Source organism: Phoca vitulina, unplaced genomic scaffold (assembly GCF_004348235.1).
Source record: "Phoca vitulina isolate PV1807 unplaced genomic scaffold, GSC_HSeal_1.0 scaffold56, whole genome shotgun sequence".
Classification (NCBI taxonomy): Eukaryota; Metazoa; Chordata; class Mammalia; order Carnivora; family Phocidae; genus Phoca; species Phoca vitulina.
The window spans coordinates 925,221-991,659 of record NW_022589759.1 but is presented as its reverse complement, the minus strand read 5'-3'; the positions used below and the strand labels follow the sequence as shown (position 1 = coordinate 991,659).

At 62.3% G+C, this 66,439-nt stretch overlaps 5 protein-coding genes across 9 annotated transcripts; 2 read left to right on the top strand and 3 right to left on the bottom strand.

The window, feature by feature from the left end:
• The first annotated feature begins 21,626 nt into the window (after nt 1–21,626).
• Nucleotides 21,627–26,360, top strand: CDT1 (chromatin licensing and DNA replication factor 1). The gene is made up of 10 exons (XM_032389795.1): nt 21,627–21,857; nt 22,307–22,489; nt 22,567–22,721; nt 23,308–23,505; nt 23,601–23,746; nt 23,904–24,004; nt 24,439–24,627; nt 24,831–24,971; nt 25,044–25,245; nt 25,698–26,360. Exons 1-10 carry the CDS (start codon nt 21,627–21,629, stop codon nt 25,859–25,861), a joined length of 1,710 nt encoding a protein of 569 aa, XP_032245686.1. The 3' UTR covers nt 25,862–26,360.
• Nucleotides 26,361–26,484: 124 nt separating this feature from the next.
• APRT (adenine phosphoribosyltransferase) lies at nt 26,485–28,854 on the bottom strand. The gene is made up of 5 exons (XM_032389965.1): nt 28,724–28,854; nt 28,493–28,599; nt 27,385–27,518; nt 27,084–27,162; nt 26,485–26,904 (listed from the first exon to the last, which is right to left on the bottom strand). The coding sequence occupies exons 1-5, from the start codon at nt 28,801–28,803 to the stop codon at nt 26,762–26,764; spliced, it is 543 nt and encodes a 180-aa protein (XP_032245856.1). The 5' UTR covers nt 28,804–28,854; the 3' UTR covers nt 26,485–26,761.
• A 470-nt stretch (nt 28,855–29,324) lies between these two features.
• On the bottom strand, nt 29,325–52,918 carry GALNS (galactosamine (N-acetyl)-6-sulfatase). 3 transcript variants are annotated; one of them, XM_032389875.1, is made up of 14 exons: nt 52,732–52,918; nt 47,576–47,699; nt 47,052–47,126; nt 46,501–46,603; nt 43,883–44,026; nt 42,564–42,630; nt 42,356–42,483; nt 41,898–42,037; nt 39,941–40,044; nt 38,370–38,506; nt 37,465–37,567; nt 33,792–33,913; nt 31,922–32,039; nt 29,325–30,123 (listed from the first exon to the last, which is right to left on the bottom strand). In XM_032389875.1, exons 1-14 carry the CDS (start codon nt 52,846–52,848, stop codon nt 30,037–30,039), a joined length of 1,569 nt encoding a protein of 522 aa, XP_032245766.1. In that variant the 5' UTR covers nt 52,849–52,918; the 3' UTR covers nt 29,325–30,036. The 3 variants fall into 3 exon arrangements, with proteins under 3 accessions (XP_032245766.1, XP_032245767.1, XP_032245768.1); XM_032389876.1 differs by lacking the exon at nt 29,325–30,123 and adding an exon at nt 30,909–31,586; XM_032389877.1 differs by lacking the exons at nt 29,325–30,123; nt 31,922–32,039 and adding an exon at nt 32,380–33,617.
• A 21-nt stretch (nt 52,919–52,939) lies between these two features.
• On the top strand, nt 52,940–58,581 carry TRAPPC2L (trafficking protein particle complex 2 like). 3 transcript variants are annotated; one of them, XR_004297659.1, is made up of 6 exons: nt 52,940–53,030; nt 54,429–54,601; nt 55,569–55,656; nt 55,795–55,874; nt 56,763–56,939; nt 57,697–58,581. XR_004297659.1 is itself a non-coding variant. In XM_032389878.1 (5 exons), the coding sequence occupies exons 1-5, from the start codon at nt 52,998–53,000 to the stop codon at nt 56,806–56,808; spliced, it is 420 nt and encodes a 139-aa protein (XP_032245769.1). In that variant the 5' UTR covers nt 52,940–52,997; the 3' UTR covers nt 56,809–56,972. The 3 variants fall into 3 exon arrangements, 2 of the variants coding, with proteins under 2 accessions (XP_032245769.1, XP_032245770.1); XM_032389878.1 differs by lacking the exon at nt 57,697–58,581 and having other exon boundaries at nt 56,763–56,972; XM_032389879.1 differs by lacking the exon at nt 57,697–58,581 and having other exon boundaries at nt 52,950–53,030; nt 54,452–54,601; nt 56,763–56,972.
• A 1,109-nt stretch (nt 58,582–59,690) lies between these two features.
• PABPN1L (PABPN1 like, cytoplasmic) lies at nt 59,691–63,305 on the bottom strand. The gene is given in 9 exon segments (XM_032389794.1): nt 59,691–59,712; nt 60,731–60,873; nt 61,363–61,450; nt 61,589–61,695; nt 62,193–62,276; nt 62,343–62,354; nt 62,620–62,724; nt 63,052–63,191; nt 63,194–63,305. Coding segments are annotated over 9 exon segments (813 nt in total).
• Nucleotides 63,306–66,439: the final 3,134 nt, after the last annotated feature.

Genomic DNA, 66,439 nt, shown 5'->3' with positions numbered 1-66,439 from the left:
GGTAACTTTTAAAGACACATCACAAGAGGAGACGCTGAAGGTGACGAGCATCACCTGGTGTCAGGGTGGTACAGACCGAAGCCACGGGAGACACTTCGCACCCACAGACTGGCTGCCGTGGGAGCCCCGCGCGGGAGTGTCAGCACGAGCGTGCACGGCCAAACCCGGGAACACGACAGAGGTTGGGGGGGGGCACCAAGTTGGAGACTCAGTGCAGGCGTTTGCGCCCAAGTGGCCCGTCGCTGGAGGGGTGGCCGGAGCGAGGTGTGGAGGCCACGGGGGGGCAGCTCAGGAGGGGCTGGGCAGCTGCCGCCCCAGGGCATCTGCACTCGGGAACTGCGCTTAGACTGAAATCACGAGGGCGCACGGACGACCCTGCGGGAGGAGCCCAGCACCTCGGCACGGTGACCTCAGGGGCAACCTGCTCCTCTGGGGCACCACGTGGGAGCACCCCCAGCCGGGGGACACAGACCCGCCCCAGCACAGAGCTGAGTCCCAGGCCGCCGCACGCACGAAAGGAAAAGCAGAGACCAGCTAAGTGGGGCACTGGAATGGCCCTTTTCGTTTCCCCTTAGAAGCTCCCTTCCGGGCGCCTGGGTGGCTCCGGCAGTGAAGCCTCTGACTCTTGGTTTCGGCTCCGTCGGGATCTCAGGGTCCTGGGATGGGGCTCTGCGCTCAGGGGGAGTCTGCTGGAGCTTCTTCTCCCCCGTGCGGAGTGCTTGCACTTGGCTAGCACGCGCGCTCTGTCTCTGTCTCTCTCTCTGTCTCAAATAAACAAGTAAATCTTAAAAAAAAAAAAAAAAAAAGGCTCCCTTTCACGCTGTTACGGTAATGTGTTTAGAGGGTGTTTCAACCACGAGGAGAAATGAGACGCATGAGCGAGGAGGACGGGGCTGGGGAAATGTCTGCACAAGGCAAGAGGCTGACAGTCACAGGCCCCGCTGGGTCCGGCGGACAACAGATCAAGACCCGGGCCGCAGAGGCTCCTCCTCGGGGGGCCACCTGCTCAGGGACCCCCCATCTGGCCTCTGGTTGCTCCCGCAGGCCCGAGGAATGTGTTTGTTTTCTGAGCTGGGGAGGGACGAGCGAGCTCCCACCTGGGCACCGCGGGGCCGGGTTGGCCGGGCAGGGAGCACCCTGAGGGACGTGCCCCTCACCCAGCCGCGGCTCCCAGCGTGGGGCGGCTCCTCCCCACCAGGAGGCCCTGGTCCCTCTGCGGAGCCAGCTGGCTCGAGGGCCAGTTCGGCCGCTCTTCGCTGGCAAAGGAAACCACAGGAGGTGGCTGAGGCGGCCGGTCCCTCCTTAGCCAGAGCCTGAGGAAGGAGAAGTGGCCCCGGCTATATATACTTACAGAGAAAAACAGCGTGCACATCGAGCCTGGTAAACAGCTGCCCGTTACGGGGAACCTAAAAATACTCCCTATAATTATGTTATTAAAACACACCAGAAAAATTGACCCACCCCACTCCACAAAGTCCGCACGACACGGCTGCAGGGAAGCAGGCCACGCACATCGGCCTGAGGGTGCCCTGGCGTCACCCAGGAGCCGGTCGGGCCGGGACCGCGGCCCCAGCGCACAGCGCAGCTCTCTTGTCCCCGAGTGGGTGGCTTCCCCCCAGGGCTGAGGGCAGCTGCCTGTTCTCAGCCTCATGGGCTCATGGACATGACGGGAAGCTCCTCTGCTTCCATCCCCGAGACGGGCTCACCCGGGAGGACAGCACTGGTGTGACTCCAGAGACCCGGAAGCCACCCAAACGCCCGCAAGCGGCGGCCACAGTAACTGAGAGACAGCAGGGGACACGGCCCCCCAGGGCACATTTGTTCCACACACTGCCCCGAGCGAGCCTTCCTTCCAAAGCACCTGGGGGAGATAGGCTCGGAGAGCCAGGGAGGGAACGTTGCCTTATCTGATCGCAATGTCACCGTCCCACGGAAAGTATTCATATTTGACTTGTGTAATTAAAAGTAAACAGAGTATCAAAATGGGAAATTACCACCACAACTGTCCACTCAGCCCCTCCCAGCCCTCCTCCTGCCCCCACCCCCACCTCCCACCAGCCACCATCAAGGGATTAGAGCCTAGAAAAGACGCACCCCCCACAGCACCCCCAAACACCGGGCCACGGCTCAGCTCCTTCCAGACAGGGGGCCCCTCCCCAGCCTGGCCGCCAACCTCCCCCCCCCCCCCCGGGGGCTCGGCCCCCCCCCCCCCCCCCGCCAGGACTTTGTTCTCTACGGAGCTACGGGGGGCTGCCGCCCTGCACGAGATATCTGGGGACTCCGTTTCGTATGGTGCAGTTTGCCGTACTGTTTCCCTCCCATCTGTGCGTAGCCCAGTGCTGCGTGAACAAACCCAACAAGGCACTTACAGACCAGCACACCGGGAGCTGGGAGCACCCCAGATGACCCTTTACAGCCAAGGAAAGCACGGCCTGGTTAGAAACGGAGGAGAATGAGCCCCGGCCCCCCCACATCCACCACCATTAGCCCCCAAACAGAACTTAGGTTCCTGTCTCCTGCCCAGAGCTCGGTCCCATGAGACCTGCATGACAGAATGCCTGAATGCATTTGGGAAACGCTCCGGAATCTGTGCAGGTGGGCATAGTGCACGGTGGCAGGGGCCAGCCTGCCCTGGACACAGCACCCTCCCCGGGAACCGTCCGTGGACAGCAGGGCAGCCCCAGAGGTGAGCGGCCCCTTCCACTCAGCTCCCCCGACGCCCGGCCGGGCTGCTGACAGCCAGCACTCAGACCTGGCGTGCTGCACCTCTGGGAAAGCGCTCTGGGGCTCCTGGCCCACGAGGACTGTGTGTGGGAGGACGGGCCACCGCCGGCTCCCATCCGGAGCCCTAGACACCACTGAGATCAGAGACCTGGGAGCCGCCTTCCAACTTTTATTATCTCATTTACAGGTGAGGAAGCTGGAGCCCAGAGAGTGGTGAGGGCCTGGCAAGTTCGAAGCAGGACCCAGGCACGTCCAGCAAAGTCAGCTACGCCTCCCAGAGACCTGCCCCCCCACGCCCCCCACGGGGAGAATCACACCACCACGTGTGGTGCTCACGTGCTCCATGACGATAAACGCTTCATCCCCAGCTTCCTCACATCCTACCTGTGTGATCTCAGGTGAGTAAATCACCTTCCCCAACCCCTCGGTTCCTCATCAAGATAACAAGCTCAACTCAGAGAAGTTCAAAGGTCAGGATCGGGACAGAGCTCAGGTGTAGAGCAGGTGGTCCTGCCTGGCCCCACGCTGAGCGGGCCGGGGCTGCCAGCCACACTGCCCCCCCACCCCAGGAAAGCAGGAGGCAGACTTTCTGCAGAGACCTACTGCACTGCAGATGCATGCTGCCTTATTGTTTCTGAAACGCTTGAAGTCCTTGACCACGAGGAAGTGCAAATGTGCTTTGGGAACCAGAAGGAGAAAGAGCTACGTTAAAAAAAAATCTACATAGGAGCGCCTGGGTGGCTCAGTCAGTTGCACGGGTGCACGTCTGCCTCTGGATTTGGGATCTCGGGGTCCTGGGATGGAGCCTCCCCCCGCCCCGCAGGGCTCTGAGCTCAGCAGGGCGTCTGATTGTCCCTCTGCCCCTCCTCCTGCTTGCGCTCGCTCTCCTTCAATTAGATAAATCTTAAAAGAAAAAGAATCTACATAAACAATGTCTACATATTTCTAAAATAGGTAACACAATAAAGACCAGCATTTTCTAGAATTCTAAGGCAAAGGGGATTTCTGAGGACCAGAGTGGTCAAGAATGGCTTCCCGTGGCAGGTGGTGGCAGACCTAGGGGCATCCACCGCCCTCTCGTGGGCTGGCCCCATCTCAGGACCCCCCACAGAAGGCGGTCCCCTGTGGCGGCGCTCAGAGCCGCTGGGGCCCAACAAGGTGGCGTCAGGAAGGCCTCCCCTTCTTTCTCTTCATCTTCCAGCAACAAGAGCAAATTTAGTGCTCTGTCAGAACAGGAGACACCGCCCAGGAAGCAGCCCTCGGGCCGAGATCTGAGCCCGGGGACTCCTCCCACCCCCAGAGAAGACACTTCCTCTGCAGGACCCTTCCTGGCCAGCGTGGGGCTCTCCACGTCCTGCTGCCGGTGGGGTGACCACGGGCGATCCGCCGTCAGCTCCTGGGCCGACCCCGCCCCTGCCCCCCCACGCACTCACGCGCACGCACACACCTGGGGTCCCGTCCACCAGCCCCCTCCGGCCTGCTGACCTGCTGACTCACTCCACGTCCCGGCGCCCACCCCCAGCTCCGCGGCCACGCAGTTCTGGGTGCTCTCCTTCCTAGTGGCACCTGCAAAGCCTGGCCTGTGAACGCGACAGTCCCAGGCTCCATGCTGGCTCACTGCAAATCGGTCCTCCCGCTGCCTTCCTGCCTGATCACAAGGGTGTGGAGAGAGTAATGATGAAAAGGAAGTGTCCCCATTCTGAAGAGCAGCACTGCTCAGGGACCGCGGCACAGGTGACGCCCCAGGGTGCGGTGGGAGGCCGGCAGGGAGAAGCCATGTTGCCACACCACACGGGCTTCCCGTAGTCGGTGACGGTTACCACGCTCTGCCCACCTGCCTTTCAGACCAGGGCGTTAGTTTCTGGGGGCCCCCCGTTAGGTCAGGAGTCAGGAGGCGTGGCCTAGTCTATGGGAATCACAAAATGTCCTGCCCGGACATCTCCCCAGAAGCTTCCAGCTCGGGGTCCTCAGCCCCCAGGGCTCGGGGACAACAGGGGAGCCACGTGAGGCCCTGTCCCTGCTGGGGAGCCAGGGAGCCCCCGCCACGGTGCAGAGGCAGGCAGGCTGTTCGGGGAGTGGCGTGGGGTAATTGAGGGGCACTCCAGGATGACTCAAGCCTTCACCACGGCCGCTGCCTGAGCCGGCCCAGGGCACACATGACTAACAGCCAAACGCCTCCTCCAGTATCCACACACTCGCTTCCAAAACACTGCGGAACTACCCATTTCTAGCCAAAGCCTATCACGGAATGAGGAGGCGCCCGGAGAGGGGCAGAGCCGATGGCTCCTGCCGAGCGGCTGGGCAGGACCATCAGCGGGACAGCAGGAGGGTCCCCGGGGAGCTGCCCACGCCCAGGCCGGGAGAGCCAGCCTGAGTCTCAGGTGTCACCGCAGGGCTCTCAGTCGGTGCCACACCACCCTCTCCCAGAGCTTAAGAAAAAGCACCGAAGCCAAGCCCTGGACCCAGACACAGAATCAGTGCGGGGCACGGCCTGGGCGTCGGAGTGTTTGAAAAACAGACTTTATTTGGAGGGCAGTTTTGGGTTTATAGAAAAACTGCGAAAAGGATACAGTGAATTAGTCATCTGTGGTTGGAAAGCTGCCCAGCTGACTTCGGTAGGGCCCAGGTGGGGCCCCTGCATTAGCACAAGCATCCAGAGAAAAGAGGGCACCCCCGGCCCCCACATGGGCACCAGCCGGGAGCCAGAGAGCCCAGGAGCCCCGACTACTTATCAGGCCCACCAACTCGGGCCCTTCGGCCCATTCTGGCCCACCACCTGTTTCGGTAGAGCCCACAAGCTAGCAATGGATTTTACATGTTTTCATGGTTGGAAAAAATATCAGAAGAGTTCATGATGTGAAAATATTTACTGTCTGGCCCGTGACAGGAAGAGTTTGCCACCCTGCACCAGGAGTCTCCACCACCTGCAGGGGGCGCGTCCTTCAGGAAGGGCCCCTACCTCCACAGGGCCTCCCCTGGCCTCGCGGGTCCCGGTCCGGCAAGGCCAGGCTAAGGAGGCCCAGGTGCACTGCAGGGCAGAGGGAAACCTGCCGTTTGAGCAGCTTACCCGTGCACTCCCCTCCCACCTCCAGCTAGGTCTAGTCTGCTTGTCTGTACGTCTGGCTGTCTAGAGGCAAGAGGAGGAAAGCCAGCCAGCGTGGAGAACGGTCCAGGTGACCCAGCACTCTCCCCTGCGCTGATCCCCGGCGGCCCTGTCCACACAGGGCTGACTCAAACTCTCCTCTCCGACCTCAATGGTTTCCATTGATTCCTGTCCTGAAAATTTCCCCACTTCACCATCTTTCTCTGTTACAAATCAAAACAGAGTCTGTTTGGGAGCCAAAGTGCAGGCCACTCTGTCTCCCACGCACTCCCGGCCCCCAGGGAAGCCGGCTCCTACCTAGGACAGAAGTTGGCAGAGGCCCACCTGGAGTGACTTAAGAGGCCCTGGAAGGGCTTTCAGAATCAAAACACCCCACCCACCACGGCCTGACAGACTTCCACACTGCGAACCGTTCCATGTTTCCCTGAACGCATGTAATCAGACTGCTTTCCAGCTCACAGCTGGTAGAGGCAGCCCCACGTGGAGGGGCCGAGGGCAGAGGACAGCGGGAAGGCTGGAAGGCGTTCTTGGGCACTCTGCCCTGGGCACCCAGAGGCAGGAGGGCTGCAGAGGGGGGGCCTCAAGAGCACCAAGCGCCCGAGGGACACTGATGCCCACCGCAAGCAGGGAAGAGTGATGCCAGGGTGGGGGATCCTCAGCTCTAATACCCAGGCCAGAGCCTTCTGGGGGCCGTACCTCCTCCAGCCCAGGGCAGACCCTGTGGACTCAGCCAGGGAGGAGCCGAAAGTATCTTTCCCAAAGCTCAGGCCTGCCGCAGGCCGCGGGGGTGGGGGGGCCGAGCCCAGGGCACCGAGGGACGGATGCACGTTACTTCTGCTCGGGAGGCTCCACGTTAAAGCGCTCCAGGCAGGAAGCCCGCCTTCTCCCAGATTGGTCAGGAAGTCATGATGAAAGTTTACGTTTGTTTTTTTTTTTTAAACACGAAAGAGAGAAAGAGATTCCTGCCCCCCTCCTCAGCGCTCCAGCCCTTCCCCGCGAGCAAACCAGCCCCTCCGGCGCCCCGACTCCCCCGCGTCCCTGCGGAGGCCCCGGCCGCTCTCCGCGCTCGCCGGCCCGCACCCGAGGGCGCCCGGGGGCCACCTCACCCCCACCCCGCCGCCGCCCTCCCGGCCCCGCGCTCGGACGGGGCCCCGGCCTCCCAGCTGCGCTCATGCTTCTGGAATGCGGGCGCCGCGGGCCGCGCGTCCCGGGGAGTCTCCTCGGCCGGCGTCCGGCGGGGAAGTGGGGGGCCGCGGCCCTCGTCCGGCCCAGAGCCCCTGCCCGCGCCCACTCACCGGCCAAGAGCGCGAAGGGCAGCAGCCAGTAGAGCGCCGCGCCGAGCACGTGCCGCTCCATGCCCGGGGGGCCGCGGGCCGGGCCGGGGGTCGCTCGGCCGCCGCGGCGCTAAGGGGACATGGCGCGCAGGGCGGGTCGTCGCACGTGCCGCGCCCCGCGGCCAGGACCCCCGGCTGGGCCGCGGCGACCCGAGCGCCTCCCCCCTCGCCTCTTCTTCTCCTCCGCCTCGGCCCGGGGCCCGCCGAGCCCCTCCGGTGCCTGCCCTGCCCAGCGGCGGAGCGCAGCGCGCGGCTCTGGGCGGCTCGCGGAGGCCAAGCAGGGCCGGACGGCGGCTGGGCGGTGCGCTCCCGCCCCTCCGCCCGCAGGCCTTTATAAGCTCGGCCCCCGCCCGCCCTCCGCGGCGTGCCCGCCTCCGTGCTGCCCCGACGGCCGGCGCGCCCGCCCCGCTCCGCGCCCCCACGCGGCCCGCGCGCCCCGCCAGCCGCCCACGCCCGGGAGCCCCGTGGGCACGCGCCCCGGGAAGAGCCTGGGACCGGCCACTCGCCGTGCGCGTGGGGGCGGCCCCGGGCGGAGCGCGCAGGACAGGCTGCCCAGCGCCGGGCTTCCCAGGCAGCACCCCACGCGCCACTGCGCCCCGCGTGGCCGGAGCGACTTTCGCTTTGCTCCCGCACACGTGAGCGTGCAGCGCCCCCTGGGGACCGTGGGGTGGCGCGGAGCCGCAGGACCGGGGCCCCCCCACCAGCAGCTTGGCGCTGGTCACTTTTATGTAGGAGGAGTGACAGCCGCCAGAGCACCGCCTGGGCCTCCTGTCCCCGTGGTGGAAAAGCCGGGGACTGAGTCCAGGCGGTGCCGGTCACCCGGACCCTGAGTTTGGCCTCTGCCACCCTCGAGGTGAGCTTGGAAAGGAGAAAGGGGAGGGTCCCCCAGTGTAAGGGGCAGAGCCCACATGAGTGTGGTCCTAGGTCCCTAGGGCATCAGTGAAGCTGGTGGGTGTGGCTGGGGCCCAGAGAGCCCGCTGCCAGCACTGACCCGCTCCACACCCGCCTACTGATGCCAGCGGCAACCCAGGCCCAGACCCTCAGACTGGAAAAGCCAGAAATGCGGAGGCACCTGGCTGGCAGAGTCGGTTAAGCCTTGGTTTCGGCTCAGGCCATGAGATCAAGCCCCACCTGGGGCTCTGCGCTCAGCCCGGAGTCTGCCTAAGACCCTCTCTCCCTCTCCCTCTGCCCCTCCCCACTGGTCGCTTGCTCACTCTCAAATAAGTAAATAAATCTTAAAAAAAAAAAAAAGGCCAGAAATGTGGACTTTCAGAAGTCCGGTGTTCAATGCAGACCGGTTTTCTTCCTGCCTCTTCTTCTGCTTGCTTGTTCGCACCTTAATGCCCACTGGCGTTGTGTCTGGCCCCGGCCTTTTTCTAGAACCCTTTGAGACTTGTAGCCTTGGGGTTTCTCCCCAAGGCCAGAGCCCCAACAAGGCTGCAGACATAAGGTCCAGCTGTCTGGGAGTCCCAGGACCCACCTGCAAATGCTGGTTAGTCCCAGCCTGTAGTGGAGACAGCTGGTGCCACCCTTAAGGGAAGCCAGCATCTGGCCACCTAGGGCCATCCATTGGCAGGGGTTGTGGCCAAGGTCTCTGAGCAGCAGCAACATCAACAGATGACCAAACCGCTAGCCCACATTGGCGCCCCCAGCTGCTGGCTTTGTGGCCCCAGGAGGCACCCCTCCTCTTGGTGCCTCACAGAGCATCTGTGAGGTGGGGTTGTGGCCCCGAGCAGCAGAGTTGTAAAGATTTCAGAGTAGACTGAGAAGTAAGGACTACTGTCGGTCCCCTCGGTCCCCCCACAGGCATTCTTCACTGGGCCGTGGACTGAAGCTTGAACGGCAGATAAAGAGGAAGCCTCCCCCCAGAGCACCAGCAGCGTGAAACAGGCAGAATAAATATAAGCTAGACTGAGGCCTCCCCTCACCCTTTCCTCTGCCTGGCCTGCCCTTGGGGCGATCATGGGGGCAGGTGAGGGGGTCCCCACGCTCAACACACTGATGTCCACCTGCACAGGCCTTGAAGGAACAGTCTGTAGGCCCACTGGCCACAGTCCCAACCCCCCAAGTCTCCCTCACCTTCTCAGAGGAGTCCCACCCCAGCATACCGCCTTCTAGTGAAGTGTCCACAGTGTCAGAAAACAGACCCCCCCTAAAGCAGAAGGGCAGGGGCAGGCACCCCTAACCTCTGTGAGTCCTGGCTCACCACTGCCCTTCTCTGGGCTCTGCCCGCAAGAGTGAAATAAGAGGACTGAGGTCAATAACCTCTGAGGGAGGGTTCTCCACTCTGACATTAGAGGGGTCTAAGGCATACTTTAAACCAGTGATTTTAAAATCTGTGCATAGGTAGGAAGACCAGGGTGGGCCCTCCTCCCCCCTCTAGTGCTTCAGTGGGACGAGCTGTCTCCCATATGGGGGGCAAAAGATAACCTTGTTTGTATAAAGAGTTTAAATGCAAAAAAAAAAAAAAAGTTTAAAAACCACTCCTTTATACTAAGTCCTCCAAAGGCTTAGGCTACAAGGCTTCAGACCCTTTCCCAAGAGCAGGCTCTGAGGTGTGGGAGCAGGAGGACACGGAGAATGAGGGTAAGGGGAGGGGAGTCCCAGAGCAGGCAGCCCCAAAGCCCCCACACAGCTTCAGGGACCGGCTCCCAGTGCTCCTCCCTTCCCGTCTGGCTCCCACGCAGGGGCTACAAAGAGAAGGGGAAGCCTCAGAACTTGCCCAGCAGGTGTGCTCCCTAAGGAACAATGCACATGTCCCAGAATTATGAGCAGCACAAGATTGGACAGAACCTTACTGGCCACCTCCAGGAGACATTAAATAAATTACAATGTATCCCATGGCAGAGTAGCAACTCTGCATGTATCAGCATGGAACCATCTTTAAGATACAATATTACAGCCAAGAAAGCCCAGTGGTGTAGAGCCCAGGCCTACACTATCCCTGGAGGACACACAAGACAGGAGGCAGAGAGAGAGAGGGAGGGAGAGAGGGTAGGGGTGGAGAGACAGAGAGACAAGGAGAGGGGGAGAGAGAGAAGGTGAGGGTGGAGAGACAGAGACAGAGAGCATGGGGGTGAGGCCACATTATCGGGGTGGGAAGGAAACATAATGATCACTGAAATACTCTTTTGCGCTGTTTAGATTTTTTGCTGTATGCATATAGTATCATCTTTCACAAAATAAATTTAAATTGAGCACAGCAGGGACAGATTCTCAGAAAAAGAACTTCCTGAACAGCCCCCTTGCCGGGCAGGGGAGTGGGGAACGTCTCGGCCACACCCACTGTCACCCCGCAGGTGAGGACACCAGGGGCCACGGTGGGGGGGGGTCATCTGCTACAGAACCAGCCAGGCTCTGAGTCCAGCCTTCCTGATGTCCCAGCACCCCACAACTCAGAGTGCTACTAAGTTCATTGTTCTTGATGAAATCCGTAATTTCGTCTTGAAAGAGCAAGAACGTCTGTTCCCCGAGGGAGAAAGGAAGGGCCATCACAGGGGGCTTTACCACTCAGGCTGCGCTCTTCCCCAAAGATAATATAGGCGTTGTTTCCTGCCCACACTCAAACATGAATTTCAGGAGGAAACCACCCAAGTGTCCGCGAACTGATGGACAGATACAATGGAGCACATCCCACAAGGGAAGGTTATCCAGCCATAAGCAGGAGCCAGGGGCCGGCCCCCCACCGTGTGTGCCGATGACCCGGGAGCACACCATCCCAAGCGAAGAAGTCAGACACTGTGTGATGGTGTTTGCGCAAAACATCCGGGACAGGCTGACTCGTAGGCACGGAAACTAGCCTAGCAGTTCCCGGGAGGGAGGGAGGGTATGGGGAGTTATTACTTAACGGGGCCAGAGTTTCTGTTGGGACGAGGAGAAAGTTTGGGAAATTGTGGTGGTGGTTGTGCAACCTCGTGAATGTGCTTGGTGCTGCTGAATTGTACGCTTATGAGGGTGAAAGTGTTACGTCTTCTATTGTGGATTTTTAGCCCAGAAATAGCTCACTTAACTCGCGGTGAAGATGATTTCTGAGCAGCCCACCCCGAGTCTTCCTCCCACCCGGGAGGCTCCCCAGAGCCAACCACATTCGCTCTTTCTTCTGAATGTTGTTTTCCTGATGGCTGGCCAAAAACTTGACGATCTTCTGGGGAGTTATTTTATTTCCCCGAGTACATTCCCACTCAGTTTCCCCTTTCCTGGAAGCAAAGAACAGGACCCGATCCAGCGGAGAGTCAGGGCACACCCCACTCCACAGAGGCCCAGATTCTCCTACAGGCCCTGTCCACCTGCCGCACAGAGCCAGCCTCGTGGAACTGTGCCCTCCGACCCACCCACCCACCCAGAATTGGCCTGGTGACTCTGCGTCCTTGCTGCCATTCAGCTTTGTCCTTGCTCAGGACGTGAGCAGACCAGAGTCAGCAGCAACACCAGGTTGGGTCTGGAACCCACTGCTGGCCTCACAGGCCGGCCGAGTTAGAGCCCACGACGCAGAGATGTGCCCACAGGTGCGTGCGGCCAGGGGCCCTTCACAAACTTCTACCAGGAATCAAGTAGGTCCTGAAACCCACACCTGCGGCTGGTAAACGTCACCTGATGAGTAATCGGCATTTTCCACATGAACCTGATTTTTAGAGCTTTGTCAGCAGTTTCCTTACCCCCATCTCAGCAGAAAACCACCTGCAGGTGGACAGGATGATGGGCGGGACTAAGATCGAGCAAGGGGCCGACGGCCCAGACCCGAGCAGCAATGAGCCTGACCAGTGTCCAGTGTCCCCTGGAGTTGACAGGCCACCCGGGCAAGCACGGGCGAGAGGCCTCAAGTGACTGATGGCCCTGCCCAGACCTCCGTGGCCTGTCCCACAACAGCTTCTGGTGCCTCTCCAGCTCTGCCTGCCCACGGGAAGGACAACCGTCCCCGGCAGCAGTGGGGACAGGGTGAAGCAGAGGGGGTGGTACAGAGTGGCAGAGACCAAGGCTGCGTCGAAGAGGGCGGGCTGACCTCGGGGAGCAAGTTCCCCCAGTGAAATGGGGTCACTTCCACCATCCAGACGGCTTTTAGGGTGGGAGGAGGGGCTGTGAAAAATGTCTGGCATCAGAACTTGCACAAAGCAGGTGAAAGAAAGAGGAGGGGCGCCTGGGTGGCTCGGTGGGTGAAGCATCTGCCTTTGGCTCAGGTCAGGATCTCAGGACCCCGGGGTCCTGGGATCGAGTCCCATGTCGGGCTTCCTGTTCAGTGGGGGGTCTGCTTCTCTCTCTTTGCCCCTCCCAACTGCTTGTTCTCTCTCACTGAAATAAATAAATAAAATCTAAAAAAGAAAGAAAGAGAGAGAGAAAGTAAGGGGAGCAAACAGGTCAAACGTGGAGAGATCCCTCATCCGGTGAGTGAGGAGCCACACCTGGCCGTCCTCACTGCGGCCCCGCCAGGGCCCGGGATGCACCGCGAACAGACATTTAGGATGAGAGGGACAGGCCATCACCCCATCTCGCAATTAGGATCTGGGCCAGGGATCAATAGTGCACCAGCAATTTTAAAGAAAGCCACCAAGACCAGAGGGTTTGTAACACATGAACAAACTGAGCCCAGAGAAGGGCAGCGCCCGACTCCGCGGCTGACCTCCCGTCCTGGGCGGGTCCCGGGGAGGCCCTCACAGCAGGGAGGCCGGCTGCTGCGAGGACTCAGGGCCTCTCTGGGCAGGGGCTTCATTCCTTCCAGGGACGCGCTCCGTCTCACCGAGCTAGGTGTGAAGGCGGAGAGGACGCCTGTTTCTCCACAGCCCACAGGCCGGCCGGCTTCTCCGTGCTCCGCCTTACTCTCTCACGGTGGGAAACTCTGACACCTTACTGCCCCCAGCGACACCAGGAAGGAAGCCAGGGGCGGCAAACCCAGGGGGTCTGGGCAGGGCAGGCTCAGCAATGCGCTTCCCAATCCGGGCTGAGCTGGGCCCCGTGGGGGCGGGCAGAGCAGCGGGAGGACCTGGCCCGGCAAAGCAGGCCGTCTGGCCCTCCCTGGGCGCTCGTGGGCACCTCCAGCCCCGCTGACTCAGGCACCCTCGCACGTGGCCCGTGCTCTCCCGGGAGCCTGGTGGGAGCAGGAGTGCCCGGCCCGTGTGCAGACTTGGCTGCCCCCTGCACTTGGCCCTTTCCCTGCCTGCACTTCTGGGGTCGGGACAGCTGGAGCAGCTCAAGGGTGGAGTGGGTGCTGGGCACACCCCGAGCCTTCCCCCTTTGCAGGAAACTTCCTGAAGTAGGCTTGACTGAGGAACCCCCGCCCCCTCCGGCCTGGGCGCTTCCCAGCTTCCTGCTGGTCCCGTGCTGGCCCTTCAGTTACTACTGGTTTTCTTTACTGTCACTGGCCCGGTACTGCCAAGAGCCCCTCACTGTGGCCCCCCGATGGAGGTCACCCACCAGCTCACTCAGGTGCAGGGAAGGGGGGAAGGCACCCCCTTACTTGCAACAAGCGGACGGTGGGCAGCAGGGCCCCGGCCCTTGAGAGCAGAGCACAGCCCGGAAGAGCAAGCAGCCGGGAGCCGAGGAAGGAGACGGGAGGTCCTGAGCCTTCAGGCCCAGGAGGCAGGCGCGGGGAGCCTGACCAAGTCACTGTCCTCCTCAGGATCCCGGGTCCCCCGCAGGGTTTCTGGGCACCCTGTCCCAGTGCTGGGGCCACCGGCCACATCGCTTCACCCTGTGCAAAACATGCAGGGCTGCGTGGGTCCCCCCAAAGCCTTGCTCTCTGCCATACCTCTGCGGGGAAGGCCCTCTCCCCACCTGGCAAACTTCCCCCCATTTTCTGGGCCACCCCAGCAGGCCTGACAGCCCGGGTGGTTACCATGCTCTGCTCCAGCAGCTCTGACCCCCTGCGACGGAGCTCCCCAGGCCTCTGCCTCACGTAACTCTGCACCCCTGAAGTGGGCACGTCACCTGCAAGAGACCACGGAAACACACAGGCCCCCAACCCCGATGGGGCCCAGAGCTCTGTGATCCCTGACCATGTCCGGAAGAGGAGTGTAGCTGACCCATGAGAGCCGGTGGATGCACTCTTCTCCTTTCTCCCCTGCACAGTCCTCAGATGTGATCTCCTTGGCTTTTTGAGGGATGGTCCTGTGTGGCTGAGCCACCAGCTTTGAGCAGAGATGGGTCTTCCACGGGTGCCCTCCAGCCCACCCGCTGTCCCGTTCTCACAGGCTCCCTGCAGGGCCCACCACCCAAAGTCCTGTGCGAGGCTTTGCCTTGGGCCCTGCTGTCAGTCCGGGTCGAGAGAGGCCCCGGCCAAGAACATGTGTGATACCCAATAGCCTTTGATCTGACAAAAGCAGAGACCATGCCCCTGGCCCCACACCCACCTTCCAGAGACTTCGGGGTGGGGCTGTGTGGTCAGGGCTTGCCTGGCGGACAGCACTCCATCAAGGTCCAGGCAAAAAGCCTCCATGGGCCCCGGGACCTGCCCTTTCCCTCTCCTGTCCTGAGGCCCCCACCTCCTCACCACACGGGCCAGAGCCACTCAAGGCCCCATGTGGTCACTTGGCGGCCCTGCTGGGCTGCACTCAGCCCTTCCTCCTTGCCCACGTCTGTCCTCTCTCAGCAGTGGGGCTTCCACAGCCCCCTGCCCCTCACCTGTCCTCCACAGCAACCGACGGGTCTACTCTTCACACAGATCTGTCTGCTGCTTCTCTCCCCGCCAGCCCCATGAGGAAGTGCAAACTCCTCTGCGGTATTACAAGCCCTTGGTGGTCTGCTGACCATTCCTGCCCAGCCACACAGGTATGCAGTCCCTCCCATCCACGCCCAAAGCCTGGGGTCGGGCCTTCCCTGTCCTGTTCTTGGGTACATCGCGCTCTGCCGCTGTTCCTCATGACTGCTCAGTTCTCGCTCCTTGAGCGCTCCGGCACGCAAGCATGCTACAGGCATGGGCCACGGACCCTGGCGACGCCGTGTCACCCGTACGTGCAGCCGCGTGCCCAAGGCCACACACACAGGTTGATGAATGAGCCGGCATCTGACCTGATCTTCAGCCCACCCCTTCTAAACTGAAGTCAGATGATGTGGGGCTCGAACTCACAACCTTGAGATGATGAGTCTCATGCTCCACTGACTGAGCCAGCCAGGCGCCCCCCAAAGTCATAGGCTTCTGCCCAAGTGTCGGCCTCAGCCTCTCTCTGGCTTCCGCCCGGATGGAACCTGGCCTCACCACTCCTGAGTGTAGGCTTCCAGGGCCCTTAAGACCAAAGTGCTCTGTGAGGCCAAAATGACCTTGCCTGCCCTCTCCTGTCAGCACCACCCCCCTCACTGCCAGGCTGCAGGAACCCTGCCTTTCCAGAGCTGCTCCTTGCTGGCTCTGGGAAAACTCAGGTCGCCGTGGAAACGTCATTCCGCAGTCCACCTCTGCCGGGTAAGGCTGGCCCAGGGGAAGCTGACTTCACAGCACCTGTTTACAGACCTGTTTAAGGTGTGTTATGTTAGACCCTTACCCTTATTTTACCAGCAAAAGATGGATTAGGGAATAAAAAGGAATTGCAGTGTGGGACAAATGAGCGGCAGCAAAACCATAGGCGAGTGTGAGGAACAAAGGAGAGGCGTGCTTTTTTAAGGAGGGAAGGAGTAGGTGGTCGGGAGTGCTGTTATGAACTAGAAGTCCAGTGGGGTAAACCGGGACCGGAAGTGTGGTGGCTTCCCATCGGTGGAGGGAGCCGTTGTGTGTGGGGGCGGGGAGGTCATGAGACCAGCTCCCTTCCTCAGGCTGTAGTAGTAGAGTGGTATACACGGGCAAGGTCAAGTTCGTGGAAGGCCCAGTCCCTCTTCCTGCTGGGTCTGCAATGGACAGGCGGTGGCAGGGCGGGAGAGCTCCCCCTGCCGCCCCGCCGGCTCCCTTTTAATGGGGTTTCCCTTGACTAAATTTCACTTACCCCAGTGGGCACTGCCATGGTCCCCCGGCCCCTGCACAGTGCCCAGCACCCAGTGGGAGCGCAGTGGATGCTTTCGAATGGGCCTGCCTCACTGCAGAGTGGGCTCCTGAGTTCGGGAGGAGCCTTCGGCTCCGCAGGGCTGTGAGCCCCCCGAGCGCAGGGCTGTGAAACCCCCGAAGCGCTCCGCAGGGCTGTGCACCCCCAGCTCCGCAGGGCTGAGCACCCCCAGCTCAGGGCTGTGAGTCCCCCGAAGCGCAGGGCTGTGAGCCCCCCGAAGCGCAGGGCTGTGAGCCCCTCCCCCCGAGCGCAGGGCTGTGAGCCCCTCCCCACCGAGCGCAGGGCTGTGAGCCCCCTGCGCACAGGACTGAGCCCCCGACCGCAGGGCTGTGAGCGCCCCCAAGGGCAGCGCTGGGCCCCCGAAGCGCAGAGCACATGCCTTGCACTCCGCAGGACTGTGAGCCCCCCCAGCGCAGGGCACAGCTAACCCACCTGGATCGGGAGTGGCTTGTGGCAGGGCCCCCAAAGTCCTTAGGTGAGGGACATTTACAAGCCTCCCGAGGGTAGTCCAGGGCCACGCCGGAGGGGGGTGCGGCGGCGAGCGGGGCCCGGAGCAAGGTCCTGGGTTCAGGCCTGACTGTTCCGCAGGTTCTTCGTGCGGTTCCAGGCATTCTCCGGTGAGCTGTTATCGTCACGGGGGCCGCCTTCCTACGGAGGACACGGCAGCAGGGGTCAGGACAGGAGGCGCGGAGCCTGCAGGACCCTCGGGCTGAGGTGACCCAGGTGACCCCGGCGACCCTCACGCGCGGGCGCCGCAGCGGGGCCCGCCCCCTCGGTCTGCGGAGACGGAACTCGCGACCCAGCCTCAGCTCCGGCCACGCCCACCATTGAGCCACGCCCCCACCGATGGCACCTCCCCTGCCACTCCCGGCCACGCCCAGCCCCGGCGCCCCTAACCTAGCCCCCGGAGCCACGCCCTACCGGTCCACGTCGACTCGGCCTGGCCCCGCCCCATCCTTCCGGCCACGCCCCTCACAGACACCGCCCCTTCTGGAGTTACGCCCCGCCCCGTCGCGTGATTGACAGCGCAGGGCTGCGCCCGAGGCCTAGTCTCGCGGGTGGGCGTTCTCCCCGGGCCGGGGCCGAAGGCCCGGGGTGTTCCGTTGCGTCTCGACGCGCGCCCTCTCTGCCCTGTGCCCGGCCGCCCTGTCGTGGGGACCCCCACCCTGCAGCCTCCAGCCCGCTGGGACCTGGCCTTTCCCCTGCACTTGCTGGAAAAGTTGTCTCCTCAGAACAACTTGGGCACATGAGCCGTTTCCAGCTGCGAATTTCATGAAGTCTGAGCAAAGATCAAGTATTTCTGTGAAAACTGAGCGCGCTCCAAGTTGAGAGGTGCTGTAAGGTGTGGAGGGCGGACTGCACTTAAGTACTAACTAGGACTTAGTGATGGTTGTGATTGGACGGTGGTGAACCATGTGACATAGCTCATTAATAAAGTATATCGGCTACTTGTTCAAATGGTAACATTTGGGATATGATGGGTAAAGTAAAAATATACTTTAAAATGACTGTCACCTGATTCTTTTTACTTTCTTAGCGTAGCTACGAGAAAAAGTAAAATTACACCTGTGCCCCCACCACGTTTCTGTTGGGGCTGCGGCTCTGGACACTCACACGTGGATCAAGACACAGTGTGCCCTATTCCCACCCTGACATGCTCTGCAAGCAGGTGTGCTGTTGATGCGGTCACCGTCCTACGGGAACTTGAAGCTACGTTTGCTTTCCCAGGTCTCTGCTGAGAGCGCGTTCCGTGAGGTCCCCTTGATAAGTATGGTTGTGAGGCTTGGGGAGGAGAGGAAGCCTCCCAGGTCACTCAGCCTGTGGGCAGCAGCAGCTTCTCCACCCTCCCATTTGTCTCATCACATCTGGTGGACAAAGAGCCAAGTGCAGGCTGAGACCCAAATGTCTGCGCTGAAGGTCAAGCTGCCTCCAGGTCTGGCTATGGACATCGCATCATAAGCCAAGACCATGAACATCGCCCCTGTGGCAGCAGGTGACAGGCTCTATCAGGGCTCAGGGGATCCCTGAAGCCTGAATTCCATTCTCTCCAGCTACTGTCTGGTCTCTTAGGGAAGGAGTGACCGACTGAGAGGTGGAGGTGGGCGAGCAGAGCAGGCTCCTTGGTGCACCAGCTTTATGCCTTACAAGTCTTGGCTTCTTCACCCACAAATGGGGTATGGCTCGTAGGACCGCTCTGAGGGTGAGACAGCTAAGGCATCCCGGTTATGGGCACGGGGCCGCACAAAGCACACCTCAACAGAGCCCAGCTGTTATGGTTTTGTAGAACTGCTTTGCAGATTGTCGGCCACTGCATACCCCTGGGAAGTGCTTGTTCCGAGCCAACAGCACCAGCCTGGAGCAGCTGGGTGCAGTCGTTCAGGCTGTGCTCATGCTCGAAGGCAGAGCAGGAGGTGGGATGGGTTCTAGGGGAGTTACAGCTGGGCAGACACGGCTATAACCCAAACTCAGAACATACTGCAACTCTAGCCATTTTTTGGAGTGTGGTTAAAATGATGATGGTGGTGGTGGTGATGGTGGTCTGGGTTCTATTCCCTACTGTGTCCTCTATCAGATATTCCCGAGGCCCTTCCTTCTTGCCCTTCAGTGTCATCCTCTCCAAGAGGCCTCCCTGAACCCTCAGATCTAAAGTGGCCCCCCCAATCACTCCATCTCATGACCAGGTTTTATGTTCTTTACTTGAAATGATTAAAAAAAAATTTTTTTTAAAGATTTTATTTATTTGAGAGACAGAGAGTGAGCGAGCGAGCGAGAGCGCACAAGCAGGGGGAGCAGCACAGGCAGAGGGAAAAGCAGACTCCCTGCTGAGCAGGGAGCCCGATGCGGGGCTTGATCCCGGGACCCTGAGATCATGACCTGAGCTGCTTAACCAACTGAGCCACCCACGCACCCCTGAAATTTAATTAAACTAATTTCTGTCTCTCTCCACTAGAATGTGAGCTCCTTGAGGGCAGGGCCCTCCTGTCTTGTTCTCAACCTGATACAGAGTGGACCCTCAGTGGCCTGGCCTGTACTGGGCCTTCGGCCGCCAGGCTCCCAGTGGGCACTCAGTAAATACCGGGTGATCACATGAATGAAGGCATAGTCCTCAGTCTCCCAGTTTCTTCAGGGTACACATCCAGAAACAAGGGTTCTAGTCCCTTTGTGATCTGCTGATCTCTCTCTCTCTCCTGAAGACATTCTAGCCTTAACATTCCATACCTATAAGCCAACATGACACTTCAGGGGAGCTTGGGCAGAACAGAGCAGAGAGGGGCATTCACTTACCTTATTCTAGACTCTATACTTTTATTAATGCAGCCTCATATGGATCAACCTTTTGACCAGGCTTTCATCCAGCCTCCTTGGGTTGGAAGAAATAGAAACTCACTCAGAGGCACTTTAGGCAAAAGACGCAGAGGTATGGGAGAGGCTAGAGGCTGCTTCATAAAAACCCGGGCCATCTTGAAAGGCTGTGGGTCTCCCATGACAGCAAACTAGAACCATTGCAAACCATCTGGGTCAGCTGCTGGGTCTGGCTGGGTGTCCCCGGGTGACACGGTCCCTTGCTCACTATCTCTGTCTCCATACACATGGAGGAAGGTGGCTGTCCTACTCCATCTCACTTCCCACAGCCAGAGGTGACAGAAGGGTGGTTCCAATGCCAGTCATAGGTCCAAGGAGAGGATCTGATCGGTTCAGCTGTGTGCCTGTCATGCAATCAGTGGTGACTGGAAGGTGGGGGTCACAACTTCCAGAGGTGGCTGCTGAACCCCATCACTGTAGGTGGGCAGACAATTTTCTAAGCAGCAGCTGCTCCAGAGGCTTAAGTCATCCCAAACAGTCCGAGTCACCAGGAGTGACATTAAAAGTTAACAGTGGCACGGCCAGACACACTGCAACGGCACGGACATTGGCACTGGAGCTGGTCCCCAGGCCCCTGCTGTATGCCATGCCCCCCTCCCGATGGCTGGTTGTGAGGAGCGAATGAAGACAGCACTGTTACGTCCCCAGACTTGCCTCATCCCACATGGGACCGACACGTTTTGGATTCATGTTCTGGATCCTACAAGACCCCTCAGCCATCCCCAGAGCCACTCAGGGCCTCCTAGGGCCTGCTTCCACCTCCAGACTAGTGCCCCCGGGGAGCTGGCCAGAACACAGCAATGTGTGACTCTTTCCCTCCCAGAAGTCCTCCTCAGGTGGATGTGCCTGGGAGTGCATGCTCTTGTCACACAGCCATGTGGAGCCAGGCACGCAGGGTGTCCTCTCCTGAGGGGCCCTGCCTCCCGTCACCTCACTCAGCTCTCTTGGGGGGCATGAGCCTGGTCAGCACTCTGTGGTTCCAGGCTGGTGCGCGGGCAGGTGGCAAGACAAATGAAATGCTGGTAGAAACGTCTCGGCATTCTGGAGGCTCTGGGGAGGCCTCCTGCTCATCAGCTTATCTACAGAGAGCAAGGGCTGGGAGCCAGATACTGGAGTCACTCGTGCTTAGATCCAGCTGCCCGGACTCTCCAAAACCAGGTGTTCCTTTACTTTCTAAATGTGAAGCAGAGCGCGCGCGGGAACCACAGCCTATTTGGGAGAGAAGACAGCTGCCTCCTTCCTGATGAGCGGCTACAGACGGAAAGACCTGCGAAGTGCCCTTGTCTCCGCCGGCCTGACGAAGAGGCTGTGCCTAGAATGTGTGCTGTCACTGCAGTCCCAGGATCCTGCACACTTCTCTCTATAACGCACAGCAGGCTTACGTTTGGAGAGGTCCATTTCGACGCCGGTCAATGCTTGCCTCCAGCGTGGTGGTCCAGGGCACACACACGCCACAGACCGGTCACAGAGCCTAGGCTTAAACACGCCGGCTGCCGCCTGCCACCCTGCTCCCTGGGCGGCTGCTGTCCCCAAAGCACGGGCGTAGCTGTCCGCTCGCCTCATCGCCCACGGGAACGGCCGCCTCCGGGCACTTTCCCCCACCGAGAGGCCCTCTACAGGGCGCTCCGGGCCTCCCGCGGGTCCCCGGCGGCAGCGGCCCCTCCGGGACTAGCACCCCCTTCCCCGATCCGCCCGGATGCCACCCTTCCTTGCACAACAGCCTCCCTGACGCAGAATTCGCACCCGCGGAGAGACTCCGGGGTCTGGCTGCCGACCCTGCCCAGGGACGCCGCCGAGGGCCAGCGTCACTCAACGGTGCCTGGTGTTACCCTCAGCAGGAAGCAGCGTGGCATCGCTCTCTTCTCCCGGACCGCACAGGCTCCGCGGCCGCCCCAGGCCGAGCTCACCCGCCACCTCGAGTCGGGCGGAACGAGGACCACGCTGCGGCGCCTGCGCGCGTCTGCGCAGCCGCGAGAGCGTCCGCGCGCATGTGCCTGGACGCGTCCATTTCCCGGCCGCCCCGCCCCCCGCCGATGGTTCCGTCCGGGGGGGCGGGGCCAGGCGCGGCGGGAAAATCGGCGCGGAGCGCGGCACCGCTTCCGTCCTGCGCGGTACCAGGTCCCTGTTCGTGTCCCCGGTCCCGCCATGGCACAGCCCCGACTCACCGACTTCTTCGCGCGCCGCCGCCCCGGGCTCCGCGCCGCGCCGCCGCGGGTCAAGTCGGTCTGGCGCACCCCAAGCCCCGCCAAGCCCGCGCCCGGCGCCCCGGCCCGCACCCCGGGCGGCAGCCGCAAGCGTGCCCGCCCGCCCGCCGAGCCCGCGCGCGACCACCCCGCGCCGCCCGCGCGCCGGAGGCTGCGGCTGCCGGCCGACACGGTGACGGGGGAAACTGAGACCGGGGCGGGGGCAGGGGGGACGCGGACCGGGGGTCTGGCTGCGGACGGTGCCGCGTGCAGAGAACAGGCCCCGAGCCGCAGCCGGAGACCGTGGAGAAGGCCTGGGGCCCGGTCACCGCGGACGGCAGGGGCAGGTGTGCTGTGGCCGCCGCGAGAACCGGGCACAGAGCTCCGCACGAGGGCGCAGAGGTGCCGGCGTGAGGAGGGCAGGGCTCTGGGCTGGTAGACGTCTGGCCTGCCTGCAAGCCTGGGCGGGGGTCGGGCCGGAGAAGAACGGGCAGCAGGCGATGGGCCCGCTCCTCGGGCGCGACTCCAGCAAAAACTTGCACTGGTGCCCCCGGCAGCGCGTGTTCTAGCCAGCTGAGCGAGGGAGGGATCCCTCTCACCGCAGTCCCGTCACTCGTTCACCTTTGGCGTTCTGCCCACCAGGTCTCGGATCCCGCTGACCCGGCTGACCCGACTGCCCCCGCTGCCCCCGCTGACCCGGCTGACCCCACTGTCTGTGCTGCCCCCGCTGCCCCCGCTGACCCGGCTGCCCCCGCTGTCGCCGGCTCCCCAGAGCAGGCCCCTCTCTCAGCAGGTCTACAGCCCTGCCTGGCCGCTCAGGAGAAGGTGAGGTTGGACCCAGGGTGGGGGAGGTAGAGTGATGTGGGTGTGCATGGCCAGCTGAAGGCATCTTGTGTCCACAGGCTTCCTCAAAAGTCACTTTTTCTGAGCTCAAGTCGTGCCTACAGCGGGCACGGGAGCTAGGGGCCCGGGCCCAGGAGCTGAGGGCAAGTGCCCAGAGGAAGGATGCTGGGGAACCCAGCGTGCCCGAGGACCAGGGGCACCCAGCAGGGCCATGGTGAGTCCTGGGCGGGTGGTCAGGCACCGGAGGAAAGGCTAGGCTGGTGGGAGGACAGGACTGGGTAGAGGCCAGGGCTGCTCCTTCCATGGAGGCCGTGCAGGTGACGAGGCTCTCGGATCCCAGCCCTGCCACTGGCTAGCTCCGCACCCTGGCCTCCATCCGTGAGAGGTGCCACTTCTTGCCGCGGGGGGCCCTTGTGAGCTTCAGATGCTGTCAACAGCTCACCGTTATTGGGTATTTGTCCCCTGTAGCCATGTCTGTCCTCCCCAGCCCCTGTGGTCATCGAGTGCCTCTTAGAGATGAGGGAACCAGGGTTGGGGGTGGCCAGGGACTTCCCTAGGTGGCCAGGCAGGACATGGCAGAGCTAGGTTTGGAGCTATGCCTTTCTGTCTGCACCTCCAGCCGTGTGCATGATGGGGACACGGGGTGTGCGGGGGCCGTGGGAACGGGGGTGTGGTGTGTCACGGGAGTGGTTCTCAAGCCCCGGCTCTGGGGTCTCCCTGGCCACATTGCCTGCCTGCTGTTGGTGTTGGAGCGGTGTGGGTCTGCTGCTTCCCCTGACGCCTGGATCCCTCCCTGGCAGTGGACAGAAGGCCCCTGCCTACCAGCGCTTCCATGCCCTGGCCCAGCCGGGGCCCCCGAGCCTCGTGCTTCCTTACAAGTACCAGCTGCTGGCGGAGATGTTCCGCAGCATGGACACCGTCGTGGGCATGCTCTACAACCGCTCCGAGACCGTGACCTTTGCCAAAGTCAAGCAGGGCGTCCAGGACATGATGCGCAAGTGAGTGGCCCGCCACGGTGGGGCCCTCCCCCTGCCTGCGGAGTCCGCCGTGTGCCCTGCCGGCCGCTCTCTGACCCCAGCACCTTGTTCCATAGGCGCTTTGAGGAGCGCAATGTTGGCCAGATCAGAACTGTGTACCCTACTTCCTACCGCTTCCGCCAAGAGCGCAACGTCCCCACCTTCAAGGACGGCGTTAAGAGGTCTGATTACCAGCTTACCATCGAGCCGCTGCTGGACCAGGGTGAGTGTGCTGTGGCTGAGCTCACGCAGCCGCCCTGAGCCTCCGGTTCCCCGCCAGAGCCACGGTTTTGAGCATGGGTGTTAGGCGTCGGGTCCCTGGCCTCCTACGAGACCCGGGGTCTCGGGGCTGGGGACTCAGGCCTGAGCTCTGCCCACAGAGGCCGGCAGCGCGGCGCCCCAGCTCACGGCCTCGCGCCTCCTGCAGCGGCGGCAGGTCTTCAGCCAGAATCTGGTGGAGCGCGTCCGTGAGCACCACAGGGTGAGTGCGCGCCCCGGGATGGCCAGCTCGGCCCCTGGAGGAAGCCTCTCCCCAGCCCGCCCTGTCCTCCGTCCCCTCCTCCTGTCAGGGCTCGCTCCTACCTGCAAGAACCACGTCCTCTCTAGAGTTCTCTGAGCCCCTCCTATGGCTGCCTCCTGCAGGGTGGGTGCGGGCTGGGCGGGGGGCCTGGGCCCGGTCCCCCAGCTGAGGGGGAGGAGCTCAGCATGGCGGCCTCAGGCCCTGGGAGGTGCAGGACGGGCCCAGTGGGTGCTGCTGGCTGCTGCGTCTGGCTCTTGGCCCAGCCGAGCACCTGGAGCTCAGGTGCAGGACCTTGCCCGAGGTCGCTCAGCTGGGACAGGAGCCCAGCAGCTTTGCCTGCCCCCACGCGGATGTGCCCAGGGTCACCCGGCACGCCCTGGCCCCTTTGCACACAGGCCTTCCTGGCCTCCCTGAACCCTCCCATGGTGGTGCCCGAGGACCAGCTCACACGCTGGCACCCGCGCTTCAACGTGGACGACGTGCCTGACATCGAGCCGGCCGAGCTGCCCCAGCCGCCCACCACGGAGAAGCTGGCCACCGCCCGGGAGGTGCTGGCCCGTGCCCGCAGCCTCCTGTCGCCCAGGGTGAGACTGTGTCCGGGATGACGGGGCAGGGCAGCCCGACCTCCACATGGGCACCTGACAGGCTCCGTCCTTGGCCAAGTGCCTGCGGGTGGCGGGAGGTGCCCTCCCCTCATGCCCGGACGCACAGGGTGCTTGGGTTGGACAGACGGCGACTCCTGGGCAGGGGGGGCTGCTCCTCATTTCTCCCGTCTGACCTGCCGCAGATGGAAAAGGCCCTGAGTGACCTGGCTTTGCGTACGGCCCAGCCCAGCAGCCCTGGGTCCCCCAGCCCTGCCCTGCTGGCCGCCCCACCGGCCGCCCCGCCTGCGGCCCTGAGGGGGGTGTCCCAGGACCTGCTGGAGAGGGTGAGTGTTGGGGGTCCCGGCAGGGGGGCCGCGGGGCTGGCCTTGCCCTGACTGCCCCCTGGCCCCCTGCAGATCCGGTGCAAGGAGAAACGGAAGCAGCTGGCCCAGATGACGCGGCGGCCAGAGCAGGAGATGCGCCTGCAGAGGCTGGAGCGGCTGCCCGAGCTGGCCCGCGTGCTGCGTGGCGTCTTCGTGTCCGCGCGGAAGCCGGCGCTCACCATGGAGGTGGCCTGCAGCAGGATGCTCGGCAGCTACCCTGCAGTCGTGAGCCCCGGTGTGTGCTGGGCCCTCCCCGTGTCCCCGGCTCCCGGGTGAGGGTGGGCGCCGTGGACCGGCTGCTCCCCACACGTGTGTGGGGTCTGTGGTGTGTGCTGGCAGGCACAGTGCCCTTGAGGTCACCTCTTGAGCCTCTGTGCTCACAACCCAGCCGGGCACCCTGCAGCCCCTCGGACGGCCCCGCTTCCCACGGGACCGGCAGCTCCCTCCTGGGGACCGGGACCGGCGTGGGGCTCAGTGGGAGGGTCAGCTCCTTGGCAGGGCTGTCCCCCATCTTTCCACTGTTCACTCTGCTTCTCGGGGGCACGGACAGGCTTGGCGGGTGTGGGCGAGAGGGGGAGGGCTGGTCCTAAGGAAGGCCTGCTGACGGCCTGGACACCCACCCCATGGGGGCTTAGCGCCCACTCAGGTGTGCATGGGCCCCAGCCTCACACCCCCCTCCGTCTGCAGGGGAGATGGAGCAGCACGTGCGGCTCCTCTCCGAGCTGCTGCCCGACTGGCTCAGCCTCCACCACATCCGCACGGACACCTACGTCAAGCTGGACAAGGCTGCTGACCTGGCAGAGGTCGTCACACGGCTGGCCTGCCTTGCCCGCGCGGAGGCGGCGCTGTGAGCGCCTCGCAGACATGGGCTTCCGGTCCCTGGCCCGGCCCGCTGCGTCTGTTTTACTCCCTTTAGGGACACCATGCACTTTTCCCCCTTTTGAACTCCCCACCAGGCTCTCTGGGCAGTAGGCCTCCCCCGGTGCATCGTATCGTCATTAAACTGGTTTGTTGGGGACTTTGTCCTTGCTGTGTTTGGGGTGCAGGGAAGTGGGGCAGGAGGTCAGGCGGTTGGCAGAATGCCCCCCTGGAGGTTGATGTGGGAATCCTGGGTGGCCCAGTGGGCTTCGCATCCCCGCTGGACCCTTGTAAGAGGGAGGCAGCCTGCAAGCCTGGAGGGTGGTAAGCCGCTGGCTCTGAGAATGGAGGGCCGGCCCTGAGGCTCTGGAAGCTGGGAAAGCCAGGAGACGGTCTCCCTGGAGCCCCCTGAAGGAACCAGCCCCAGCAACACAGACCAGCACTTCCCGCATCTGGAAGCCGCCCCAGGCCACACCGGTCTCCTGTTTGCCCTCTGTGAGGACAGAACCACACGGTGCCATAGACAGGCCTGTGCAGCCTGCCATGGGGGGGTCCCTGCATGTCCCGGCCCCAAGGCCAGACCCCACCTGGCACCTGGACCGAGAGCAGCCATTCTAGCAAAGCAGTTTATTCACTTCTCTCGGTGTTTCTGAGTGCACCTGCAGGGGCCTGGGGTGGGCCCCGGCCGGAGCCGCTGGCTCCAGGCCTTGGCACCCCCACAGCCCGCAGGAAGGACCCCAACGGTGGCCTAGGCACCAGAGAAAGACAACTGCACAAAACCCTTACAAAATTAAAAAAAAAAAAAAAAAAAAAAGTCCAGGCGGATGGCTGGCGCCCCCTGGCGGCCAGAGCCAGCTACCGGGCTGGACCTCCCTGCCAGGATGGGGCCAGAGTCACTCGAACTGCAGGAGAGAGAAGAAGGGCACGGGCGTCAGCTTCTCCCTGCCCTTCAGCGACGTCAGCTCCACGAGGCTCACGCACTCCAGCACCTCGGCCTGCAGCTGGCCCAGCAGCTCACAGGCTGCCCGCATGGTTCCTGTGGGGGGGGGGTTGGTATGCTGACAAGGCTCCCAATGGCCCGTGCAGGGTCCTGCTGCTCACGGGTAAACTGTAGAGTGCCAGGGCCCCAGTCCACTTCTCACTCCTGCGGTGAGGCACTTTCTTGCAGCCCTAGCAGCCCTCCTGCCAGGCCCTCTGCTGGGGGGAGACCCTCACCGCCAGTGGCCAGCAGATCGTCCACGACAACCACCTTCTGCCCCGGCTCCAGGGCGTCTCTCTGGATTTCCAGCTCAGCCTGCAGATGGGAAGCAGGCCCACGGTCTGCATGTGTCTGGAAATGGCCTGGGAGGTGACGCTGACAGGACGCCACACGGTCTGAGCCCCACTCTCAACCCACCCAGCGGTTTCCTGGCTGCGTGAGCTAGCCTGGTGTCTCAGGCTGAGCACCACCCACGGCAGGGCCACTGACCCCACAACTATCCCTGGGGGACCCAAGCGGTGCACGCAGCCCACTCACCTTGCCATATTCCAGGGTGTATGAGGCAGACACAGTGGGGCCAGGGAGCTTCCCTCGTTTTCGGATGAGCACGCAGCCCAAGCCAAGCTCCTGGGCCAGGGAGGGGCCGAACAGAAATCCTCTGGAGTCCAGGCCTGTTGGCGAGAGCTGGGGTGTCAAGGGGCAGCTGGGGGGCACCGCAGCACGAGATCCCCGTGGACCAGTGCTGGAAGAGGACACGGAGCCTATGCAATGACAGAAGGCCCCTAGCTCTGTCGGCTCCAGCTACAAGACCAACGACATCCGTCCTCTTGCACCCACCGGGCACAGGGACTGCTGGGTGCTGACGGGAGCTGGGGAGCTGGGGCCAAGGACCAGGTGTGTCTGGCACGGGCCTGTATGTGGCTGCGTGGCCTCAGGGAAGTGACCGGACTTCGCCCCATCTCTAACTGGGCTAGCAGTGACCATGGATCAGACTTGGATGCCTCTTGTCATCCTTAAAAGCAGCATCTGCCCGGAAAGGGGCAGCGCAGGCCCCCACCCCACCCAGGGGTGCAGTGGGGGCAGCTTCCGGAAGGAACCCCCTGGAGGACTCAGCCAAGTGGAAGGCTGTGGTCCCTCCCAGCAGTGGGGAGCCACGGGCGGGCCAGGAGAGGGGCTCGCACAGGGACAAGACCTGCCAGGGTGCGCGTGGGGAAAGGGCCCGGCCCGCGGCTCAGTACACACTGGAGAGGGAGACACTCTGGTCAGACCCTCCCTGGGGAAATTCAGCCGCGGGGCCCCACGTGTCCGGAGCTGAGGGCCAGGAACTTGGTGGGGGGGACGCTGCCCTCCGCCGCACCACCCAAGGCTGTACCCACCCTCAGGCTGCAACGTGGGGCGCAGCGGGTCCATCCTTACAACCCACCCAAACACCCGTGCAGCGTTCGGCGTGTCCCCTGAGGGTCGCCCCCCGAGCCCCTCCCAAGCAACCAGGGGGCGTCCGTCCTGTGTTCGCTCTGCTCGGGGGAGAGGAGCGCACACGCCACCCTCACGGGGCCTGGCGCAGACCCGGCGACCCCGCCAACCACACGGCCTCCCGGGGCGTCCCCCTGGGGTTCAGGCACCCGCCCCCGGCCCCTCCGCTTGCCCACGATGTAGTCGATCTTGCCGCCGTGGGTCTTCTTCAGGTGGTTCGCCAGGAGGCTGATGGAGGCGCGGAAGGAGTCGGGGTCCTTCAGGAGGGGCGAGATGTCCCTGGCACGCAAGAGCAGGCCAGGTGACCCCAGGGGTCGGGCCCGGGCCCCGCGCCGCCACCCTCCCGTGCCCCGCTCCGTCCGTCCGTCCGTCCGCGCGGACCACGTGGCCGGCCGACCCGCACCTGAACAGCACCCCCGGGACAGGGAAGTCCGGGAAGCTGCGGATGCGCCGCGCCACCAGCTGCAGCTCAGGGTCCGCCATCTGGCAGCCGGCGCGTGTCGCCGGGCGGGGAGCGAAGCTCGGCGACCGGGGGCGGGGCCGGCAGCTCTGCGCCTGCGCTCAGCGCCGGCGGGCGGGGCCGGATTGTGGGGCGTGGCCGCCGCCACCGCCCGCAGGAACTACCGTATTTCATCGAATCTTAGGTGCCGACGTTGTTAAGGCGCGCTTGTTTTTCTGTACCATGAACAAACGCGTCCCCGCCTAGGGCGGTTTGCGCGCGGCCCGGAGGGCGAAATCGGCGTCTACGCAGGCCCGGCCGGGCTCCCGGGGAAAGCCCGAGGGGCGGGGGCGCCGGGGCCTGGAGGGGTGGGGCCGGCCCCGGGAGAGTCTGGGAGGAAGGAGAGCCAGGGCCACCCGAGAGCACCGCCCCGTCAGCGGAGGTGGGCGGTGGCTCGGCAGCCCGGCGCTGGACGGAGCGAATTCCACTCCAGCGCACCCCTCCCCCTCCCGTCAACTTCCGCAAAAATATAGCTCTTAAAAAAAAACAAAAACAAAAATGCCTGTTCCTTTATTCTAAAACTTTTCTTCATAATTTCCCAAGTCTTACAACGGTGCAGCTTCGGCATCACAATCCCCGCAGAGACGTGAAAACCCCCCTCTACGGAAGGCGCCTACGCAAGCCTTCGGGCAGGGGCGGGGAGGGTGCGGTGAGGTGGGCGTCTACACCCGCTTGCGCACGCCCCTCGCGGTAGGCCACACCCGAGCCAGGGGAGGAGGGTCGGCGGGGCAGCTGCGAGGCACCGCCTTGCCCCACAGGGTACTGGGGTCAGGATCCCTGAGGAAGGTGGAAGACCAAGATCCCCCCTGGATCAGGGGGGCCTTCCTTGGCTGCGGTCAGGATCCCCCTCCACGTTCACAACCCCACCCTGGAGGGGTGCAGGGGGACCCTCTGCATAGGGCCAATGGGCCAATACAGGATTGGCACGGCCGACTGTGACAGCGAGACTCGGGTCGCAGCCACGTCCTCTGGATCCTGGGATGGAGGCCGGCAGAGGGAGGCCGGAGGGCAGCATTCAGCTCTGGGGCTGGGGGTCACCGTGGCAGGGTCAGCCGGGCCAGGGGGGCTGAGACGCCAGGACTAGGTCTGGGCCACGTGGCGCCTTGCAGGTCCTGCCGCTGGCGGCAGGTGAGGTGTGTCTGGTGTGGGCAGGGCAGAGGGCAGCGGGGCTCCTCCAGCGCGGGAGCCCTGAGGCAGAGTCCTCCCGCCTGCAGGTACTAGTGGGGCCAGGAGCACTTCTCCGGGATGGACTCCGGGGGCGTCAGGCACTTCCCTAACTTTTCACAGCCTGGGGGCGCCCAGTTCTGGCAACAAGAAGAGAGAACACGAAGTTGCTCTGCGCCCTTCCGGGCTCAGTAGTGGCCCGACTCCTGCCCTGCCCCACCGCCTCTGGGCCTCAGGGCGAGGAGCCGCTGCCAGGCAGCCACCAGCCCTGCTGTATCGCCACGTTTCAACAACAGCTGACTCAGGAGGGTCCTCACAGCCTGCTCAGGATCATCCACACAAAGCTCTCTGATCGTCAGCTGGGGTCAGAGCTGGCCTGTTTCAGGGGAGCCCCTCGGCAGGGCAGTGAATGTCCACACTTGCTCTGTATGGCCGTATTTCTGCCCGTCCGGAGGAGGGAGCCTTCCTTGTTTCGCCATGTCCCCCCACTGCCCATGGGGTGTCCCTGTGCCTTGGTAGGGAGACTCAGAATCACCCTGGGGGCACTCCCCCACAGGGGGCCTCAGAGGCTGTTAATGAATCAGAGCATCAAGGGCAGTGAGAACCCGGTGAAGGTCTCTCCTGCCCTGTGTGGCATCACGTGGCCTCTGGCTGCCCATGCAGGGTGGGGCCGGCCGCTGGGGCAGGGCAGGCTTTGGATAAGGAAGCTGTTCTCAACGTCGGACGCAGAGCAAAGTGACAGAGTGTGTGCAGGATACAGACTCTGCCAGTCTGGGAGGTTGGGGGAGCCGGCAGCCATGATTCTGGAGGCTGATCCACACTGCTCTGGTCTGCCTTCGGTTCACTTGTGGGATTTGCGGGGGAGGGCTGGTCCCCCAATTCTTCCGGGTCCAGGGGTCAGCCAGCTGCAGCGGTGCCCCAGCCAGGTCCCCCCACCCCCACGTCCACAACATCTGCACGCGGTGGGCAAGGACGCTGCCACCTGGAGCCCCAGCCTGGGCAGGCACCACATGCATCCGCTGACAGAGGGCATGCTGGGGGACAGCTCGCTTTCACGGAAAGATTAAAGATGGGGCTTGGAGGGGGCGTGGAGGGCTCTCAGGCTCCTGGGACCCCAGGCACCTTGGTGGTCCTGAGACGGGGACCTTCTGCTGCACTGCTGTGAGTTCACAAGGCAGACCGCCCCTCTGAGGGAAGGAGGCAGCCCTGCCGGCTTCTGCCCTGAATGTCCTTCTTGGGGAGCCTCAGACACGAAGCCCCAGGTGTGGACAGCAGCGACAAGGCCACCCCCACACTGGCCCTGGCTAACGAGGCAGCCTTGCCCGCCCTATGATCATGCCCAGCGCCCGGAAGACGCTGCTAATGCCCGACTCAGTCTTCCCAGCACATGCCCCCCACGCCGCATTGGCTCCTCAGCGCAGGCTGGACTCCACGTGGCAGCTGCGACGTGCTCAGCTGCTCTCCAAACCACCGCGCGGGTCTGCCGGCCGCTCAGGGAGAGGGGCCATCCAGCTGGAACGCGGGGCTACGCCATCCTGACGGTGCTCGGTGGGTTTTGGGGTGCAGCCAAAGCTTCTGACACTGGGACACCGGAATCACCCATCTTTGTGGAGCGGGGTGCCACACACACACACAGTTACAGGGACAGGACTTGCAGGCGAGTGCCCACAGGGTTCCAGGAGGTCTGTCCCTGACGGGACCTTCAGGCCATCAGCCCAGCTTGTCCACACCTGCAGAGGAGCCAAGCGGCCCCCTGCCCCACCTGGGAGGTCTGTGCCAGAGCAGCAGGACAGAAGGGGGGCTCGAGCCCACAGCCCCAGCAGCCTCCGGAAGCACAATAGCTCCAGTCTATGGGTGAGGGTCTGGGGTGTGCAGACGTCACACGGCCCCAGGGACACCCTCCCAGCATCGGCAGCCCGTGGCGTATCAAGCACTTACCATGACGGCCTGGTTGCACACGTTGAGCTGGGGCTGTCCAGGGACCAAGGTCTTCTGGTGCTGCCGGACGACCAAGGTGACCCCGCGAAGGGCATCCAGGTACTCGGGGCTGGCAAAGCTAGAGGCAAGAGTGCCAGGTCACTGAGGGAGGGAGGCCCGGGCAGGCCATCGAGGTAGGCCACCTAAGCAGGTCAGGAAGGGGCCTGGGAGTGAGGGATCCCTCCCTGATGGAGCCACCAGCCAGCGACCCCCACCTCTACACCTGTGCCCAGGAGCAGGCCTGCACCTCAGGAACCTTCCCCACAAATGAGGCTGCGGGCACAGTGGCCACGACTCCTGCCTCACCAGTCAGGCTGCCCGGCCAGCACCCCCGAGGGCACGCCAGGGTCACGCGCACCCCCGAGCAGACCCAGATCTCTGCAGGCTCCTGGTGCCTTCTGCTTTCTCGGTCCCTCTGGCCCAGATTTGTGTAGCAGGAGCAGTGGGTCCTGCCCTGCTCATCGTGGTCTCTGGATCCGCAACTGTGGCACTCCCAGGTCAGCCCTGCTCCTCAGGCCCTGCACCCCGCCTGCAAGCTTCTCAAAGCAGGTCTCAAGGCCTGTGTCGAGTCTTTCCACGATTCTCTAGCCAGACGCGCTGGGAAGGACCGGCTTAAGCTAGGTTCAGCAGTCTCATCGGCAAGGTCTGCCCTGGTCTCCTTGTCTGGAGCATGGGCACAAGTGTGACGGGGGCACGTGTGACTTCTGGGGGACCCTGGGGGCAGTCACGCTCCTCCAGAAATCGGGCCCTGCCATCCACTCCCATGGTCCTGCTGGGTCTTGGCTCTGAAGTTACTTCCAGGGGCAGAAGGGGGGCTCAGACTGCTTCCTCCCAGCCTCCCCCTGGTCTAGCTTGATCCCCAACCCCACTCGCACGTGGCCCTGGGCTCCAAACCTGTGGCTGGTGATAACCACAAGGGGCTCCCAGCTCCCACCTGTGAGTGTCCTGGAGCATCCGTAACAAATGGCCACAGACTGGGGCTTAGACCACCGGCACCTCTTCCCTCCCAGTCCTGGAGGCTGGAGTCTGAGATCCAGGCAGGAATGCACCCCCTCGGGAAGCTCCAGGGGTCCCTTGGCAGTGATCATGTCCCTTCATCTCTGCTTCCGTTTTCACGTGGTCTCTCCCCTGTGTCTGCATCCCCTCTTCTGTCTCCCATGGATACTCTCACTGGAGGCAGGGCCACCCTAATCCAAGACCACCTCACCTCGACCCTCACCTTAACTACCCCTACAAAGTCCCTACTACCAATAAGACCACGTGTGAGGTTCCAGTGGATGTAGGTGTGGGCACACCTGTTTCCTTCCCAGGGTCCCAGGCCTCAAAGCTGGACAAAGGTCCCGGGCAGCGTCTCAAGTGCTCTGGATGGCACGGCAAGGCCCCGTCCCAGAGCCTCGCTGGCAAGGGCCCCGGGTGGATCCTTCCAAGCTGTGCTGCCTGCCACGCACAGAGCTTCTTGTCCACCGCACACCTGGACCCTCAAGCCCCCAGTGCAGCCGTCCCTGAAGGCAGCCCAGGTGGGGGTCACACGGACCCGTGGGAGAGGTAGACAGACAGCAGGCAGATGGGCGCACCCGAGGAAAGCAGGCCACGCACGGCACCGTGCCGGAAGAAGCAGCGTTTGCCACGCAGACACCAGAGGACAGGCCTGGAGCACCTGTTGGGGGCAGGAGGCCCCCGTGTGTTGCTTAGTGCTCTTCTGCGTCTCCAAGACTCAAGATGCACATTTGACTCTTTGGGAACACCCAGCCCGCTGGTGAGCACCTGCACTTGGTTGGGCCCGGCCAACGTCTTCTCAGCAGCCTAAAGGCCTCCCCGCACCCCGGCTCACCTGAGGGGGTACCTCTCCCCCGGGTCTCGTCCCAGGTGGAAGATCAGGGGCAGCTTTGTGTGCTCCTCCTGTGTGTGGGTGGTGACTCCAGAGACATTCTGCCCAGGGCAGAAATCAACACCCTGAAACGAGAGGCCGGGCGGACGGTGAGGGCTGTGTGCATGTATGTGCGTGTACACATGTGTGCGTGTGTACGTACGTGTGTACGCGTGTGCGTGTACGTGCATGTGTGTACATGCATGCACGTGTGCACGTGCGTGTACGTGTGTGCATGCATGTGTGTGTATGCGTGTGTACATGTATGCACATGTGTGCGTGCGTGCGTGTACGTGTGTGCATGCATGTGCGTGTATGCGTGTGTACGTGTATGTACATGTGTGCATGTGCGTGTACGTGTGTATGTACGCACTGTGTGCGTGCGTGTACGCGTGCATGCATGTGCTTGCACGTGTGCGCGTACGCGCGTGTGCGTGTATGTAGCGTGTGCGTGTACGCGCGTGTGCATGTACACATGCGTGTGCGTGTACGCCTGCATGTGCGTGCGTGCGCCCGCGCCCCAGGAGCCCAGACAGCAGTGGCCATGCACCCCGCGAGGCAGGAGCTCCCCGTTCCCGCGTGCTGCGTCCCAGGACGCACGAGTGAGTGCTCTGGGGCTGAGCGCAACGGAGCAGGCCTCCTGTAGGATGACGTCTTTCCCACATCCCTGGCCTCGGAGCCGCTGAGCCCTCATACCTGTGTTTTTAGTACCCCACTGTACCCCTTTTTGGGGGGACGGGAGTTGACTCTCTTTAAAATGTTTTTGGGGTACCTGGCTGGCTCAGTTGGTGGAGCGTGTTAACTCTCAATCTCGGGGCTGTGAGTTTGAGCCCCATGTTGGGTGTAGATACTGGTTAAAAAATAAAATCTTGAAAAAAAGAAAAAAAGAGTGCTACCACTTAAAATACATCAACTGTTTTAGCCCATCTGGTAGCTTCCAGGACAAAGCCACCCCACCTGGCCTGCCTCCTGCAGCCGCAGTGCCCCGTGCTCAGCGCTCCCTGAAGGCTCCTGGGCCGCCTTGGAGGCCAGGAAGAGACAGAGGCCCATGGCGGCGGCCCAGACGCCCCAGGAACAGCAGGGACTGAAACGGACTACTGCTGACATGTTCGAGGACACAGAAGCGCAGATCGTGTGCATCAGGCCCAGCTCCACACCCTCCCCAGGCTGCCCCTGCCCTCAGGGGTCCTCTCGTGGCGGGGAGGGGGGGGCAGCTTCAGCTTCTGAGGTCAGCGTGTGGCGTGAGCGCCGTCCAGGTGCTGGGATGGCCCTGGGGCTCCCTCCCAAAGCTGCTGCGCTCATGGCCTGGAGCTCTGTCCCCAAGGCTTGCAGGCTGCGGGACCCCCTGACTTGGGAACAGGAAAAGCCAGAATCCTGATGCCCTGGTGAGCCCAGGGCCCCTCAAGCAGCTTGGCTCCAGTCTTCAGCCAACACAGGACACGGCTTACAGGGTCTGGAGAGGTGGCTGTGACCTGTGCACGTGAACCCCAGAACTGGGGCCTGGGGACAGACGTGTGCTGCTCGCTTCTCAACCACGAGCAACTGGAAGGCTTTCTGCAGGCCCCAGTGCAGTCGACGGGCAACCCCCCCGTGTGTGACCCCCCCCCCGGTGTCTGTCAGGGATAGCTGGTCAGTGGAGCAGGCAATACTCTGCTTTTCAATAAAGCAGGAGGTAAGGAACCCATGAAATTTCATTTATCTGCACTGAGCTGTGATTCTTGAATCAGTGGCCAGAAAAATAAGGAGAATCGAAGATGGAGAGGGCAGCCAATAATGGATGCCCAAGTGGGCAACCCCTGGACCTTCTGGGAGCAGAAGTGCTGGAGAACACGTATGGATTCGACAACGGGAGAGCTACCACCTCTAGCACAAAAATGCTGGTAGCTAATGGTCTAGACAGAACACACAAATCCTCATTCAGATGCAAATCAAATACGCGATTTAATTAAGACGCTGCTAATTAGCACAGAATTTCCCTTATGACTGCTGTCCCGTGAGGGAGTGCGCGGCCGTGGGGCATCAGAGCCGAGCCAGCCCCAGTGGCCCCTTCTCTCTCGGAGCCCAGGCCTGTGCACAGAGCGGGGCATGGGGAGCGGGGCACACCTGCCCCTCCGTAGCCCTGGCCCATGGAGCCCTGCACTTAGGCTAAGTGTGGGATGTGTGGGATGTGTGTACCCCACTCCTGCTGTGCCCTGGGCTGGCACAGGGAAGCTGGCCCCTCCCTCCTCCTCTGCCCTCCCTGCTCAGCCAGCCCCAGGGGAACGGAAAAGCCTAACCTGGGGTGTGGCCGGGCCCCAGGGACAAGAGTACAGCTGAGAAGCTAGCAAGGTCCATGTGGGTGATCCCCAAGCCAGGGACCGCAGACCTGCACGCCCTAGCTGAGACGCACCCCCAGGCCTGTCCCTCAGGTTGGGAGCCTGCCCGGGCCTGGCTGTGTCCCAGCAGGGCAGCCCCGTGGCTTCTGAACAAAGCCGCCTGCAGCATGTCAGCCGCCTGGAAGGGCTGGGAAGAGGTGGCCTGCCGTCCCCCTGGTGCTCCAGGGAGCGGCCAATGGCTGCAGGGACGCTGTCACCCTTACCTCTTGGGCCCTTCACACCCTCACACGCCCCGAGTCATAGTGACCCCTGGAGGGAGAAGGGCCATCAGAACAGCCGACGGTCAGCCCACTCCCCCACCGGGCAGCTGCCCCCCAGGCAGGGACTCCCCTGACCTCTACACAGAGGAGAAAAGAACCGTGTGCTTCATCTGCTGAGAACTCAGAAGCTATGCCAAGCCAACAGCCCTGAGGGAGAGGGAGCCCCGTGTCCACGGGTGGGGACGGCCTCTCCCGATACCTCCTGGCCCCCCGTAAACACAGGACGGTCACCCGGGGAGCTGCTCCGCCTGCAGAGGCTTCTGCACTTTCCCAACATCCCTTTTGAAAGAAGCTCCCCCGGCTCTTCCGGGTTTCGGCCCGCGTGGAAGCTGGGACGGGTCTTATCTGGGCCGGGGCTGGCTGGACCCTGACCCGAGGGGCCCCAAGAGCCTGCAGGGCCAGGGAGCCCCAGGGGGGCCTGAGCGGTGGCTGCTCCTGTGCCACCTGGACTCTCGGGCAGCCGACGGCGGGGCCGGAGAAGGCCCTGGAGGGAGAAGCGAGGCCACACAGCTGCCCCCAAGCCCACAGGGCCAGGCTCTGGGTTTTCGGGTGCTCCTAGGACCTCTTAGCCTCTGAGCACCTAAGGGGCAAACCACATGCAGCCCTGCCTGATAGGAGACGGGGTCCCAGGTGCTCAGGATGGCTGAGACTACCTGAAGGAAGGACGGGCTCAGCTGCGGGGAGGGACAGCAGGTGCGGGGACCCTGGACACAAGCTAGAAGGGCTGGGGGGACCTGGAGGAGTTCTGTGCCAAGAGTGCAGGCCAGGGAACAGGGCTCTGCCATGCCCTTTACCGAGAGTGTTCTGGTAGAGGTTGGGGATTGCTGCCACAGTGAGTCTGGAAGCCCACAAGTAAGGTGGCGAGCACGAGAGCCCTGTGGCCACCAGCCCTCTGCAGAAGCCTCTGGTCCTGGCCTCCTCTTGGCCTGCGCTGTCCAGAGGTGTCCTCCTAAGGACAGGGTGTTGGGGGTGCAGAGTCCACGGCACCCCAAGCCCCCGTACCTGTCTGAACTCCTCCCAGGAATTGGTCCAGGTCCAGAAATGGGCCTTGTACTGGCCAAGGGTGACCGCCATCAGCGTGTTGCCACGGTAATAGAATATTGGCCTGTTGGGGAGGAAAGCAGAGGGTCAGGAGACATGAGAAACTTGTGGGCGCACGGTTATGCTGACACGTTACAGAAATGACTACGCTGGGCTCACACTGGGCACAAAGGTGAACAGGTCCACCAGGCTGTGAGGGGTGAGCCCCATGGTCGGTCCCCTTGGCTCTCGGCCCTGGGGGTGAAGCTGGCGGCAGGCAGAGAGCGGCTCTGGCCCTCACCTCGGGGCAGACAGCCTGCTAAGACCACCACCACCTGCACCCCCTCCCCACCAGTGAACCAGCTCTTGTGCAGAGTTCAAGACAGAAAAGACAAGCAACGCTGAAAACACCTAACAATGCTGTCTCATCCACGCCCTAAAGCCGAGGCCGCGGGCGGCTCCGAGGACGGTGGGGCCGCTCCCCTCCTACACGACTTGGCGTTTCAGAATTCACGTCCCTCGGAGCAGCCTGGGAACCTCGTTTTGTTTGAGCAGAACAGCAGCTGGTCTCAAGCCGGGGAGAAGCTGAGTCTGGACGCGAAGGATCCAGCGGGGATGGAGCCCAGGATAGGGCCGGGCTCCAGGGGTCTGGACGGCTGGTGACTCGGGCAGAACAGTCTGTCCTCCCTCCCGCGTCCCTCCGCCCCGAGCACTGGGCCTGGATGCGCCCCGATGCCCCAGGTCCTGGGAATGGTCTCGGAGGACCAGGGCTCTTGCCCCTCATGTCCTCCCCCTGCCCCGAGCCAGCTGGGGGAGGAAGCTGCTTTGTCAGCTAGGCTTGGCTCTGTCACCTGGTGCTGGGGGGCCAGTGCCCGGCTGGAACCCACCTGTCTGTCAGCTGGCCCCAGAGCATGGCAGGGAGCAGGTCCAGGCCGTCGATCACCCTGTCACTGGGCGGCGCCAGGCCTGCGAGGGACAGGCTGGTGGTGAAGAGGTCCATGACACTGCCCAGCTGGTGGCTCACCTGAAATGATGGGACAGAGGTGCACTCAGGATGCCCTGTGCTGACCAGATGGCAGCCAGGGCTCAGGTCCCCGGGCATGGGCCCATCTGCTGCCCAGCCAGGGGCATATGGTCACACCCCCTTCAGCGCACGCACACAGGGACAGAAACCCTCTCTGCCCCATGTCCACATGCAGGTGCGCACACCCTGGCCCCGGATGAGGATGATCCCAAAGGCTGGAGCCCTCCCTTGGGAGACAGGTCCCCACGGAGACGGTCCCGGAGGGAGAAGCTATGGGGGAGCCAGGGGCGGAGGGGGGGCTCCATGCCCCATGCCTGGGGCCTGCTCCCCACTCTGCCACCTGACAGCCAGCAGTCCTGACAAGTGAGCTCCTCTCCTGGGGCCACAGTTTGCTAACACGTAGCATGGGAGCGGTGGTGACGCTGGTGATGATGGTGCTGTGATAGTAGACAGAACAACACCCACCCCTACTGAGGTCCACGGCCCAATCCCCAGACCCTGTGAACGTTTCCTTATGTGGTAAAGAGAAAAATCAAAGCTGCCAAGCAGCTGGCCTTAAAACAGGAGCTGATCCTGGATCCCTGGCAATGGCCAAGGAGCCAGAGCCAGAGGGACGAGGGTCATCGTGGGGCCTTGACCGTGGACATGGCCGGGGGGCCAGAGCCAGAGGGACAAGGGGACACTCGACTGGCTGTTGCCGGCCTGGACGGTGGAGGGAGGGGCCGTGGGTGCCTGGAGAAGCCCGGAAGGACGAGGAAACGGATGCTCCCCTGGAGCCTCCAGAAGCTGTGAGCCTGGCCCAGGAGGCCTGGCCGGTCTTCCGACCTCCAGCCCGAGGGGTGAGGGTGCTGTGTAAGCCACCAAGCGTGGCAACTGTGACAAAAACCCTAAGGGAGACCGTGTCCCTCGTGGTGTGGCTGAGGGCTGAACTGATCGCACTGCTCCCTGGAGCACGTAAAGGGGAGAGACCAGTCCAGAGACCGTGGAGGAGCATTTCCAAACAGTGGCCCTGACACCTGGTATTTGTCAGGAGTCTGAACTGAGCCGCCCAGTGAGAGAAGACCCTGTGTGGGGGGTTCTCGGTGGAAGGAGGGACAGAGCAAAGGGCTCCGAGGGGCAGGAAAGGGCTGCTCTCTCTGCGAGGGAGCCTATGGAACCAGCGCCTGGGAGACACACTCTGCGGCCAAACAAGCTTTTAGAAACTCAGCATGCCCTGTGGCTTCAGGTACTCGCGACGCCCACCGGCCCACTAAGGCTCTGGCCAGTCCTGCAGGAAAGAAACCTGTTCCACTCAGCTGCACTCAGGACTGCCACGTTCAGGACAGGCAGCCTCGTCACCTCATGTCCCAGTGCCTGCCCCACCTGCCCTTCACCAGCTACCTCCTGGTGGACGAACTGGGAGTCTCACCTGCGCAAGCGGCTGACGTGACTCACCTGGCCTGCAGGGATTTTCCCAGGCCACCACGCGATCGCAGGCTCCCGCATCCCACCTTCAAACGTGGTCTGCTTCCCGCACAGAAAGGGGCCGTTGCTACCACCTAGGAAGACAGAGTCGTCACGCACCAGATGCCTACCCCGAGTCCCCAGGGTGGCACCCACCCTGCTGGCCACTCGCTTTCAGGAGCTGTCCGTCTGTCACAGCCTGCCCGCCACCTTCCTGGCCCCTCAGGAATGACGCTCAAGTTCAAGGTCACAGGGTCTGCAGATCGTGTGGCAGTATCGCTGTGTCCCTAAGGCAGTGCGACCGCTCAGAGACAACATGACCACTGCCGCTGGCCAGAGGGGCAACACGGGTCCCAGGGAGCCCTGATGGGGTTCACGGCTGCCTGCAAGGCCCGTGTAACTGAGACATTCGCGTCTTCCAGCGTCCCGTGTGCGTGTGGGGAGTCTGATTCAAATGTGTCGGCCCCTGGGTCCCCTGGCGGGTGCTCCGTCGAGCGCAGGGCAGGTTCTGTTTCTGAGAAGTCCCACTGTGAACCACGCGTGTGGAAGGGCTGGGGGGCAGGCAGCCCCGGCCAGGCTGGCTCACTCCCAGAGCCCAGGACAAATGGTGCCCTGCTACCGCCGGCACCAGCGGCCTGGAGCTCCCACAACCCCGGCCCCCGTGACAAACGGGAGGGCTGTTCCCCCTCCCGGGCCGGCCCTGAACCCCGCCCCCACGTGCGCGCGGGGAGAGCCAACGGAAGAGCAGCGAAGTGAGTGTCAGGGCAACGAGCAAGCACAGGTAGACGGAACGCACACGCGAGAGAATTGCGCAGCATGGCGAGGAGGACCGATGTGGCTCCTTCTGGGGGCTTCACGGGTCTCACGGGTGCTGACAAGGGTCCACTGCTTGTCCTCCTCTATTTCGCACGTGGTGAGGTGAGCGTACGGATTTACATTCTTACAACTAAGCACGTGGATTTTGTGTGTGTGAACCATTCCATGCTTTAGGCACGAAGATGGGACACTGAAGCCCAGGCCTGGGAGGCTGGTGGTCCCAGCGAGGGCTGGCCATCGGGGGCTCTCGGGGCACCGAGCTGGGTAGGCGCAGCAGGGACAGCGGCATCCAGCCAGCCCGGGGCCTTTGCTGGGAGGGAGACAGAGGGTGTCGCCCTCACCTCTGGGACCATCAGCTGTACGGGGAGAGCCTGCGTGAGGACAAGATCCCTCCATGGGCCGTGGATGGCACTCCTTGGGACCCCAGACCAGCCAGGCCGACTCTGAACTGCTGTTCTGTCACCAACATGATTCCTTCTCAGCTTGAGCCCATCTGACCCCGGAAAACCAGCCGTAGGAGCCCCCCCGACTGCAGGGTCCCCCGCACCTCCCTACCCAGGCCTGTCCCCCTGGGGTTTCCTGCTCCCCGTGGCCTTCCTTCCACAGCCCTCTGAGCGACTCAGGGCCCTGCTGAGGCCCCAGCCCCTTAAAGGAAAATGGGACAAAGGGACGTGCCACCACGGGGGGGGAGCGACTTAAAGGACACCAGGGTGGGACCTCCTTGCTCAACAAGATAGAACAGCCTGAGAGCTTGCTGAGCAGCCCCAGGGGGTCACGGCCCTGTGGAGATACCCTCGCTGAGCCAAGCCAGCACTGTGGGGTGGGGGGCTGAGTCCCTGCTCTCCTAGACACCACTTCCCATGAGGTCTGGAGACGCCCTGGCCTTTTAGGAGAGAAGACTACTCCATGTAATGTGGGTGTTGGTGGCCCCTGCCGGTCTCCTGTGTGCCAGTCTGTACCCACCAGACTAGGGCCCCCAGGAAGGAGTGGGCGTCTCCCTCATTGGACAGGCCCCAGGCTGGCCCCTTCACACTCTAACCAGGGTGGGTGAGTGGCTCTGACGGAGCCTCAGAAATCCCGGGGTCCCGAGGGCAGCCCCATCCGCAGAGGCGAGGGTGCGTGGAACACTGGCCTTGTTTAGGAGCAGAAATGAGGGCAGCGCCATTGTCAGATGTGAAGAAAACAAACGTGTTCTCTGTGATCCTCAGGTCCCGAAGAAGCCTCAGGATTTTCCCAACACTGTCGTCGATCTCCCGGACAGCATCCCCGTACCTTGGGGAGAGAGGGTGTCAGTGAGCAGTGAAGTCACGACTTCAGGAATGGACAACACAACGCACTGGCTGAATTCAAAGAGGGGAGGAAAAGTCCAGTTCCCAGAGCTAACCCAGGACAGAACCAACCACACCACTACAACCCTCCTCCCACGAAGGCCGGGCTCATGGACAGCTTCGGGGAAGCACGGGGGCTGCTGTCTCTTTCCGTGAGGGGTAACTGAAGACGTAACGGCACTGAATGCCCCGTCCCTGGAGGTAATCAAGCATGGCTGAACCCTCCAGGTGGGAGTCCATGTCTCTATGACCAAGGACTCACCGCCCTCGCCGGCTGGTGCCCAAGAAGGGCCGAGAAGCATAAACAGGTGCGTGAGTGGCATCGATGGCCCAGTAGAGGAAGAAGGGGCGCTGAGCCGCCTGCTGCCTCTTCATGAAGTCCAGAGCTTCCTGAGGACAAGACACCACCTTCGTGTGCCCGGAGGCCAGCCTCCCTCACGCGGGGCCCACCCAGCCCACGCTTCCATTACCTGCAAGTACACCTGCGTGAGGTTGGCTTCCCCAGTCTTCAGATTGATTGGAAATTCCTCATAATATCTGAAAACAATATAGACCCAGACGAAAGTCAGACCTTAGAAGACCAAGAAAGCCTCCTTTTCTGTAATTTCATAGGCAAAGTTACGGGCCTCGTTCACAAGAAAGACGAAACGCGAACGTGTGTGTAAATGACACTTGAAGCTGGCCCCACGGCAGCCCCCAGTCTGGGAGGAGCAACGTGTGAGGACAGGGAGGCTGGCAGAGGCGGGTGTGCCGTCACCCAGGGCCGGGGGCAGCTCACGGGGCGTAGGTGCTCTAAGCTGGCCATGTCTGTGCGGCGCCGCGAGCGTGCCAGGGAGCCCGTGCCAGGGAGCCCTGAACCACACTTCCAACGGGGCGCATTCTCTCCATGAGACTGTTATGAAAACGCAAGGGCCTGACCCTGCTTTCTGGCCCACGATGCACAGCAATAACTTCCACCAAAGGGCGCCTGGGTGGCTCGGTCATTGAGCGTCTGCCTTTGGCTCAGGTCATGGTCCCAGGGTCCTGGGATTGAGCCCCGCATTGGGCTCCCTGCTTGGTGGGAAGCCTGCTTCTCCCTCTCCCACTCCCCGTGCTTGTGTTTCCTCTCTCGCTGTGTCTCTGTCAAGTAACTAAAATCTTAAAAAAACAAAACAAAACACAAAAAACTTCCACCAAAAATGTGAAATACAAAAGGAAGGAAGGAGGAAAGGAAAATCAAGCCACACGAAGCTGGAGACAGACCGGGGCCCGACCCCAGCGGGGCCACGCTGCAGGCTCCGTGAAGGCAGGCCCGCGGCCAGTCGGGCACACGGGGAGCCACTTGGCGCAGACAGCAGAGCGCTCCTGGCAGGCTCCTGAGGAAGGGGGCAGCCCCGTGGGCCCCTAGCACGCGGCCCACAGGCCAGCCTTGTGCAAACGGCCTCGAAGCCAGAGCCCAGGGCCGCTCAACGGCTTCAGGAACCAAACCTCAGAAGCTGAATGAACATGGTGCTGTGTGAACACACCTTGTTCAGGGGAGGGTCTCGGTTCTCATTGTATTGCTAACCTTTTCAAGGTTAAAGCCCCTGCAGACGTGGCTCAAGCAGCAACCCTAAGCCGTGGTCCTGTAAGCCACGGTCCTACAAACCGCGGGCAGAGCCGCCAGCTGACAAAGCCAAGCGCTGGTGTGCTGGGACACCAGCGCTGGGAGCAGGTGGTTCCAGAACCTCCGTCCCGCTCCTAGGGCAGCACCAGAGGGCGGGGCTGGGCTCTTGCTGTCTTCAGGGTGGCGAGGGAAGGGACCCGTTACCTGCCGACCATCTCCCAGTCCCTGTACACAGGGATGTTGGGCCTGGCCCTGTTGTCATAAGGTCCAAAGTGACAGTTGGGGGATCCAAACCACTCGTCGAATCCATGCTTCAGGGGGTGGAACTGAGGCCTGTGGCCCAGATGCCTAGAAACAGGAACCCAGGACACTTTAGGGACCCCTGCTCAGAGGTACCCCAAAGTCCTGAGCACGGACAACTCCTCGCCTTCACAGAACATTTCAGGGAGCAAGTGTCCCTCCCGGGCCCTACGTGTGCTGAGCTCCAGGCACCCCGAGACCTCTTCCTCCAGGCAGGCACCAGGACCCCACTCACCCCCGTCGAAGTCGAGGGCCCTGGCCACACAGGGTGTCCAGGCACAGAGGAGCACTCAGGCATCCCTCCGGAATGCTGGGAGGGGCTCTGGGAAGACACATGGTGAGCTATCTCACACCCTCCAGAACCCACCCAGAACTCAATGCAGCCCCCTCTCCATGCTCTGCTTGCTTCCTTTTTTCATTAGTCAGGACAGTTCTGTGGGTTCAGCTTTCTCTGAGATCGTGAGGAAGGAAATGTTCCAGGGAGGTAGTTACCAACCTCTCGGGATAAGGTCTTTAAGAGCCTCTTCTCCCAATTATGGATAATCACACCCCAAAAGATGGACGGGGGCCCTGGGAGAGCTGACCGCCCCAGCCTGGCCTCATCACAGACGGGGACAGCGCCAGTGACCCAGCGCCCCGGCCCTGCACGGGGATGGGCGTGCCTGCGGGATGACAATGGCCATGCTCCCAGCCCACGCTCTCTGTACTGCGGGCATCAGAAGCCCAGCACTCCCACCCCTCACAACCCTCCCTTTGTCAGTTCTGCCAACAGGAGGTGCCCATGGGAGGGGCCAGCAGTCCCTGAGCACAGACCCGTCTGCTCCTCAGAACGCACAGCGCAGGTAGACGGGGGTTTTCCACTCCGGCCACGGGCTCTTCGGTAGCACGGCAACCCCACTGGGGCAGTGGGCTCACCCCTGTGTCTCACGGCCACACAAGCTTGAAAGCAGAGTCTCCCTGCTCTGCTGCCTCTAGGGAGGCCTTGGAGCAGGCGGCCAGAGGGCCCACCTGCCTGCTCAAAGGTGCTCCAGTGGCTCGTGTGGATCCCCGGGCGCTGGTCACTCGGTCAAGGAGGGTGCGGTGTGGTGTAGTGGGGGAGGGTGGGCCACGCAGGGCCAGAACCGAGGTGCCCAGCGACAGAGTCTAAGAAAGATGCCAGTAAGTGCGTCTCTTGGGGCCTCGGCTGCCACGGCTGGTTCTCAGACGCTCTGCCTCCCGACTGCCACGAGGCCAGCGCCGGCCTCTGGCCTCTGCAACCCCTCCGCCAGGGGCAGGAGCATCGGCTCTGCTGGGACTTCTCTCTCTGCAGAAACCTGTCAGCTCTGCGCTTTGCACTTCCTCTCCGCGTCTCGTGTCTGCCCGGGCTTGCTGCCCCAGTGTGGTCATGTCTCCCCAGCCACGCCACCATGGGCCGGGAGGGGTCACACTGGCTGAGCGCGGCATTCCAGCACGCCCACATGCACCAGCTCGGATGGTCTCTGCTTAACACAAACAGCCGACCGAGGTCTTGCTTATGCTAAGCCGTCAACTCAGAACAGCAGCGGGGCCAGCGCTGCCCTCAGGTGAGCGGGAGCGGGCAGCCGGCTGCGGCCCCTGGGACCAGGGCAGCTGGAGCGGGCTCCACCCAGCCCCAAAGTTGCCCAAGCCCAGAAGTCTGGCTCTGTGGCGCTGGGCTGGGAGGAAGAAGGTCAGGAAAGTCCACAGCCCCGTGATGGGACCCCGCCGAGACTGGGACCCCCACCCTGGAAGCCTGCTGGACCCAGGGCAGAGCTGCCAGGCCGGGCATCACAGGGCCCTTCCCTTCCGTGGGCTCCACCCAGACACGGCCCTGGCTGGCCTCGCGCCTGGCCTCTGCCAGTCTCCCCAGGCTTTCCGGGCACTGCCCGGAACTATGCAGGCAACAAGCACCCCCTCAGCTCTGCTCGGCCGCCACCACCTCGTCTGAGCACTGCTCGGCAGGATGGCTCCCAGCGAGACTCGGGAGCGAGGCAGCATTCGCTAGGCGGCTCCTGGGTCACCAGGATTCTCTAACGATTAGACTACTGCTCCGGTTTCCATGCACCTCCCACGGCTGTGACGACTGTGTTGTGCACAGGACGCGGCCAGGGTGCTCATCCTCGAGAAGGCAGTCCCAGCGAGCTGCGGAGCGGCTGAGGGCAGAGGGGCCACGGCGCAGGGAAGGAGGCGCAAGGAGGGCTGGACATCAGAAAAGGCTCCGTGGAGACGGTGGGCTTGCTCTCTTCCAAGAGCCCCACAGCTCGGGAAAGGGAGGAGAGAACGTGTGACCTTCACATCTTCCGTCCGGGGCTGCACATCTGGGGATCCCCGTTGAACCTGCTCATCGCGGCATGCACAGCACGCACGCGCACCCCGTGGCCTCTGTGGTCACGACTGCGGGTCCGATGATCCCACACCAAGCGACTGTCCTTCACCTCCCGGCTGCTTCTCCGCTTCCCCCCCCAGACAGAGCCCCTGCACTCGCCGGCCGGCTGTGCACGCCCCGCAGGAGCGTCAGGACTCACCACTTGCCCACGATCTTGCTGGCGTAGCCGGCCCCCTTCAGCAGCTCGGGCAGCAGGTGCTCCTCGTCCGGGACGCCGCCCACGACCTCCTGCGGCGTGTAGGCTGCAAGAGCAAAGCGGGTGTGCGCACACGGAGCTGGCTCCCTTTGCTTTCCACTCTGGAGCACGACTGTCCCGGCACACTTCCCGCTCTGAGCCCCAGCTGCTGGGCAGCCCCGGGGACAGGAATGCAGCCAGGAAGGAGCGGTGCCTGTCCAGCCTGTCCTCGGCAAAGCAGCCGCCGGGAAGGAGCCCGACTCTCCACCGAGGCCCCGAGAAGACCAGCACTAAGGCCACCTTCCTCTTCACTTACGACACACGGTTTCTGACGGAGGCCTGCTCTAAATGACGGCTACACCCACACGGAGCCTCTGAGCCTCGGGAACGAGCTGGTGCTCGCTGAGCTGGCCCGCAGAAGCCGGGTCACACGGGAGGATGGCGGCAGACACCCCCGCCCGCCCGGTCCCCCTCACCCTCCGGTGCCACGGGAGCTGCCCGCGAGTACCACATACCGTTTCTTGCGCGCCCGTTGGTGGTGTAGAAGCCGCTGCGGATGGGCAGGCGTCCCGTGAGCAGAGCTGCCCGCGCTACATGGAGGAAACAGAAACATCACGGCCTCCGTGAGGCTCCTGCTGGTGTCTCCAGAGAGCCTGGTGGGCACAGCGCCTGGCACGGCAGCTCTCGTGCCCCCCCACCGGCCTTCCTTCTCCCCACGTAAGGGAGTCTCCCGAGCACGAGTGGTTGTCCTGGGAGGAGGGGGCGCTTGTCCTGAACCACCCACAGCCGCTCTGCTCCGGGAAGGAAAAGCAGGTGCCACGAGCAGCGACCTCTGCCCCCAAACCCCTTACATGCTCCGTGCTCTTGGTGGCCTGTGGCAGCACGGAGTCCAGGTGCTCCAGACTGCTGGAGCCCCGATGAGAGAGGGTTAGGGCCGCACCCGCCTGCCGGCCCTTCTGGTGCTCTGCTTGGAAGGAAGATGGGTGGAGCCCGAGTCCTGGTCCCCGCTCCTTGCGCCCACGGGTCAGCCCCAACTTACATGGCGAGCACAGCGGGTTGGCTGAGTAGAAGTTTGGGAAAAGCATCCCTTCTGCGGCCATCTGGTCCAAATTCGGGGTCTCTCTGGAAGGTTCTCCATATACCCCCAGGTCGCCCCACCCCATCTGCAGAAGACAGCATGGAGAGGTCGAACAAGCCTACTTCTGTCTTGGGGGAGACGTGAGAGATAAGCCAAGAGCTGCCCGCCTTGCGCTCCACAAGCCACAGAGCTCCCACCACACCCCAGTGCCTGGCACGGGCTGCGGAGCGCCGTCAGCCGGCTTTGCTGCGTGCACCCCACTCAGTGGAGATGCCCATGTGCTCGACTGCCCCTCAGCCTCTGATGCTAGCATCTCTGGGTCACGGGGAACCAGCAACTCAGAACACAAACCTACGTACCACGTAAAGAAGCAAAACCTCTGAAGTCTGTTGTGCAAACTCAGATTTGAAGACAAGCGGTAAGGCTCCCCACCAAGTGAAACACAATATGGCCACACGACTGGGCTGTTCCCCTCCCAGGTCTACCCACGAGAATGGGAAATGAGCACCACGCAGAACTACATATATACATGAATGTCTGCAGAGACACGACTGACGACAGCCCAGAGCAAATGCACCAGGCGTCCAACAGCTGCTCGGTGGACACACAGATCGCGGTCTATCCACGCGGTACTGGGCTGAACGTCATGTCTACTCAGAACCTGTGCACGGCCTTGTATTTGGAAACACAGGTGCAGGGGCACCTGGGTGGCTCAGTCAGTTAAGTGTCTGACTCTTGATCTCAGCTCAGATCCTGATCTCACAGTCGTGAGTTCAAGCCCCGAGCTGGGCTCCACGCTGGTGGAGCCTACTTTAAAAAAAAAAAAAAAAGGCACTGCCGGTGTAATCAGCCTGGATGAAGACTCACAAATCCGACTGCTGTCCCCATCAGAACACGGAGAGGCAGGACGCAGACAGAGGGGGAGCCGTGGGAGGGCAGGGGCTGAGGGACACGGCCACAGGCCAGGAGCGCCAGGAGTCCCCAGAGCTGGAGGCGGCAGGAAGGGCCGTCCTCCAGAGCTCAGGAGGGGCTGGCCCTGCTGCCACCCTGACTTCAGACTCTGGCTTCCTGTTTGTGGTCAGTGGGGCTGCCCCAGGAAGCAGCAGACGTGCACTGAACGCCACTGGGCTGGGGGGAGCGCAGCACCGACTAGCCGGGAATCAGGACGCTGTGGGCCAGGACCAGACATGAGGACCGCACGCCGTGGGGTTCCGTTTCCGTGAAGGGCCAGAACAGGCAGGGCCAGAGGGCTGGGAGGTGGATCGTGGGAGCTTGGGGAGGGGAGGCAGGTGCCTGCCAAGGGGCACGGGGCTTCTTCCTGGGCCGACGGACATGGCCTGAAGTGGACTGTGGTGAGCCCACGAGACCCCGCGGACCTGCCCATCTAAGCCAGTGAGCGGCCTGCACACGATGTCCCCACACAGCTATCAGAAAAGTGCAGGCAGCCTGCAGGCCCCGACCGCTCTCCTGAGTCAGCCAGCAGGCAGTCCCTCTGGCCTTTCAGCTCTGAATTCCTCCGGGTGTGGTTTATTCTGAAGTCTCTGAAATGGCTGTTCTGTTTGGTGACCACAGGTGCAAGCACGGAATAAGCCCCCGGAGGAAGGTGTGGCCACAGGAAGGATGGAGGATAAGCCTAGGGGCAGAAAAGGGACACTGTCCCTCAACGACAGGAGTCTGTGAGGCCCCGCACAGGGAAAAGGGCCCATATGTCCCAGTCGGGGGCAGGAGGAGCTGAGAGCATGGCCCGAGCCAGACCCAGCAGCCTGCGGTGCGGGCGGAGGGGGGTGCGGGTGGAGGGGGGTGCGGGCGGAGGGCGCGGCTGCCTCTGCCCCGAGGCCACGGGACTCACTTCCCTTCCTGGGATCCACCTTTCCTTTCCCTAGAGCTGCTCACCGCTGGCTGTGAGGGGTCATCCTAGGCCCTCAGACTCGCATCAACATGCATCGAAGGACATAGGCGGTCTGCTCAGTGGCTCGGGCGGTTCAGGCTGGGGTCTCTGCCTGACAGGCCCACCACAGTCACACGGGGGCCGCTTCTGTTTAGCCTGACTTCACACCCCCCACTCCTGCCGTACAGATAAGGACCCAAGACACAGCGAGCACCCGGGCACTCGGAAGTGGGCCTCCATCGCCCTGCCCAGCAGCCCTGTCCGCTGTGGAGAAGGGAGAAAAGTCAGCTCCACCAAAGAAACTGTGCTCAGCATCTTCTAAACTCATTTAACACCCATCTGCAGGGGACCCGTCTGGTCCTGAGCGCACACCGAGGAACAGTGAGACAGCTGCTGTCCTGGCCCTGAAGCCCCCGCGGCCAGAAGCCCCACCCTGGCCCGAAGCCCCCCAGCCCTGGCCTGTCTAGCAGGAGAGCCAGGGTTTCTATTTCTGCCCAAGTCACTGTGAGTGTATTTTCTGTCAGTTGTCACCAAAAAGTCCGAACTAAGCTGCGTTTGCCAACCAGGACAACAAGTCTTCGAGACTTCTTCGCATTTCGGCTGTTAAACAACCCCAGAGCCACAAGGAGGAACCTGCACAAGAGAGGCCCGGTCCCAGTCCTGGCCCTCCCGGCCGGCTGATCCGGTTCCCTGCTGCCCGACGTGGGGCGCCCAGGCCGGGGGTGGGGAGCTGCCCATGAAGCCCCCTCAAGAAAAGCACTCCCAGGGCCGGTCCCGCACCACCACTCAGGACCTCTCGGGCCTGAAGCAATGCTTTCAACAGAAGTATGACCACCTGTATCCATCTCCGTTTTCCAGCAATCCCATCGAAAAGGCAAAAGAAAACAGAAAAAGGTTCATGTATTTTAACCCCGTGTACCCGAAATGCGATCATCTGAACACGCCTTCAACACGAAACGCTCCCGCCACCGGCGAGGAAACAGGCAGCTGGCTGTACACCGAGGGCACCGCGGACGGGAGGGCAGGAATCGGAAAGGCCGAGCCATCGCAGAGCCTGGCCTTCGGACACTGCTCCAAGCGGCTTCCGCGGGGCTCGGCTTGCAGAAGCCCGCCCACGGGCCAGGGAGCCCGCGCGTCCAGGACGTGTTGACGGGGCCAGCACCCGCGCAGTCTCCCCGGCAGCCACCGGGGCAGGGTCTCCCGAGGAGCCCCAGCGCCTGCTCCAGAAGCAGCCCCCCTCTGAGCACGCTTACAGGAGCAGAGAAGCACGGTTGCTGTTATCCCCGGGGACCAAACTACGACGGACGTCTAGCATCTTTCAGGATTACCTAAGAACCCTTAACTTTCCATACGAAATCGTTTTAATAATGAAGTTATTAAGTGAGAAATTTTATGCTCATTTCCTTGAACTAAGTCTTCGGAACCTGAGCATCACAGGCAGCTCTCCTCCGTGCTGACCTGCCAGGACGGCCCTGGTCCAAAGGCTCCCGTGAGGCTCTCTGCTGGCCTTTTGGGGAAACTCTGAGCCATTCTTACCGGAAACGCTTCTGACTCTAACTGTGGGGGGGTCTCCACACCAACCGCTTCTTCGACTTCCCACAACCCAGCTCTACCCCATCCACCAGGAGCTAGCATCAGACCCCACAGGCCGGGGCTCGGTGCCACAGACCGGCCCCTCTGCAGTCGCCGGCCACACGTCCCGGGCCTCCGTACTCCTTTTTATTGTTTTTCCTCTTTTAAACAGAAGCTCCACACCCAGTGCGGAGCCCAACGCAGGGCTTGAACTCACAACCCTGAGATCGAGACCTGAGATGAGACCAAGAGTCGGGTGCCTCACCAACTGCGCCCCCCAGGCCTCCACACTTGTGACGGCTCAACCATTTGCTGTCACAGCTCACGGTACCTAGAATGCACCATATTTCCTATTCGCAGTTTGTCCTAAAGGATGTGACTCAGGAACAGCAGACGGAAAAGATGGCCAGGCGAGGTGAGGGCAGGGGAGTCACACTGCCAGCAGACGCCACCCCTTAGGGTTTCGTGGGGGTGTTGCTGCAGAGCAGGGCTGCTTAAATCACCGGCCGTCGGGGACAGAACTCAAGCTCCAGCCCGGTGGCCTTCCCTGGAGGTCAGGGCCACGCTGAAAACTCCTCTCTCACCATGCCTCAGCCCCTCTGCTGACCTGTCCTGAAGCTCGCCAAGGGCCTCCGCTACCAGCCAAGTCACATCGAAGCTCTGTTATCATGGCGGGGTCCTTCCAAGGGTTTGAGGAGCGGACGCCGGGACAGGTGACAGGACCTGAAGGGCACCAAGTGCCCGAGCTGCCCCTGCCCCTGCTCTACCCTGACACCTCACACCAAGTTCAGAACCTCCATTTCACTCCCAGCTTCTGTGGATCAAGAGCACCAGTGACAAAGTCACTGAGAGACAAATGACAGCTCAGTCCCCTGCCAGGCATCCTGCTAACCTCTGCAGGGCCGATCCATCAGTGTGACCAGAGTGGCCACAGGCCCAGGGCTGCACACACACCCAGCAGCGGACACTCCTCCTGCTTCAAGTCTTCCCAGACCCAGCAAAACCTGACCTATGGCCAGAATTCTCTGCCAGCCTGAGCAGCCGACCAGGGAGACAGCAACAGCCCCAGGCAGGGCACATCCTGGACGCCAAGAGCAGAGAGCGACCTTCATGGCAGGCGGGCCCTGGGTCCCAGTCAGCTCTGCACTCCTTCCCTGCCCTAAATACCTGGGGCAGAGTGTGGGGGGGGGGGGATGGCAAGGTGACCAGGGGGTGCTGGAGAACTGGCCTGGGCTGCTGCTCTGTCCTTCTGGAGTGGGACAGATGGAACAGTGGAGGAGTCATTCCCTGGGCAACCTAGACATGACTACGTTAGTCCAGCTCTACCCAAGTAAGGCTACTGATGGCAGGGCCAGGATCTCATGGCCCCCAGTGGGTGCCACACAGCCCTCCCTCATGTCCTCCCCTAGGGCCCATCTCCATAGGCCGCCCCATCTATGTCCCGCCACCTATGACCCTCCCCCACTCAGGGCCCTCCCCTCCTCCCCCACGGCGCCCCCCTAACCCTGCCCCATTCACAGCCTCCGCCCCCCGCCGCCCCCCCGGCCCTCCCTCCCCCCAGCCCTCCCCCCCGTCACGGCCCTCCCCACCAGGCCGCCCCCATGGCCCTCCTTCACCCAGGGCCCTCCCTGGGAGCCTGACCGGCGGCCGCACTCACGTCGTCCATGAGCAGGAGCAGGATGTTGGGGGGCTTCGGGGCGCCTACGACCCCGAGCCCAGCGGCGCTCAGCACCAGCAGCAGCCGCCAACTCGTCACCGCGGCAACTGGCGCCATAGCAACCGCGCCGGGCGCCTCCAAGCCCGGGCCAGCGACTGGAAGCGGCGGGCGCGCGGGCGACTTTTCCTGCCGGGCGGCGGGGCGGGGCCGAGGCGGCCGCGTGACTGGCGGCGGGGTCACGTGACGCGGCCGAGCGGGCCTCCAAGATGGCGGTGTGCGTGGCGGTGATCGCTAAGGAGGTGAGTACGCGGGCGGGACGGCGGGCTGCGGGATCCCTGCCCGGGCCCCCGCCTCGCGCCCGCCTCCCTCCCTGCCCCGAGGGCTCCGCAAGAACGGGCTCTGCCGCGCCGAGCTGGGGGCGGTGCGGGGGAGGCTCCGCCCAGGCCCGCGTGTGCAGCGGCGGGAGGGTCAGCCCCGGGCGAGCGCAGGGCCCCGGACCCCCGCTTGCGTCCCCCGTCCGTCCGCCGGCCCCGTCGGTTCTCGCTCGCGAGCCTGGCTGTCCCCGGGTGCACGTCCTGCGGCACTGCGCTCTCCCGCCCGGCCCCATCGCCGCCCGCTCCACGGCTAGCGGTCCCTCCGCGCAGCAGCCCCGGGGCTGTCGCCAAAACCTCACTGGAGCGGGTCACGCCCCGGCCCCAGATCTCCCCAGGGGCTTCTCAGGGCCTCACGGTAACGTCAGAATAACTTCGTCGCCTCATGCCCTTCTCCCCTAGCCAGCCGCTCCCACCACCCAACCTGGAGCTCCTCTGACAGGCTCTGCTTTCTCGCCTCTGGGCCTTTGCACTTGGAAACCCACTGCCGTCTTCTCACGCTGGCCGCCGTAGATTTCATTTCCTCCAGAAAGCTGTTTGTGAATCCCAAGACTGAGCGCGGTTTCCTGCTGCACAAAGCGTTGGTTTCCTGTGTCTTCTATAAGACCAGGCTTGGGAGGTGGTCCTTATGGAAGTTCTTCAAGGGATGCTTTCTGTCTTAGCACATGACATGTTATTTATTTGTTGGGTTTGTGGACTGTCCTTCACCAGAGATCAGCCCCATTAGCCTAGGGACAGCATCGTGTTTATTCCATCTGTGCAGCACCAGGCACGGGACAGAATCAGTGAATTGTGGCACGTGGGAGCCCTATTAAGACCTTTTAACCCCTCGGGTTAGGATGGTAGGAATTAGCCATGCAGAGATGAAGGGTGGTTTGAGCTGAGCCTGAACAGGGTTTAGTGAGAGGGCACGTCAGTGCTTCTGCCAACGTGAAGAGATTGCAGTAGGTACGTATAGGGAAACAGCTAGTATTTATGGGCTGGGAGGAGAGCACGTGCTAGGACTGGGCCCTGCACAGAAGCTGAGTGACTTTTCCAGCTGTGTGGGTTGTTGTCAGGCTGTGCTCAGACCCACTGTTTCTGCCCCCTTAGTGATGCTCCGTGCAGACAAGAGGTAAACCTCAAGATTGACTGGGTTCCCCAAAGACACTGCCTGCAGCACTTTGGAGGACTAAGCAGTGGGTTTTAGAGAATGAGAGTGTGTGTCCCTGTGGCTAATTGGCTCTTGGCCAGTCCTCCGTTCTGAGTGCTCTGGGGCCTCATCCTCGAGGCCTGTGTGCCCAGGGTGGTTTCTCAGCATTTCAGTTCCGGCATCCTTTCTTGCAGAATTATCCTCTTTACATCCGCAGCATCCCCACCGAGAATGAGCTGAAGTTCCACTACATGGTGCATACATCCCTGGACGTGGTAGACGAGAAGATCTCTGCCATGGGGAAGGCCTTGGTGGACCAGAGGGAGCTCTACCTGGGCCTGCTGTACCCCACAGAGGACTACAAGGTGTATCCTTCACACTTGGTGGGGGGCCTGCCAGCTGGTGGTCTCTCTCCACAGGGTTTCACGTTTGGAGATCCCGCCTCCGGTTTCAAAGTGTACTGTAGGATCAGGTGACCTTGAAAGACCCAATGTCGCTTGGAAAGAAAGTGAGAGCTTTCAACCAAAGGGAATTAGGGCAGCTTGAGGCTAATTGAGATTTCACACCGTTTTTTACTTGGGAGGATAATGTGGGAAAAGCTGGGCATGAATTCCCTGGAGAAGTGTGGCAGTCTGCATCTGTCCCTCGTCTGGTTTGCAGAAGAACCAGGAACCTTCCTCCTTCATGCCTGTGAGGACAGCTTTCCAGGCTCTGTCTGCTGGGCCACCACCTCTGAGCAAGGACAGTTCTCCTTCCATCACCAGGCCCAGCCCCATAGGCCCCCGTCATAACTTGACCAGTCCCTTGGGACAAATGGCATGAAACCCATGGAGTGCAAAGATAGCCCCACGAGTAGTAATGTAGCTTGCCTTCCGTGACATCTGCCCGGGAGCCACTGTTCTACCAGATAAAGTGGCCTTTCGTGGCATGGGTGCTTTAGGCAGGATCTGCCTGATTCTTGGGCCTCCAGTTTTGCAGTTGGCACTGCTGGGCCAGGAAGTGATTGAGAACGAAGTTGAGGTGCCCCAGGGTCTGGGCAGGTGGGCCCCAAAGCTTAAGTCCGAACGAGGCTTAGCTGCCTCCTGTAAATGCCAAAAGCTGCCCCAAGGAAGTGTATGGTCCACCCAGTATGGCCCGTGGGGTCCTCCCGGTATTGTGGGAGGTCCCTGGGGTCCCTTCTGTGATGCAAGCTTGTCCTCTTTCTCCAAAGTGGCCTTGGAGCCAGGGGCTGTGCGCAGATGGCCCTCGGCTCACACACCCTCCATGGTGGTGCCCTGTCTTGTGGTGTCATAGAGTCCCTGAGTTCAATGCATGTTCCCTAACCAGCTGTGCAGGTACGGCTACGTGACCAACTCCAAGGTGAAGTTTGTCATGGTGGTGGATTCCTCCAACACAGCGCTTCGGGACAACGAGATCCGCAGTGTAAGTACCGGGTGTTTGCAAGCTGTGCCTGGGCCGGTGCGTTTTCTCTCTTCCACTTTGTTCTCAGATGCTCAGAAGTCAGGAATTTGGCAGCAGCCGTGTGTACCCGTGAACTGACACCATTGGTTCTTGTCTCAGATGTTCCGGAAGCTGCACAATTCCTACACGGATGTGATGTGCAATCCCTTCTACAACCCCGGGGACCGCATTCAGTCCAGGTGAGCTGACTGCTGTGCAGACCCTTCCTTGCTGAGAGCCGTTGTTCTCAACGTGCGGGAGGGAAGGTCTGTTTCAGCGAGGGGCATCGTTCCTCTAAGGAGTGGGTGATTCTGAAGCAGCAGAACCCTGTTTTCACAATAAACTCTTACGTGGATATCCAACATATAAAACAGACGGGAGAGGATTGGGGGGCAGGGCAGGGCATAGACCTTGCCCTCTCGGTTTCCCAGGTATGCCCAGTTAGTCCGAGAGCCCCCACAGAACCCAGTAAGGGCCCAGGCATGTGGCAAGACCTTCGTGAGAAAACGTCCTCTTGTTCCTGCCCCATTTGTCTTGGTCGTTGAACTTGAATAGTTAGGAAATTGGATTGTAGATTTCTTCCACATAGTCCTGCAATAGACACAGACGTGACATTGGGACATCACAACGATTGTATAAAGAAGCGTTTGCATGCACACATTCCACATCTGCTCTTGGGAATTCCCTACATGCCTACATGTGGTTCCCAAGGGGCTCCTCGTAGGCAGCAGGTGAGAGGATCCTGACCCGAGCCAGGCCCTTCCCATGGCGCCTTCCCTCAGCCATGATGCTGTGTCTCAGTTCATCCCGGGCCCCGGGTGAGAGAAGCAGGTGCTGGTAGGAGAATCCCATGTGCAGGACAGGGGGCCCCCGCCCCTCCACCCCTCCCTGGAGATCCAGCTCCGGCAGGACTGTGGGAACCGCAGAGGGCGTGAGGGGGCACGAGACTTAGCTTCCCGCTGCTGGGGTGGCAGGCCACGGGCCTCGCGGCCGAGTGTACCCGACTGGGGAGGGACTGTCGCGGTCCCGGGTCATGGGCGGTGCTGCAGAGCCCCAGCCGCTCCTCTGATGGCTGGCTCTGTCCACAGGGCCTTCGATGGCATGGTGACGTCCATGATGATCCAGGTGTGCTGAGCGAGGTCCCTGCTGCCGTGCTGGACGAGAGGCCCTGTGGGCATAACTGTACTGCTCGGGGGAGATTCATGATCATTTGCCTATTCCCGAGCGCCGCAGACGGGCTGCCTGGGGGCAAGGTCTCAGGCACGGTGCGTGCAGACTAAAGGTCCTCTGAGATTGGATTGGGCGTGTTCCTTGTGTCAGCAGAGGGTTTAACTGAAGAGTGTAGCACAGGACTCTCCAGGACGGCGCACTGCTTGGGGACCAGACAGAGCAGGGAGGCGCGAAGGGACGGGGCGGGTGGGAGAGCCCACGGAGCTTCGGGCCCTAAAGATGCTGCAGCTGCAGGGGGAGCGGAGGGAGGTGCAGGGGGACCTGTGGGTGGGCCTCTGCTCCAGAGGCTGACCTGGCAGAGCCAGATCTCGAGGGCCCTCCTCCCCCCCCCCCATACAGCCCACACACCTCCCCCTGCGGGGAGGGGCCTTCATGTCTCCAGTCCTGCGCCTGGCCTCAGGAGGCACCCCTTACAGCGCCGGGGGGCTCTGACTCGGCTCGTAGGTTGCCTCTGGCTTGCTGAGGACGGAGTGAGCAGCCCCAGAGGCCTCTTCCTCGGGGAGCACCTGGCAGTCCCTCACGGCCCGGGGGCCAGGCTGGGTTAGAGGAGTCCCCGCTCACTTGCTGCCCCCGCAGGCCCCCAAGCTGGCGGGGGGAGGGGTCACGTTTGGGATGGAGCTGGTGTGATTGGACATGTGCACTCTGCCTCCCCGGAGGCCTGCTCGGCCAAGTCCAGTGACAGTGCCTCTGGATCGGCTGGCCCAGGCTCTAGTGCCCTTTATCATTTGTTTGGCACACTGGCTTTGAGTCTCGGCCCCAAGACAGCTGCGAATCCCTCCCTCCCCTTTTCAGCGCGCCAGAGAAGGCCTCTGACAGGAGGAAGGCAGCTTCGGGGCCCCTGGGCAACAGGGAAGGCTGCTGGCGCCAGGATGAGACTCGCACACCTCTGCACTGCCTTCCCTTCCCGTCTGAGGAACACGGGAGTCGTGTTCAAAATCAGAGAAGTAGAGGGAGTGGGTACTAAACACAGGTCCTCCCTCAGAACCTCAGTCAGGAGTGAGTACTAAACACAGGTCCCAGCACACCACCTCCCGCGGCAGGTGGAACACCTAGGGTAGGACTGAGAGGCACCGACCAATGGGCGCTGGTTCAGATGCCACCGCACACCTCTGGTTGAGCTTTGGTAGTAATTGCTCCTGCCTGAGTGGTGGCTGTGGGGGGGCCTGCAGGTTGCCGGCTTGCTGCTTTGCTAAGAAAGCCCCAGTGTTACTGGCTACAGTTGACTAGACAGAAGATATTTCCTACTCTGCGTAGCACACAAGGGTAGGTAGTTATGGCATGAAAGTGGATGGTGTTGGGAGAGACTTGCAGGAAAGATACTTTGAAGGGGGATTCAGCTAGCAGATGGAGTACGCTTCCCTCATCTTTTCCCTTCTGGATCTTGGATGTGATGGCTGGAGCTAAGGCAGCCCTCTTGAAAGCATGAGGAAAAGCTTTATCTCCTAAGGATGGGGAGCAGAAAGCTAGAAGGAAGATGGGTTTTGCTGACATAGGCCAGGACTTTTTATAGTCAGCATTTTGTAGAAGAAAATAAAATAAACTGCTGTCTTGTTGAAGCCAGTGCTATTTGGGTTTTTCTGTAGGTGCAGACAGAGCAGCCCTTAGACGTGCTTTACACTCAGGAGTTTTCACACACATCGTTAGGTAGCATCCCCATTGTAAGCCTGAGAACAGCAGGGCTCAGAAGTAATGTGCTGGCCCATGTGCTGCCAACGGAACTGTCCTGTGAGGGTTTCCCATCATCATTTAGCAGTTCTCTACCTTGAGGCCAGCCTCCTTGTGGGCCACCTGCCTGCCTGGACTCCACCCTAGAGCTGAGCCCCGTTAGGTGCCGCTCCCAGTCAGTTCCTAGCTGTTGTTCGGGTGACTGCTCCCTGTCCTTCCTTCTGCCCCTGACCAGACAGGGAGCCTGTATGTCTTGGTCTTCTCCAGGCACAGCCACGTAAGTCCACTCAGCAGCTCACCGCTTGGAGCCCTCGCCACCCAGGTGGCCGCCAAGTCAGGAGCGTTCTCCATCCTCCCTCTGTCTTGGTCGGCTTGGGCCTGAAATCCAGGGGTGAGGAGGGACTCCTAGGCCCGCTCTCTCCTCAGAGCAGCCACACAGAAGGGGTCAGGAAAACTCTTCTGAAAATGAACCAGCTTGGGGGGGTGGGCGGGTGGAGACTGCCAGCATGCATGGTGAGCGCCTAAAGATGGAGGCAAATCCCCCCTCACCGTGGAGGGCGAGCAGCCCCTGGGTGCCAAGCAGGCAGGATCTGGTGTCACCCACGCGGTGCCACATAAGCTTCAGCCCAGGGAACTGTGTCCAGGTGGCGAGCCTCATCTGCGCCCTCCTGACTGCACCTGGTCCAGGCCACACGCGGCTCTGCCCTGACAGCCCCTCCTTGCTACCTTCTCACGGGGTGTGCATGTGTGAGTGAGCGAGCGGGCAGGAGAGAACAAAGAAATGTCCTCCCAGTTCCAGAGGCCAGAGTCAGGAGTCAAGGGGTCAGCAGGGCCAGTTCCTTCGGGAGGTTCTGAGGGAGGATCTGGTCTGTGCCTGTCCAGCTTCTGATGGCCGCCAGCAGTTCCTCGGCTTACAGACACAACACTACAATCTCTGCCTCTTTCTTCGCATCCTCTCTGTGGGTCTGTGTCTCATTGGATTTAGGGCCCACCCAGATGATCCAGGATGATCCTGACCTTTTCCCAAATAAGGTCACATTCGCAGGTTCCGGAAATTAGGGTGTGGACATTTTTTTAGGGGGGCATCGTTCGCCCCACTCAAGGGCAGACTTGACCCCAGATCACGGGGAGTGAGAAGCTGGCCTAAGAGGACGCCAGAGACAAATGTGGGTGGAGAGCCAAGGGGTGGCGGTCCCCCCACCCCACCTTTGGACCCCCCTGTGGATTGCAGCCCTAGCAGCTCTGTTCCTGGCATAAAGAATTGGTAGGTAGGCTAACAAGGCGAGTGGCTTTGGAACAGCCCAGCGAGGGTTCCTTGGCAGCTACTTAGGTCCAGAGCAAAGGGAGTTTTCCGTCCCCAGCGCCGCAGTGCGAAGGAGCACAGACTGCAATTCAGGGAGGAGGTGGGGCGTGTCTGCGGCAGAGGGGCCGCAGTCGGAGTGCCCAGCGGGGGGAACTTCTGACAAGGGCCAGGCCTGGGCCAGGAGCCCAAGGTGCGTGCCCTCCCACAGTGCCTCACGCTGTGTCCCTCACTGTGGGGGGCAGCACAGACCCGGAGGCCTGCTGTCACGTGCTTTTAAAAACTACTGACATTTAATTTATGCTTTACCATTAAGACACATTTCTACTTTTCTTTAAAAAGACTTGGAGAGCCCCAAGCTGACTCAGCGCTAGCTGCCTGAAGCTCTGCTCAGTGCCTTCCAAAGCCCCGAGTGGCACAGGACCCACCTGCACCCCCGTGGTGTCCGGTTTCATGCAAGACTTATGGCTCCGGCTGGGGGCGCCGCGCAGTTATTCCCGCCGAGAGCACAGCTGTTTACTCCTGACCCACCCCGGCCCCACTCTCAAAATCCCATTCTCCCTTCAATACGGCGAATACTACAGAGAGAACCTTCCACGGCCGCGGCGTAGAGAAAAGGGGGACGTGAGCGCAGGCCCCGCCCCGGCCCCGCCCACCAGTTCCGCCCCCGCGGTCTGAAGCAGGCCCCGCCCCCACCCCGGGTTCCGCCCACCGGGCCCCGCCCACCGGTTCCGCCCTCGTGGTCTGAAGCGGGCCCCGCCCCCGCCCCGGGTTCCCCCAGGCCCCGCCCACCGGTTCAGCCCCCGCGTTCTGAAGCAGGCCCCGCCCCCGCCCGGGCCCCGCCCACCGGGCCCCGCCCACCGGTTCCGCCCTCGTTGTCTGAAGCGGGCCCCGCCCCGGAGACTGCTGTGGGGGAAGGGTCCTCCTCTGGCGCCTCGCTGTCCTTCCAAGCCCCCGCGGTCCGTGGAGCTGATCCCTGGCAAGTTGGTCCTTTTGGGCAGCACCTGGGCCGAAGGCTGAGGCCCTCTGAGACACTTGTTTTCCTCCCCGCCTCCCCAGCGCAGCCTTAATCGAGCGCAGGGCAGAGCCCAGGGCTAAAGCTGCCTCCAGGAAGCCTTCTTGGGTTTCTCCGCTGGAGGCTCACAGGCAGCTGTGCAGCGGTTACACCCCGCAGCTCCTGGGCGTGGAGCTCTGGGGCATCAGACCCTAACTTGTTCCCAGCCTCCTCAAAATTCCCACTCAGACCTGAACTGTCCAGCCACAGACATGGTCAGGTGATGTGCCCCTGTGGACCCAGCATCCCCTAAGTGTCCAGCTGGGGAAGAGAGCCGCGCCATGCAGTGGAGACCTGCTGGGCCCTGAGGCAGCCACCCCTCCACCCGCGGATGTGCCCAGAGACACTGGGGGAGTGGAGAAGGGTCGTGGCCTCTCCCTGTGCCTGCGTTTCCTGGTCCCCCAGGGATTCATGGGTTAACGTGGTTTAGGGAACACACCTTGAGGACTCGGCCTCGGAAGATGCTCTCATCCAGCTCCACTGCAGCCTGGGCTGAGCTCTTGGCAGCAAACTCCATGTAGGCATAGCTGGGGTAGGCGGGCAGGGCGGGGGAGGGCCACCCCGGGATGCCTGGGCTCCACAGTACCCCAGGGCGCCTGGCCCCTCCGGAGCCGCCCTCCCTGAGCCCCCCACCCCCCGCTCCCTGTTGCCTGGCTGGCACTGACCCCTTGGGGTGTCCGGAGAACTTGTCGCACAGGACGGTGACCCGGTGGCCCTCCCCGCAGGGGTTGAAGTAGGATTCCAGATGCTCCGCTGTGCCCCCGCAGTCTACCTGCCACAGGTACGCCCCTGGTGGTGGGGGGCCTCCCGCAGAGGCCTCGCTCTCCCGGGGGCTCCCACAGCATGTTTTCTCGGTAGAGAGGTTGATTAGACCCCGGGGTGGAGTTAGTAGCCGTTGCCTTGGTCCCCCACCCCTGCCGGGGGTGGACTGCAGACAGAGACGTCCGCCCTCCATGTGTGAGATGACCCCCTAAGTTCATCTGGCCTGTCCAGACAACAGGTGGCTTTTTACAGTGGGATTTGTGGCCAGGGTGATTGGCCAACGGGAGATTCCTGTGGCAATGCTGAATCCCAGCTCCTGTCGGGAAACCAGAATGCCTGAGGACACGGGGCCCATGCTCCCTCCTGGGGCGGCCCACCCCCCAGTCAGGTCCTGTCCTCTGGCTTCTCCCCTCCTGAGCCTGTGTCCCTTTCTTTAATCCTCAAAGCCAGGAGGAGATGGCCAACCCTGGGTGCCCACTGCCCCATCTTGCCCCCTCGCGGACTCACATTGCCCACATAGACGGATCTGTGGTCCGACTCCACCTTCTCCACGGGGGTCCCGGGGCAGGGGCAACCTACCGAGAGGGGGGCCTCAGGACGGGTCTCACTGCAGGTGGGGGGGCTCCCGGCAGCTGCTAAGGGCAGGCACCTCACAACAATAAGTTGTGGCTTATTCCTCACTCCTTAGGGAAGAGGGTCACCCCCAGGGACTGTTCTGGAAGGGCTTACTGCACACCTGCCCCGGCCAGGCCCGACGCATGGAGACCCCAGACTCTCCCTGTGGGCTGGCCCTGTGCCTGCAGCAGCTGCAGCCCACCCAGATGTACCGACAGGGAAGGGGGCTCAGAGCCGTGTGCCCAAGGACTCGTGGCCCACCCACCAGGGAAGGGGTTGGCCTGGCCTGCTGGCTCCTACCTGCCCTGGGGCTCAGTACGGCGCCTGCGCTCTCCTCCTCCGCGGCTTGGCCCTGCGCCCCCGGCGTCTCCGGCCCTTGGGCCTGCTCCAGGGCCCACGGCTTCAGTTTGATGGCCTCCAGCTTCTGCCAGCATGACCCCAGGTGGAGCCCAGAGGCAGGATGGCCCCTAGGCTCCTCTCGAGGGAGGGCAGAGGGGAACAGGCATGAGCCTGTCTGTCCTCAGGGTCACTGGCTCCAGGGGGACATGCTGGAGGGAGCAGGAAGGCCGTGTGGACTGGGGCCCTGCCATCCTCCCCAGCCTTGCAGGGTTGGGCATACCTACAACCCTCTTCCAGGCCAGGGACAGTGGCCTGGAAAAGGGTCAGGGCTGCAGCCATCGGTCCCTCTGAACCCACGCACACGTTTCTGAGGTCCCTGGCCGGCCTCCGCTGGGCTCCACGGGGGTGTTACCTGGTCAGGTACCCGGTACTTAGCCAGGTCCTCCCCCTCCAGGAGAGACAGGAGGAAGCCTGCATCTTCATCCTTCTGCTCTTCCTCTGCTTTCCCTGGCTCCTCCTACTTCCTGTCCCAACCCCTGGCCCCAGAGGGGGCTTCTTGGCCCTGCTCCAGGCCCCCCAGCCCTGGGCCTCAGGGTCTGGGGAAACGCTTTGCAGCCAGGCCTCGGTAGGGAGTGGGAAGAGAGTGTGGCTGAGGAACAGCCACATGCCACATCGGTGGATAGGGGGATGGGGGAAAGGCAGCCTCCCTTGCTCACCTCCACACCAGCACCTGCCCTCCCCCAGGGTTTTAAGCTCCTCCCCAGGCCAGGTGCTCCCTCGAGAGTCCGCGGGGCTGACTTCCAGCCCCAGCTTCTGGGCCCTGCACCTTCTTCCTCCCGCAGGACCCTTGAGGTGCAGAGAGGACTGGCGCGGAGGCAGGGCCGGGCAGGGTCTCCTCCTGCATGAGCTCCACCATGCTCACCACAACACCTGCTCAGGGTCACACCTCCAGTGGCAGGCCACGGGTAGGATGACACGGGCAGAAGTGAATTCCCCAAGTGTGCACAAGCGGGAAGGATGGCACGTGGGATGAGGACAGCCCTCCTGGAGGAGATGGCGTTGGGGCTGCCCTAGAGGGACTGGTCAGGCAGGCTGGGGCAAGGACGGTGTGGGTGGAGGGACCAGTGTGAGCAAAGGCCTGGCGGGGTGAGGGCAGGGCATGTGCCACAGGAGGTCAGAGGCCCGTGGTCTGGGCAGGGTAGGGCCCCGTCCCTGCTCTTGACACCCCCGTCCATTGCCCGTGGACACTCCTCTCACCCTCCTTCGTTCTGGACCAGGGCAGGTGGGAGCCAGAGTCCTGCCCTGACTACAGGTCACAAACGTACAATCAGGTGCAGATCTGTGATGGACACTTGTAAAGTCTCTGGCTTCCAGGCCAGCCTGGGCCCCTCACTTCTCGCCCCTGGAGGGCGGCCGTGGGCCTGTGTCCCCATGTGCCCTGGCCTCCATCTGTCTTCGCTGGAGCGGCTGCTCTGGCTGGCCTCAGTCTGGCTCAGCCTCGGGGGAGCTCCTGCTCTGTGTTTACGGGGGCCCCCTCTGGGCATGTCTGTCCACCCCGGCCCAGAGCCCCCCACTCCAGGCCATAGCTGGTAGGTCCACACTGGCCCGTTGGGGTCTCTTCCCTGGGGACTTGGGAAGGGGGGAGCTGCATCTTACACGGAGCCGGCCTGTGGGAGCGCCTGCCGAGGCTGCTCTACCCTTGGGCCCAGGCCCTCTTCCCAGGTCTCCAGGCTCTGCTCTCTCACCACCCGGTGGAATCTCTTGGCCCCTGGCGGCTGCCACGCCTCCTCAAGCGCCTCGCTCCTTGCCGGCCACACCCCCTCGCTCGCGAGTCCACACAGGCACATGCACTGCACCGCTGTTTCCAGGAAGCCTCCCTGATTGCTCCTCCTTCCGCCAGGACTCCCCCTCGGTCTCCCTGGGCAGGTCACGGTGTCTCAAGGGCAGCATGCATGTCTGCACTGAGCACAGGGCCTCGGCCCCAGGCTGTCTGCATGAGGATGAAGTACAGCCGTCTCTCCTGTAACACGAGGCCGTCAGGTCCCCTGCCTCCTGGGGGTCGGAGGCCCCACGGAGGGCCTCTGGCCTGGGCCCTTCCCTCCACTTCCACGTGGGAGGCAGAACACCACGGTGGCTGTGTCCAAGCCAAGAGCCAGCTGGACTCAGGCCGGGCCCCCCCCTCCGCCGCCAGCCTCCGTCTGAGCTCAGATCTCTGCAATGGAAAAATGCTGTCAGCCTGCTCTCTGCTGGGACTGCTGACACACCAGGCCCAGCTGGGGCTCCTGCCAGCCGCCTGGCGTGGGGACAGACTTGCCCCCATGCTGGCCTTTCCAATGACGCCTTTCAAATACATCATGTTCCAAGCCGGAGCCCAAGTATTAATAACACCCCTTCCTCCCAGGGGCTGCCAGCACACCACGAATGCCAAGTTCTGGGCATCCGAATCTGGCTAGGACCTGCCCTGGGAGCCAGGACACCCTGGCTGCGACACCCTGGCTCCTTGGGGTCAAGGTGTCCCTTTCCTCACTGTCCTCTTTTAGGGTCTTGTGGAACATGCCCGGCACAGCCACAAGCCATGGGTGTCAGCTGGGGCCCAAGGTCGTCCAGATCACCTTGAGGACCCAGCTTTTGAAAGTTCACCCATGTGGCAAGAGCACAGGAGGCTGTGGGTGAACTGCGCCAGGGGTCCATTCCCATTCACACCCCAACTTACGTCACCCGTTTGTTCACCACCCCCATGGGGCAGGGCCTTGTCTCTTGCTCGGCACCGAGAAAGCGCCCCCCCCATCAGACACGGCTTCCCGGCGGTCACCGGAACCAAGGAGAGGCACAGCCCCGTGATGGCAAACGTTGGCTTTATTACACGACACAGATAACGGACGTGACCTGAATCATGACGTCTTACAGCACCCAGGTCAAACAAAGCACATCAGGGGACACACAACGGGGACGGCATGCCATGGGTTCCACAGCGCTGAGGAAAACCCGTCACAGGAAAACGAACCAACACTCGCTCCAACTCCTTTTGGGGAGTTTAAAAAAAAAAAAAAAAAAGGAGAGGAGGAAAAATCCATCCAATCCCCATGAGCCTGTTCCCAGGGCCTGACACCCTGGAGGCCAGCCTGGCTGGGCCCCCTCGTCCCTGTGGACAGCAAGGGTGTCCACTGCCTCTGTTCTAATATTTAAAAAACAGGCTCCAGTTTGAGTCCCGACGTTGTACCACAAGGGGTCTTTGGGGTGGCACTCCAGCAGCCAGCTGAATTGAAACAAAAGGAATAGAAAGCATGCAAAATGGAGTTTTCCAGAACTGTGGGGGACCAGATAGGTGCTGTCGCAGACGCTGGGCTCCCCAGGCCTTATCCATGAGGTGGATGGATGAGAGGAGCAGATATGTACCCCCAATCTAGCTCCTTGTGTTCTGTTTTCTCCTCCAGTCCTGCTAGCAGGACCATCGTCTGGGGAACTTGCGCCCAGTCCCATTTTGGAAAATATCCCGTGTGGCATGGGAGCCTGGGGCTAGGAAGTGCGGGGCCTCTAGTGTCCCAGAGATCTGCTCCCCTCTCCCCCCGCCCACGCCATCAACCAAATTCAGCTTGGGCAGGGTCTGTTCCTGTAGCTCTCCAGAGCCCTAAAGGGCTAATTTCCAGAGTCTGGTAGCCCAGGATGGAGGATGGGAGTGGGAAGGAGGCAGAGCGAGCCATGCATACCCGGGGAGAAGAGCTCCAGGAGCACTGGCATCTTTCTTCCCCTCCCCCTCCTTTCCTGAGGACACCTCCTCTGGGCAGTGACCCTTGGAGACA

Coding starts and splice junctions, on each gene's coding strand:
- CDT1 (XM_032389795.1), top strand. CDS start 21,627: ATGGCACAGCCCCGACTCACCGACTTCTTCGCGCGCCGCCGCCCCGGG. Junction 22,490..22,566: donor GCCTGGCCGCTCAGGAGAAG/GTGAGGTTGGAC, acceptor TTGTGTCCACAG/GCTTCCTCAAAAGTCACTTT. Junction 23,506..23,600: donor GTCCAGGACATGATGCGCAA/GTGAGTGGCCCG, acceptor CTTGTTCCATAG/GCGCTTTGAGGAGCGCAATG.
- APRT (XM_032389965.1), bottom strand. CDS start 28,803: ATGGCGGACCCTGAGCTGCAGCTGGTGGCGCGGCGCATCCGCAGCTTC. Junction 28,600..28,723: donor GTCCCGGGGGTGCTGTTCAG/GTGCGGGTCGGC, acceptor CTTGCGTGCCAG/GGACATCTCGCCCCTCCTGA. Junction 27,519..28,492: donor CAAGATCGACTACATCGTGG/GCAAGCGGAGGG, acceptor TCTCGCCAACAG/GCCTGGACTCCAGAGGATTT.
- GALNS (XM_032389875.1), bottom strand. CDS start 52,848: ATGGCGCCAGTTGCCGCGGTGACGAGTTGGCGGCTGCTGCTGGTGCTG. Junction 46,604..47,051: donor CAACGGGCGCGCAAGAAACG/GTATGTGGTACT, acceptor TTGCTCTTGCAG/CCTACACGCCGCAGGAGGTC. Junction 33,914..37,464: donor CCTGGGAGGAGTTCAGACAG/GTACGGGGGCTT, acceptor CTCTCGTTTCAG/GGTGTTGATTTCTGCCCTGG.
- TRAPPC2L (XM_032389878.1), top strand. CDS start 52,998: ATGGCGGTGTGCGTGGCGGTGATCGCTAAGGAG. Junction 53,031..54,428: donor TGGCGGTGATCGCTAAGGAG/GTGAGTACGCGG, acceptor CCTTTCTTGCAG/AATTATCCTCTTTACATCCG. Junction 55,875..56,762: donor GGGGACCGCATTCAGTCCAG/GTGAGCTGACTG, acceptor CTCTGTCCACAG/GGCCTTCGATGGCATGGTGA.